A 72,089-nucleotide genomic window follows, 5' to 3' on the forward strand; every position below is an offset into this window, starting at 1 on the left:
TAAAAAACTTGCAAAAAAATACATAGTAGATATTTTTTTAAACAAGACAAATATAAAAAGTCTTTTGATAAATAGTATTCGCAAAAATATTTAAGTTTCATAAAACACAGAGTTATGAAATTCCCCCATTAGAATAATGATGTCCAGAAACATTTAATATTTTTGAATTTCATTTAGATTCAGTTTTTTGACAGGGAAATTAACAAAACGTAAGAGAGAGAAGATTCGAACAAATATTCTACAGAATGAATATTTGTTCGAATCTTCTCTCTTTAGTAAGTGAGAAGCATTTTTACTTCTTAGAAAATAATGAAACATTAAATTTCAAACATGGTCTCGAAGCATTTCGTCAATTCTTGCAGTGAATGTGGCATAAGATGATTGTATTTAAGTGTATGTATTCCGGGTTTATAATAATCTGCTTAAATATTTTGGTTAAATTTGACTAATTTGGCAATCACGTTTGAAATAAAATTTAAAATTGTATTCTTCTTTGGAAATTTTTTTTTTGTATTCTTCTTTTTTAAATATTTTTTTCTTGTTTCCTAGGTGATTGCTGTCGAATAGAATATTTTGTGTTGAAAACTTGAATACATTTTTGTTTTGGAATTTTTGTTTGATATTATCTTACGCAATGTTGCAACATTTAAATTAACTCTAATTTATTTTATTAATGAAATAATAAAGCGAGTAATGCTATATTATTATATTATGTACTTTAATAGGTACTTAAAAGCAAAAGCTTTTGCTTTCTTAATACAAGGCGCTCTGCAACTGATTATTCTAGAAAAGTGGATTTTTTTTATTAAAAATATGTAGGTACCTATGTACATGTAGATACATTTTACATATACAATGTAGTTTAGATTTTTTTTTTTTATTTTAAGATTTTTGTTCAATGTTTGAGTTTTTGTATTAATAATTAATACAAAAGGTTTAAAACTTGACAAAAATCATAAAACTTTAGAAAACATTTAACATTTTGTTATGTCAAAAACTAATAACCTTCCTTTGAATTTCATCCGCCTCGATGACGCTCCCCTATATTATTTATTTTTTAACTTTTTTACTTTATAACTTAAAATGATGCACTTTAAAACATGTTTTTATATTATCAATTTTAATTATAAAGTAAAAACTATACATAATAAATAATAAGCGATACAAGATAAGTTAAATGTTGCAACATTGCCTTAGAATATATCAAATAAAAATCCCAAAACAAAAATCTATTCAAATTTGCAAAAATAAAATATTTGATTCAAAAATACTCAAATCACAATCACCTAGGAAACAAGAAATAAACAAAGCGTTGTAAACAAAAAATATTTTTGTTTACATTTCTCCTTCCCTATTTCCAGGCTGTCGAAATTCAAACATATGATTTCAGTTTTTTCTTTTTATCCTATTAAATTGGTAAAAGTAGTTTTCTCCCTCTTACACACTATTTTATTCCTTCATTCTACCTTTCAAAGCTGGAATAAAGCTATCGCAGCGCACCCTAGTTAAAGGAAGCGGACCTAATAAATTCACGTTCATGATACTACTATAGTTTATATATACAAGGCTACAGCCCAAATTTTAAATTAAATTGGTAGATTTGACATTCGAAATGACATAATTTGCGAAATATATGTATCAATAACAATTTTAATAGCCTGAGGAGTAAAATAAAATAAAAAAAAAAACAAACAAACAAACAAAACAACATCATAGTACAGGTAAAATAGTACATTAAATCAAGAAATAAAAAAAAATTGTTACACTCATGAAACTTGGCAAAAAGTTTGCTTTTGGGATAAGAACCAAGTACAAAAAAAGTCTATAAAAAAAAGTTGGGTGGAAGGGTGTTTTTTCGCGGACAAGAGGGAGGGGGTGAAGGTCAAAAATATACTGAACAAAAATTTTGTCGAATATCATCATATGACACATCTGGCGAGGCGTGAATGATTTCAAATGGTAAGTCGAAGAAAAATTAGTCAGCAAGAAATTCAATTCCAAAGTTTTAATGCATTTCTGCGTTTCAATTTTCCCGAAGTGAAAATTGCATTGGACCGTTACGTTTTTGAAATACTTGAATATTAACTGGTAGAAAACGTTATTTTTCTGTACTTTTGAAGTGGAATTCTACCAACGTGTATTTTTTTAATTGTATAAAATATACAGGGTGTCCCACATGAAAACCTGAAAACTATAATGTTCTATGTTTCAAAAAAAAAGTTTCGAGAAAATCGACCACAAAGTTTGGAGTATCTGAATTTCACCCTTCATTTATGTATTTTAGCATGAAAATAGACAATTAACTACGGCATCTACGTCCATTTCCCCAGCCCGGACCCAACGGCGTATACAAGGGGGGGGTCACGGGGTCATGACCCCCCCCCAAGAACTCAGAACTTAAAAAAGAATTTGTTATGTGATACTGAAATCTCTTGAGTAAGATTATTTTCAAAATGTTGAAGTTTTAGAACATGAACGAAAATTAAAAGTAAAAAAAATTTTTGGTATTCAAACAAACTATTTTACCATATTTTGGGGATGTGGTCATATTTTAAGCGAACGCTATGCTGGATTAGGATTATTTTGATTCGTTCGATAATATTAGTTTAAAGTATTATATTAGTATTATATTCAAAGCTTTTTAAAAGAAATTGAATCTGGAAGGTACACAAAAATAATATCTTAAGGGCAAGACACTGCTTACCAGCAAATAAAAGAAGCAGCCATATCTTCTATTTTTATTTTATGAAGAAGTGAATAAAATATGTTTTTAATAAGGAAGCTTTCTGTGGCCTTGCTGTGTGGAGGTCAATTCTGTTGATAAAATTCGTCATCGGCAAAATGTTAAAGAAGGATATCATTTCTCAAATCTTTTTAGTTTTTTGCAATGTTCCAGTTTAATACATTCTTCTGATAAAATTTGGTGAATTTTGTTTGCTTACAGAATATAACAGTATTTTGTACATACTAAATTTGCTAGATCTGTTGCATTTTTTGAAACAACTATCGATTTGTTAAATATCAATGGCCAGCCAATTATAGAAGCAATTTAAGCAACCTTATCTAAGGCAATTTAAATATTATTATTAAATATCACTTAGGGCTAATTTTTTGAATAGTTAGATAAACCTAAGTTAGAGCTTATTCCTAGGAATAAAAGTTTTTTTTTATAGTGACATTTATTCTTTTGATAGTCTATCTGACGATTGAAAAAGCAGGGCTTAATCTAATAAATACAACTGAATGTTTTTTATATTGTAAACCGCTGATTAATACCTGAAAACGGACGAATTCCAAAATATCGCCAAAATTATTTTTTTTGTCTTTACTATTTTAATAGAGGTATTTTAAATTCCCATACAATTTTAAAACAAAATTTAAAAAAAATTATATTTTCAAATGCAATTTTTTTTACAAAACTTTGCGATTCGTTTGCCTGAGGTTAGGAAGACTTTTAATTCAAAAGTTAAAACTGTTATCTGGGCTAGCGGAAAACAATGAACAGTTGTTTTAAGGCAAATTATTCAATCGAAGTACTCGTACAGTACATTTTATTTTTAGGAGAGGATAGCCTCAATTGGTCAAAATTAAAGCCTAGTACGCTGCTGATAAGAAACGAAAAATCCCATACAAAAATGAAATAACGAAATGGTAAACCAAAAATTTCGTTCAACTTTTCGTTCTGTAGTACGCTGTTCGGCACAACGAAATTGAAAGTCTAAACTTTTTTTCGCACACAAACATTCATTGTGTGTGGAAAAATGACATTTTGAGTTTTTTTGTTTGTTTTTGTTGTTCATTTTGTCATTGCATGTCTTTCTGCGATGCGTGTTTGCTTTTTTTTCATTTATGTTTTCAATTTTTGAGTATTTTCGGTCCAGATTTCGCAAGCATTTCGTTGTCCTCGTGGAGACCGACGAAAAATTTCGTTTCACATCAGCAGCGTTCTAGGCTTTAAGGCTTAACGCTAAACTTAAACGAATCTCATAGGTACCGTTTTTGTTTGGTTATTTTTAGAACTACATTCGGAACTTTTCGATTCGAAAGCAAGACGCACAAATTTTAATGTTTAATAATTCAAAAAGCCCATTTTCAGGTATATGCCTGCTATCAAAACTTTTGAAAAAAAAAAAAAAAAAAAATTGGCATGACCCCCCCCAAGAAGCAAACCTGTATACGCCCCTGCCCGGACCTATCGCAAATTTAAAAAAAAAGTATGCCAAAGTTTTGCACAAGTTTTGTACAGTTTTGTGCAACCAAAGCCGAGTTTTGTACAAGCTTACAACGAAAGTTATAGCCAATTGAAAGTACCGGGCTGGGGAAACGTTTCCCCAGCCCGGACATTTCTCAAAATAAAAAAAAGTATGCACAAGTTTTGTACAAGTTTTGTACAGTTTTGTACAACCAAATTCGACTTTTGTACAAGCTTACAACGAAAGTTATAGCCAATTGAAAGTACCGGGCTGGGGAAACGTTTCCTCAGCCCGGACATTTTTTAAAATTTTATCAAAATTAAAAAAAAAAAAATTCTAAAATTATCTACGAGTTTTGTACAGTTTTGTACAGCAAAAATCGAGTTTTGTACAATCTTAGTTAAATAATTAGAGCTAATTTAAGTTTACACTGGGTACATACGTACCAAGCCAGCGTTATCCAAAACTTATAAAACTTAAATGCAAATTCCATCAAAGAGTTATGTACAGTATTGTACAGATAAAATGGTACATCTAATTTAATTGCTGATATTAATATTAATTAAATTGATTCGTTCTTAATTAATAACAAAAATCTACATTGTGTGTCCTTGAAACCTAATTAGAATATTACACACAGATTTCCCAAAAGTATACTACTAATTTTCACTCCTGAACTTATGAATAAACCTCCCAAAGGTATGCAACGCACTATTTCAAACCGGAAATATGTTACTTCCAAAGGTATGCAAGTTATTTAAAATTTTAAAGTTTTTTTTTTTGCATTTAATGCCCTATCATCAACTACCATTTTGCGTTTTTTTTTTCAAATAAATAACGTCATGGCCTTTTTTCACTACAGCCATTGTATATATAAACTATAGTACTATCATGAATTCAATCGACTGAAGCGCCGTCTGGTTAAAGAGAGCGGACCTATTCCTGGAATGATTTAGGCAAGAGTGGGGGACTAAGAATAATCATATAATGAAGAAGTCACCAAAATATTGGAATATTATTTAAATATTATTTAAATTTTCAATTTGGGGGGGAATGTCACTATTTTGCTTTGTAGATAGAGGGAAATAGAAAGATGCATAAGTAGAAATTGAAATTGTTTATTATAAACTGAAAAAAAAAAAACTTAAAACGTACAACCACGGTTGCCCATAAGTAAAAATTATTATTTTTAATATAAGTTCAAGTGACCTCAACTTATATTGAATTATATTGAATTATATTCAATCACTCCACTTAAAATAAAAATAATTTTAATAATTTTTTATTATTTATGTTATTTTTTTTCTTCGTTATTATTATTTTTATGTAGGTAGTTTAACACATTAGATTTCTAAGAACTTTTTTTGTTTTCAAATAAATTAAAAAACTTGCAAAAAAATACATAGTAGATATTTTTTTAAACAAGACAAATATAAAAAGTCTTTTGATAAATAGTATTCGCAAAAATATTTAAGTTTCATAAAACACAGAGTTATGAAATTCCCCCATTAGAATAATGATGTCCAGAAACATTTAATATTTTTGAATTTCATTTAGATTCAGTTTTTTGACAGGGAAATTAACAAAACGTAAGAGAGAGAAGATTCGAACAAATATTCTACAGAATGAATATTTGTTCGAATCTTCTCTCTTTAGTAAGTGAGAAGCATTTTTACTTCTTAGAAAATAATGAAACATTAAATTTCAAACATGGTCTCGAAGCATTTCGTCAATTCTTGCAGTGAATGTGGCATAAGATGATTGTATTTAAGTGTATGTATTCCGGGTTTATAATAATCTGCTTAAATATTTTGGTTAAATTTGACTAATTTGGCAATCACGTTTGAAATAAAATTTAAAATTGTATTCTTCTTTGGAAATTTTTTTTTTGTATTCTTCTTTTTTAAATATTTTTTTCTTGTTTCCTAGGTGATTGCTGTCGAATAGAATATTTTGTGTTGAAAACTTGAATACATTTTTGTTTTGGAATTTTTGTTTGATATTATCTTACGCAATGTTGCAACATTTAAATTAACTCTAATTTATTTTATTAATGAAATAATAAAGCGAGTAATGCTATATTATTATATTATGTACTTTAATAGGTACTTAAAAGCAAAAGCTTTTGCTTTCTTAATACAAGGCGCTCTGCAACTGATTATTCTAGAAAAGTGGATTTTTTTTATTAAAAATATGTAGGTACCTATGTACATGTAGATACATTTTACATATACAATGTAGTTTAGATTTTTTTTTTTTATTTTAAGATTTTTGTTCAATGTTTGAGTTTTTGTATTAATAATTAATACAAAAGGTTTAAAACTTGACAAAAATCATAAAACTTTAGAAAACATTTAACATTTTGTTATGTCAAAAACTAATAACCTTCCTTTGAATTTCATCCGCCTCGATGACGCTCCCCTATATTATTTATTTTTTAACTTTTTTACTTTATAACTTAAAATGATGCACTTTAAAACATGTTTTTATATTATCAATTTTAATTATAAAGTAAAAACTATACATAATAAATAATAAGCGATACAAGATAAGTTAAATGTTGCAACATTGCCTTAGAATATATCAAATAAAAATCCCAAAACAAAAATCTATTCAAATTTGCAAAAATAAAATATTTGATTCAAAAATACTCAAATCACAATCACCTAGGAAACAAGAAATAAACAAAGCGTTGTAAACAAAAAATATTTTTGTTTACATTTCTCCTTCCCTATTTCCAGGCTGTCGAAATTCAAACATATGATTTCGGTTTTTTCTTTTTATCCTATTAAATTGGTAAAAGTAGTTTTCTCCCTCTTACACACTATTTTATTCCTTCATTCTACCTTTCAAAGCTGGAATAAAGCTATCGCAGCGCACCCTAGTTAAAGGAAGCGGACCTAATAAATTCACGTTCATGACACTACTATAGTTTATATATACAAGGCTACAGCCCAAATTTTAAATTAAATTGGTAGATTTGACATTCGAAATGACATAATTTGCGAAATATATGTATCAATAACAATTTTAATAGCCTGAGGAGTAAAATAAAATAAAAAAAAAAAAAAACAAACAAACAAAACAACATCATAGTACAGGTAAAATAGTACATTAAATCAAGAAATAAAAAAAAATTGTTACACTCATGAAACTTGGCAAAAAGTTTGCTTTTGGGATAAGAACCAAGTACAAAAAAAGTCTATAAAAAAAAGTTGGGTGGAAGGGTGTTTTTTCGCGGACAAGAGGGAGGGGGTGAAGGTCAAAAATATACTGAAAAAAAATTTTGTCGAATATCATCATATGACACATCTGGCGAGGCGTGAATGATTTCAAATGGTAAGTCGAAGAAAAATTAGTCAGCAAGAAATTCAATTCCAAAGTTTTAATGCATTTCTGCGTTTCAATTTTTGCGAAGTGAAAATTGCATTGGACCGTTACGTTTTTGAAATACTTGAATATTAACTGGTAGAAAACGTTATTTTTCTGTACTTTTGAAGTGGAATTCTACCAACGTGTATTTTTTTAATTGTATAAAATATACAGGGTGTCCCACATGAAAACCTGAAAACTATAATGTTCTATGTTTCAAAAAAAAAGTTTCGAGAAAATCGACCACAAAGTTTGGAGTATCTGAATTTCACCCTTCATTTATGTATTTTAGCATGAAAATAGACAATTAACTACGGCATCTACGTCCATTTCCCCAGCCCGGACCCAACGGCGTATACAAGGGGGGGGTCACGGGGTCATGACCCCCCCCAAGAACTCAGAACTTAAAAAAGAATTTGTTATGTGATACTGAAATCTCTTGAGTAAGATTATTTTCAAAATGTTGAAGTTTTAGAACATGAACGAAAATTAAAAGTAAAAAAAATTTTTGGTATTCAAACAAACTATTTTACCATATTTTGGGGATGTGGTCATATTTTAAGCGAACGCTATGCTGGATTAGGATTATTTTGATTCGTTCGATAATATTAGTTTAAAGTATTATATTAGTATTATATTCAAAGCTTTTTAAAAGAAATTGAATCTGGAAGGTACACAAAAATAATATCTTAAGGGCAAGACACTGCTTACCAGCAAATAAAAGAAGCAGCCATATCTTCTATTTTTTTATATGAAGAAGTGAATAAAATATGTTTTTAATAAGGAAGCTTTCTGTGGCCTTGCTGTGTGGAGGTCAATTCTGTTGATAAAATTCGTCATCGGCAAAATGTTAAAGAAGGATATCATTTCTCAAATCTTTTTAGTTTTTTGCAATGTTCCAGTTTAATACATTCTTCTGATAAAATTTGGTGAATTTTGTTTGCTTACAGAATATAACAGTATTTTGTACATACTAAATTTGCTAGATCTGTTGCATTTTTTGAAACAACTATCGATTTGTTAAATATCAATGGCCAGCCAATTATAGAAGCAATTTAAGCAACCTTATCTAAGGCAATTTAAATATTATTATTAAATATCACTTAGGGCTAATTTTTTGAATAGTTAGATAAACCTAAGTTAGAGCTTATTCCTAGGAATAAAAGTTTTTTTTTATAGTGACATTTATTCTTTTGATAGTCTATCTGACGATTGAAAAAGCAGGGCTTAATCTAATAAATACAACTGAATGTTTTTTATATTGTAAACCGCTGATTAATACCTGTAAACGGACGAATTCCAAAATATCGCCAAAATTATTTTTTTTGTCTTTACTATTTTAATAGAGGTATTTTAAATTCCCATACAATTTTAAAACAAAATTTAAAAAAAATTATATTTTCAAATGCAATTTTTTTTACAAAACTTTGCGATTCGTTTGCCTGAGGTTAAAACTGTTATCTGGGCTAAACTTTTTTTCGCACACAAACAATTGCCGGGGACATTCATTGTGTGTGGAAAAATGACATTTTGAGTTTTTTTGTTTGTTTTTGTTGTTCATTTTGTCATTGCATGTCTTTCTGCGATGCGTGTTTGCTTTTTTTTCATTTATGTTTTCAATTTTTGAGTATTTTCGGTCCAGATTTCGCAAGCATTTCGTTGTCCTCGTGGAGACCGACGAAAAATTTCGTTTCACATCAGCAGCGTTCTAGGCTTTAAGGCTTAACGCTAAACTTAAACGAATCTCATAGGTACCGTTTTTGTTTGGTTATTTTTAGAACTACATTCGGAACTTTTCGATTCGAAAGCAAGACGCACAAATTTTAATGTTTAATAATTCAAAAAGCCCATTTTCAGGTATATGCCTGCTATCAAAACTTTTGAAAAAAAAAAAAAAAAAAATTGGCATGACCCCCCCCAAGAAGCAAACCTGTATACGCCCCTGCCCGGACCTATCGCAAATTTAAAAAAAAAGTATGCCAAAGTTTTGCACAAGTTTTGTACAGTTTTGTGCAACCAAAGCCGAGTTTTGTACAAGCTTACAACGAAAGTTATAGCCAATTGAAAGTACCGGGCTGGGGAAACGTTTCCCCAGCCCGGACATTTCTCAAAATAAAAAAAAGTATGCACAAGTTTTGTACAAGTTTTGTACAGTTTTGTACAACCAAATTCGACTTTTGTACAAGCTTACAACGAAAGTTATAGCCAATTGAAAGTACCGGGCTGGGGAAACGTTTCCTCAGCCCGGACATTTTTTAAAATTTTATCAAAATTTAAAAAAAAAAATTCTAAAATTATCTACGAGTTTTGTACAGTTTTGTACAGCAAAAATCGAGTTTTGTACAATCTTAGTTAAATAATTAGAGCTAATTTAAGTTTACACTGGGTACATACGTACCAAGCCAGCGTTATCCAAAACTTATAAAACTTAAATGCAAATTCCATCAAAGAGTTATGTACAGTATTGTACAGATAAAATGGTACATCTAATTTAATTGCTGATATTAATATTAATTAAATTGATTCGTTCTTAATTAATAACAAAAATCTACATTGTGTGTCCTTGAAACCTAATTAGAATATTACACACAGATTTCCCAAAAGTATACTACTAATTTTCACTCCTGAACTTATGAATAAACCTCCCTGTTTAGGTGAGATTCGCCCACGAAATATTAGATGGCGCTTAGTTCAACTTCCTTTTGAACAATTCAATACCCCATATAATATCCCAAATAATTTCCCATTTTACCCCCACAAACCTATTTCCTTTCTACTAAAATACAACTCGTTCACTTTTGTAAAACTCATCTCAGAGGTAAGACCTACTCAATAAAGAACCTTATTATTCAACCCAACACTTACTCATTTTATTCAATTGATTTTTTCTTCCTGAACCACCCCAACATTTGGTCCAAACGAACCGGATAATTTCTATCCTTGAAATTATATGAAATAATCAAGCTGAACTCGACTTAACTCAACCCATAAGACAACCCATCCCAAAAAGCTGAATAAAAATCTTTAAGATCTTAAAGATAAAGTTGGATTTCATCTCAACATTCCAAAATTCCCATCGTATCATTCATCACCAATTCTCTATCATTCAACAAATCATCTCAATTTCCCGCATGCACACATAAATCGTATTGGATGTTATATACGAAATCATCATACACAAATGACTCAACCCTAACCTACCACAAGAATTGCTAAAAAATTTCCCTCAGAAGCTTTCATCATCACATCACACAAAAAGAGAAAATTCATCATAAAAAACAACACATACATCATCTATATCAACGAGAACAAAATTCTCTCATCAATTTTGGCAAAAAATACTTCCCAACGGAGAAAAACTGTACCCAATTCGCCTTTTATCATCCACTGATCATCATATGCAAAACCACCGCTAATCCAGAGCAAAACTTCTTATCAGGTGCGTACAGTTTATGTAGATCAGTGCATTGCAAAATATATTTGGTAAAAATTCATTAGTTTGTCTTGTTTCTCGCGATCGGTAATACATTCCCTGCAAAGGTAGAAAAACGAAAAAAAAAAAAAAAAAAAAAACCGCGTGTAAAGTGTTTTTTCATTCTCATTGTTAGTATCATTTTCAATAATATTTCAGACAAAGTAGTCAGTAAAATAGTTAAATCTTGCTATAAAACCATTTCAAAAGAGAAGTTTAACATTTTCTGCCCCATACTTTACTGTGCGAAATCCTGTCGTCTTGAACCACACAACACGTGAATTTGTAGTTCTCTATCTCTTATAAGTTAATTAAAAAGCGTTATAATTTACAAAAAATAGAAAAATAATGATAAAAAAGTTGTAAAAATAGGTGAAAGCTACCAATAATCATACCCACGTGATTTCCCGCGCAAATTACCACCTAGATGGTATTTTACATATATAATAAAAGTGTTAAAAACTTCTATACAAAGTTTAAAGAATCATTAATTTAAACCTCTAGCAATTTGATAGAATTTCCATAGCTATAAATCCCGGATAAAATTAAAAAAAAAAAAAAAGTATAAATCATACCTGCCTACAATTCTACACACACATATACCTACATATTTTATGCGTAGAGTTTATAAAACCAAGATTTCAATTAACAGTGAGTATTCTTTGACATTATTATTTGATCTTTAAAAATACTTTGCATCCCCATTCAACGCTTCATAATAATCTAAATTTAGCGATCATTATTTCAATAGCATATCCACCATTCAATTTCCATAAGCATTTTGTATTTCAAACCCCATTTAAACTCATACATTTTACAATTCATCTTCCAATATGATTGCTCTCGATGATTTTATTTTGGCTTCAGATCAGTTGGTCGAATTTTGTTCCGATTTTAAAGGTAAAGCTTCTACTGATTTTACAGTCAGTTCCTTAGAAGCTTATAAATTTGAATTGAATAATCTTTGGAATGAAGTTAAGAAAAGTTATTCATTTTGCATTCGTTCTTCTGAGTGCACAGACGACGAAAATCAATTAAAATCAGTGAAAGCTAAATATAAACAAGCTTCGGATACATTCGTTAGTTGTTTAAGTGATATTATTGAGCTCACAAAGAAATTATTGACAATTTTTGAAAGTAAATTAAAAGATAATACATCCGATTCTCAAAGTGCAAGGCAATCTCAGGATTCAAGTAATAATTCAAGTAGTGAAGTGTCATGTATTAAAGTCCCTCCGTGTGACACCGAGATTTTTTATGGTACATACCAAACATGGCCCTCGTTCAGGGACATGTTTACTGCAGTGTACGCAAACCACCCTAAATTATGTGCTGTGCAAAAACTATATCATCTTCGATCTAAGACGCGAGGTGAAGCAAGCAACATCGTTTGCAAATTCCCACTCACCGCTGGAAGTTTTGATCTCGCTTGGGAAGCCCTTAAGGATCGTTTCGAAAACATGCGTATTCTAGTGAATACTCAACTTAAAACTTTATTTAACATGCCATACATTGCCCAAGAATCAAGTGTAGGAATTAAAAACATTCAAAGAGATATTAATGATTGTCTATCCGCTCTTAAAGTAAATAAAATAGATACATCCAATTGGGATTCTATTCTCGTTTATCTTTGCTCGAGTCGTTTACCTGACGTAACACTTTCGTTGTGGGAACAATCCATCGAAAACCCGCGGAAGATCCCTACATGGTCCGAGTTGGACACTTTTTTAACCAACCGTTTTCAAGTTTTAGAAACAGTTTCTGATATTCGCCTCAAACCCAAACCAAAAGCAACTTTTACTAAAACTCATTCACCTCAACCCTCTCACGAAAGAATTCAACAGTCGTATCATAGTAAACAAATCAATTACACATGTAAGCTTTGCGATCAAAATCATCCCCTACGGTTTTGTAATAAGTTTTTGCAAATGACAACAGATGATAGAATTAAAACCGTCAAATCCCATAATTATTGCTCGAATTGCCTTGCAACTTCTCATGTAGAAAAAGATTGTAAGAGTACCTACACATGCATACAATGTAAAGAACGTCACCACTCTCTACTTCACCCTTTATCTGTAAATCAATCCCACTTTACAAACTATAGTTCAGATCCCAATTCAGCTCATAGTTCCTCGTTTATACAGTCCACTCAACCACAAACTCAAGACTCATCATATTTACATTCATATTATAGCAGCAACCGAAACCGGGTTATATTAGCTACCGCTTTAGTTATTGTAGAACACCATGGTATATCATTTACTCTTCGTGCACTTCTTGACCCGTGGTCTGAAGTAACCTTTATTTCTGAGGAAGCACAAACTCGACTTAAGCTACCTGCCCAGTCTATCGAAGCTCATATTTCTGGAATAAATGCTGTTATTACTGCCAACGCACACAGGTAAATTTTCCCAAATTCATGGCCAAAACTACAAAAAAAAAATTTACGATTTGTTGTTTTTTTTTAATGCCAAGTTGTTTACAAATAACATAAGCTTAGAACCTGATTGATCATGCGATGCAAATTGTAACTGTTTAATCAGAAGATGCTTTCAAAGTAGAGCATTTTAATTAACGAGTGCAGTAGCAAGGTTGGTTTCTTATAAGAAGTAGTTTGCTTTATTTTGTATTTAATTTTTTTTGGCGATTTTTAAAATAATTAACATGGATTCTGTTGCTAGTGGTATGTTAAAAAAAAGATAATGACAAAGATAATGCAAAATTTTAAGTCTAAAGTAAATTTTAAAGCTTTTTAAGATAATGTGTTTGAGCAGTAAAAACAAACAAATTTTTTTTCTTTGATAATGAAAAAGTTAAGTTGATTTGCGTTTTTCTGTACTGAAAATAGTGTTGAAAAATAGTTAAATGTTTCCTTAATGGGAAACAATCCTAAAACATTGCGGTTTTTTGCGACTTTTTATAATATTGGCTTCAAAAGGTGTTGGGGACGGTGATTTTTTTTTTTTTTTTTTAATTAGATTTTTCTTTTTTGACACAGGATCGTAATTAACTTTCATTTTTCTTTCAAAAAATAAGCTTTCTGAATTTTTAAAAAGCTGTTCGTCACGTACCAAAGGTTGAAATATTGAAATTTCGGAGCAAATAGAGAAAAATTTAACGGATTTTGATTTTGCATATATAAACATAGAAGAAGATGGCTGAGTGCCTCCAGAAATAACAACACCTTCTTAAAACAAAATATAAATTGGTTGCAATATGAAATATCGTTTCCATGCTGAGCCCATGGCTTTGTTGGACGGCCTCAAATGGATTTTTCAGACCTAAGCGAACGGTCAAAGAGACGTAAAACAGAAGATTTACGTTCTAACTATAATGCCGAAGAATTAAGCTATGCTGCGCCATGCAACTGCGAAAAAAGGGAAACTTGTTCATCAAATGTAATGAAAAATATAATATTTTCAACTCCTTCACGTGCTGAAAAATATCAAAAGCTTTGAAAAAAATTGACCAGAAAATTATTCCATATACAGCAGAAGAAGCACTTTCAATAGTTGTTGAAGGAAAATTAACTTAGTTTCATATAATTTATTCATTCATTGGAAAGCTCGGCGAAGAAGCCCAAGAATCACGAAACAAAGATATAAAGCGTTTCGCGAAAGTTTCCCGAGAAAATTTTCGAGGCAACAAAATATGGAAGATGTGTTTTATAATCTCTTGGTCTCTTCTGACCCATTAATAAGTGGTTTGAGAAAACTAAATCCTAAAACAAAAAATGCGTTTCCCTCCCTATGGCGTAAAGTAAAAAAAAAAACGACTTTTTTCATTTTTTAAATTTACTTAAAAATGGTGAATTTTATGGAAATTATCTTATTTTGATATAATCATGCAATAATAAATTGAATAAACACAAAAAATAATTTTGGCCATGTTTTTGGGAAAATTTACCTGTGTGCAACGCTTCAAAACTTTGTTCTCTTATTCTTAGATCTAATCAAACCCCAGATTCAACCCTCAGTGTAAACGCCATTGTCTTAAAACGACTCACGGGAGATTTGCCATCTTGTTGTATAGAACAATTTGAGATTTCACAACCCATTGATTTTCCTTTAGCAGATCCTGATTTCAAATCAAGCTCAAAGGTTGATCTCGTACTTGGTGCCGATATATATCCTTCGATAATTCGAAATGGTTTAAAACATAACATCTTCGGATCCTTGGTAGCTCAAGATAACATCTTTGGATGGGTCTTATCAGGACCTCTCTCTCAACGACCCATGCAATGCTTTTCGACGTCCTTAGCATACTTCAGTGAAATTTCTCTTAATCAAGAGATTTCAAAATTTATAGAAATTGAAGACATTTTAGAGAATTTAATATCTTCTCCTGAAGATGAAATCTGTGAAAAGTTGTTTGCTGAAACGACAACTCGCAATGCTGATGGTCGCTACATTTGTAAGCTTCCTTTCAAAGATGAAGTTCCAGCTCTCGGGGTATCGAGAGAACAAACCTTGAAACAGTATCTTCGTACTGAAAATGCATTAGCTAAAAACCCAAGTTTCCACACTGAATATAACAATGTTCTCGAAGAATATTTAACCCTAAATCACATGAAAAAAGTTGCTCCGCTCGAAATTCAAAAGTCTACCGACATAAATTCTTATTATTTACCTCATCACGCTGTGATAAAACCCGAGAGTACTACTACCAAAACCCGAATAGTATTTAATGCATCCAGTCCAACTTCAAATGGTAAAAGTTTAAACGACATTCTTTATACTGGTCCTAGCTTACAGTCAGATCTCGTTTCATTAATTCTCAATTGGCGTTTCTATAGATACGTTTTTAATGCTGACATCACAAAAATGTACCGCCAGATTTTTGTTCATCCTGAACACACCCCATTCCAAAGAATTTTGTTTCGAAACTCAAGAAATGAACCCGTTAGCGATTTTGAACTACAAACCGTCACATTTGGTATCAATTGTGCACCGTACCTAGCAATCCGAACCCTAAAACAGCTAGCTGATGATATTCAAACTCAATTTCCATTAGCATCAAACATGATTCGAAATGAATTTTATGTAGACGATGCCCTCTCTGGTGCCCATGATATTGGAACAGCTAAACTTTGTCAACAAGAGTTAGTGGCAGCCTTAAACTCAGCTGGTTTCACCCTTAGAAAATGGACTTCTAATTGTTCCGAACTTTTAGATTCATTTCCCTCTGCAGATCTCTTAAGTCTAGAGTTTCTAAAACTAGAAGAAAAGTCCAGCGCAAAAATGTTAGGAATCCAGTGGAACGCTGCTAATGATGCATTTGAATTTTCCCTTATTTCGCACTTCGAAGAAATCGAATTTTCCCCAATCACTAAAAGAAAAGTTTTTTCGGCAATTGCAAAATTGTTTGACCCAGCCGGTTGGCTAGCCCCGACTATCATAACGGCGAAGATTTTAATGCAACGGATATGGCAAGATGGCACGTCTTGGGACTCACCCCTAGAGCCCCTAACGTGTCAAGCTTGGAAGAATTTCGTAGCAACCCTTCCCGAAATCCGAAATGTTCGAATTCCTAGATGGATTGAATATAATCCTTCAGTTTCAATTCAGCTACATGGATTTAGTGATTCTTCTGAGCGCGCATATTGCGCTGCATTATACATTCGAGTTAACCATAGAGATAACAAATTTACTTGTCACCTTCTTTGTGCTAAAACTAAGGTCGCCCCAGTTAAGCAGATATCACTCCCAAGATTGGAGCTTTGTGGATCCTTACTTCTCTCAAAACTCATTAAGAAAATTATCCCTCAACTCAATTACACTATTGAAAAAACGTTTTTATGGACCGACAGCTCTATTGTTCTGGCTTGGCTTAAGAAACCCCCACATATGTGGAAAACTTTTGTCGGAAACAGAGTTTCTCAAATAAATCAAAATGTTGGACTTATCGACTGGCAACATGTTCGGTCTGCAGATAACCCAGCAGATCTTGCAACCCCCGTTAGAACTCCTTGACAAGCAACTATGGTGGCGTGGACCTTACTGGTTATCGGGATCACAAAACTCATGGCCTAGTTCGATTCCCAATTCTCCAATGGAACAAGATCTTGAAGCGCGTCCTATTCAGACTTTTCTGACTATACTTTTTCCCGATATTCAATCTGTTCTAAGAAGATTTTCCTCATGGACAAGAATGTTACGCGTCATGTGTTATGTTTTTAGATTTACCCGAAATTCTAGACCCCGAAGACCGAAACCCTTTCAGGATATTAATTTTTCTCTTACCCAACAAGAACTCGCTTATACCAAAACCCTTTTAATTCGTTTAACACAAAACCTTTACTTCCCAAATGAATACTCAGCTTTATGTAGAAATCAACCCATTTCTAAGAAAAGTAGTCTTTTGACTTTAAACCCCTATTTAGACTCAGAAAAGATAATGCGAGTAGACGGAAGACTCGCTTCCTCTACACTCTCATACAGCGAAAAGTACCCCATTATATTACCCTATCACTCTACTTATACAAAACTATATGTGGAATTTGTTCATAAAGTCACTTTACACGGAGGAAACCAACTCGTTATTCGACTAATTCGATCCGAAATATGGATTCCAAAACTCAAAAACCTAATCAAATATTGCATAAGTAAGTGTACCATTTGCACAATTTATAAACAAAAAATTACCACTCAAATAATGGCTGCACTGCCTAGGGAAAGAACAGAACTTTCACTTCCCTTTGCTAATACTGGCATCGATTTTGCTGGCCCTTTCTCTATCAAAAGCTTTTCTGCACGTAACTGTCGCATCACAAAGGGTTACGTGTGTTTGTTTGTTTGTTTTGCTACTATATATCGAATAATCGATTCTTCTTCGACGTGAAGGACGTGTTTTAAGAGAGCTCTGGAATAATTTTAATTTTTGAACACTTTTTTTCGTAATTAATTGGCCATGAGTGCCAAAATTTGTAAAAATTGCACCAAAGGCATCAGAAATGATAAATTTGTTGTATGCAATGGAGTTTGTGGTTGTTATTTTGATTTTAAATGTGCAGATTTATCTGAGTACGACTTCGAACTTATAAGTAAAAAGAAAGGAATACTTTTTGTTTGTGAAGATTGTCAAAATTTTATAAATTTAATGTCGAAACAATTCTTTGAAATAAACAGTAAACTTAATGCGAACACAAAACTTATCGAAAAACAAGAAGAAAAAATAGAAAAAATATTGGATCATGTTGAAAATTTAAAAGAAATACAGTCTAAAAGTGAAAAAAATGCAACAGTTTTAACAAAGAAATCGAACACTGAAAATGTAAACAAAGAACCACCGGTATTAATCAAACCAAGAATAGAGCAAGAAAGTGAAAAAACGAAAGAAGTAGTGAAACAAACAATAGACCCATCTCTTCTCTCGATCAAAGTTAATAGTGTTTCAAATAGGCAAAACGGTGCAGTAGCAGTTAATTGTGCTGATGAAATATCGAGAAAAACTATTGAAAGAGAGGCGAACGAAAAGCTTAGTGACAACTATGTAATTACAGTGCCCAAAAAGAAGAGTCCAACTATTCTTGTAAACAATATTTCGGAAAAGTGGGATAGTATTAGTTTTGCTGAAGCAATAAAAAAACAAAATAATATTGAGTGTGACGTCAGATGTGTTAAATTCTACAGTGTGTCTCAAAAGGAAAGCAACATGTTTAGAGCAATAATTGAACTTGATGGGAAAGCATTTAGTAAAATCATGCAGATCGGCAAAGTTAATGCTGGATGGTATAGATATCCCGTTTATGAATTTGTTTTTGTAACACAATGCTATAATTGCTGGGGATTCAACCATATTGCTGGGAAGTGTACCAATAAATTAATTTGTGCTAAATGTGGTGATGACCATGACACTCGAGACTGTACAAACAATAACCGCAAATGTAATAATTGTGTCGATGCAAATAAAAAATTCGGGTTTTCATTAGATATTAATCATGATGCTAGAGATAAAAACTGTTCTGTTTTTAAAAATAAATATCAATTGGAAAAAAACAAAGTAGAGTTTTAGCAACCAGAGCATGTTCAAGCGTTGTACTTAAACATCCAAAGCATTTTGAGCAACTTTGCTGAACTTGAAACACTAGTACAAAATAACCGATTTGAATTTATAATATTATCTGAAACTCGCGTAACTGCTGAAATCGATGACAATGAATTATTTTTAAAGGAATTTAACATTCACAGATGTGACAGTGAGTCAAGACATATCGGTGGTGTAATAATTTTCGTGAATGAAAGGTGGCAAACTGAAACCTTACAAGTTTTATCAATAAACAAGGATATCTGGTGGCTTTCATTAAGAGTTTTTTGTGAAACGTATTCATTTATACTAGTGGCAGTATATAGGTCACCAAGTTGCTCAAAAAGTGTTTTTTGTGAAAAATTTATTGAATGGGCTGATGAACTTAATGAGCGCTCGGAGAAAATACTGATCGTTGGTGATTTTAATATCGATTGGTTCCAATGAAATGATGTTTACAAAAAAAATATTGATAGATATGTAAAAAAGAACGGTTTAAAACAACTTTTGAATACTCCCACTAGAATAACTCAATATTCAAAAACACTTATTGACCTTACTATTACGAATTTAAACCAAATTGCGGTTAAAACTGTCCCTGATCTCAAAATTACGGATCATGAATCTATTTTAATTGAAATTAATATAAAAATAAAAAAAGAAATTAAAAAGAAAAAGTTAAAGGTGCTGAAATACAATCGAGCAAATTTCGAAAATCGTTTAAATTCAAGTAACATATATAACGTTTGTTATCTAAATGAAACCAATGAAATGGGTTTGATATTTAAAAATATTATCGAACAAACGGCAAATACATTTACGAAAATTATAAACGTGCGTGAAGATGAATTTGAATGGTTTAATAACCAACTTCGAATCATAAAACATAACAAAATTTCAGCTTATAGTAGGGCCCGTTTTACAAATAATTCGAGAGATTGGTATAATTATAAAAATTTGAGAAATCAGTACAAGTATGAGATAAATAAAGCAAAAAGTAACTTTATCAAAAATAAAATAAACAGTTCATCTGATCAGAAATCAATGTGGAGAAATATAAAACAATTTGTTCTTAAAGAAAAACAATCGGTAATCGCTGAAATAATGTTTGAAGGTGTAAATTATAGTGACAATTTAATTATAGCCAACAGATTCAATAAGTATTTTGTTGAAAGTATAACGGAAATCAGTGACTCAATCCCTAATGCTCCATTCGTAAATTATATTACAAGAAACCCTATAGCTTTCAATTTTTCTAGTATACAATTGTCTGATTTAAAAAAAGTATTTGATAAAATTAAAAACAAAAGAGATCCTAATTACATCAATATTAAGATTTTTAAAGACATGATCGATTGTATTGGTCCCCCTTTGGTGAAAATAATAAACCAGTCTTTTAGTGATGGTGAATTTCCGAACTCTTGGAAAATGTCTCAAATAACCCCAATCCCAAAAGTGAAAAATTCAAAAAAGTGCGAAGACTTTAGACCAATTAATGCCCTCCCTCTCTATGAGAAGGTTCTTGAAAAAGTTGCGTATATTCAGCTGGAATCATTTTTCGAAAATAATAAGTTGATAATTGAAAACCAGTCCGGATTCAGAAAACAACATTCTTGTGAAAGTGCACTTAATATGGTAATCGCAAATTGGAAACAACAACTCGATACGAAAACGAATATAATATGTGTTTTTCTTGATTTAAAACGGGCATTTGAGACAGTTGACAGAGCAATCTTAATCGAAAAGTTGGAGCAGTATGGAGTTCGTGGAGAATCTTTAAACTGGATGAATTCGTATCTGTCAGATCGCAAGCAACGAACGAAAATAAATAACGTCCTATCAGAAGAAGTTTCAATTAATATTGGCGTTCCCCAAGGTTCTATTTTAGGAACATAGCAAGGTTTTAGCGAACGATTTCAGGCTCTTCATAGACTCATTTGCTCGAGATGTGTCTGGTATATATCAACCTCAAGGAGTTAATTGGAAATTTATACCTCCTGGTGCCCCACACATGGGCGGCTTGTGGGAAGCGGGTGTTAAAAGTTTTAAAGCCCACTTCCGCAAAGTTGCTGGTCAAAATAAATTCACTTTTGAAGAGTTTACTACTCTCCTGGCAAGAATCGAATCCTGTTTGAATTCTCGTCCCCTCATACCCTTAACTGATAACATCATAGATATACTACCCTTGACTCCTGGTCATTTCCTACGAGGAGCACCCCTTTTGGCTCCACCGGAACCGGATATGACATCCACTTCCTTGAGCCTAAGCAATAGATGGAAAAAAGTTAAAATTCTTCATCATAACTTCTGTTTGAGATGGAAAGAAGAGTATCTTAAAGAGCTCCAAAAAAGATATAAATGGAAATATTCAAAACGCGATATAGCCCTTAACGATCTCGTCGTCATCCGAGAAGAAAATGTTTCATGTAACGAATGGCTTTTAGGACGCATAGTAAAACTTTATACAGGTTCTGACGGAAGAGTTAGGGTAGCAGATGTTAAGACTCAAAAAGGTATATTGAAACGTCCTATCGTTAAGCTTTGTATCCTACTACGCAATGAAGAAGAAAACACACTTTGAATTATCTTTAATTTAATTTTTTTTATATCTATTATGTGTAAAAATGTATTTACCAATGCACTTATCTTCAGAAAATGTACGTATTTGAAATAACTTAGTTTGAAATTGAATTTATACACTTAACTTAATCATTTTATTCAAATAAAACCAAATTGTATTTCCCTTTCCCATACTAACATTTCCCACCAAGAGTGAGTAGAACCCCTCTTTTCAAAGGTTCTCCAACCCCTAATATGGTGTATTTAAAATATGTATTATCTCGCACATGTAGTTGTTTTGCAGCAATCCTGCAAGGCGGCCGGCAATGTTTAGGTGAGATTCGCCCACGAAATATTAGATGGCGCTTAGTTCAACTTCCTTTTGAACAATTCAATACCCCATATAATATCCCAAATAATTTCCCATTTTACCCCCACAAACCTATTTCCTTTCTACTAAAATACAACTCGTTCACTTTTGTAAAACTCATCTCAGAGGTAAGACCTACTCAATAAAGAACCTTATTATTCAACCCAACACTTACTCATTTTATTCAATTGATTTTTTCTTCCTGAACCACCCCAACACTCCCAAAGGTATGCAACGCACTATTTCAAACCGGAAATATGTTACTTCCAAAGGTATGCAAGTTATTTAAAATTTTAAAGTTTTTTTTTTTTGCATTTAATGCCCTATCATCAACTACCATTTTGCGTTTTTTTTTCAAATAAATAACGTCATGGCCTTTTTTCACTACAGCCCAAATTTTAAATTAAATTGGTAGATTTGACATTCGAAATGACATAATTTGCGAAATATATGTATCAATAACAATTTTAATAGCCTGAGGAGTAAAATAAAATTAAAAAAAAAAAAAAACAAACAAACAAAACAACATCATAGTACAGGTAAAATAGTACATTAAATCAAGAAATAAAAAAAAATTGTTACACTCATGAAACTTGGCAAAAAGTTTGCTTTTGGGATAAGAACCAAGTACAAAAAAAGTCTATAAAAAAAAGTTGGGTGGAAGGGTGTTTTTTCGCGGACAAGAGGGAGGGGGTGAAGGTCAAAAATATACTGAAAAAAATTTTTGTCGAATATCATCATATGACACATCTGGCGAGGCGTGAATGATTTCAAATGGTAAGTCGAACAAAAATTAGTCAGCAAGAAATTCAATTCCAAAGTTTTAATGCATTTCTGCGTTTCAATTTTCCCGAAGTGAAAATTGCATTGGACCGTTACGTTTTTGAAATACTTGAATATTAACTGGTAGAAAACGTTATTTTTCTGTACTTTTGAAGTGGAATTCTACCAACGTGTATTTTTTTAATTGTATAAAATATACAGGGTGTCCCACATGAAAACCTGAAAACTATAATGTTCTATGTTTCAAAAAAAAAGTTTCGAGAAAATCGACCACAAAGTTTGGAGTATCTGAATTTCACCCTTCATTTATGTATTTTAGCATGAAAATAGACAATTAACTACGGCATCTACGTCCATTTCCCCAGCCCGGACCTATCGCAAATTTAAAAAAAAAGTATGCCAGTTTTGTACAAGTTTTGTACAGTTTTGTGCAACCAAAGCCGAGTTTTGTACAAGCTTACAACGAAAGTTATAGCCAATTGAAAGTACCGGGCTGGGGAAACGTTTCCCCAGCCCGGACATTTCTCAAAATAAAAAAAAAGTATGCACAAGTTTTGTACAAGTTTTGTACAGTTTTGTACAACCAAATTCGAGTTTTGTACAAGCTTACAACGAAAGTTATAGCCAATTGAAAGTACCGGGCTGGGGAAACGTTTCCTCAGCCCGGACATTTTTTAAAATTTTATCAAAATTAAAAAAAAAAAATTCTAAAATTATCTACGAGTTTTGTACAGTTTTGTACAGCAAAAATCGAGTTTTGTACAATCTTAGTTAAATAATTAGAGCTAATTTAAGTTTACACTGGGTACATACGTACCAAGCCAGCGTTATCCAAAACTTATAAAACTTAAATGCAAATTCCATCAAAGAGTTATGTACAGTATTGTACAGATAAAATGGTACATCTAATTTAATTGCTGATATTAATATTAATTAAATTGATTCGTTCTTAATTAATAACAAAAATTTACATTGTGTGTCCTTGAAACCTAATTAGAATATTACACACAGATTTCCCAAAAGTATACTACTAATTTTCACTCCTGAACTTATGAATAAACCTCCCAAAGGTATGCAACGCACTATTTCAAACCGGAAATATGTTACTTCCAAAGGTATGCAAGTTATTTAAAATTTTAAAGTTTTTTTTTTTTGCATTTAATGCCCTATCATCAACTACCATTTTGCGTTTTTTTTTTTCAAATAAATAACGTCATGGCCTTTTTTCACTACAGCCCAAATTTTAAATTAAATTGGTAGATTTGACATTCGAAATGACATAATTTGCGAAATATATGTATCAATAACAATTTTAATAGCCTGAGGAGTAAAATAAAATTAAAAAAAAAAAAAACAAACAAACAAAACAACATCATAGTACAGGTAAAATAGTACATTAAATCAAGAAATAAAAAAAAATTGTTACACTCATGAAACTTGGCAAAAAGTTTGCTTTTGGGATAAGAACCAAGTACAAAAAAAAGTCTATAAAAAAAAGTTGGGTGGAAGGGTGTTTTTTCGCGGACAAGAGGGAGGGGGTGTCCCACAGTCACCGCCCCAAATGAAAACCATGGATTCCTGAGGTCATTTTAAGTCGAAAAACTTAAGAGGTAATTTTCTCGTTTTCGCCCCGTTTTCGAGTTACCACGGTTTTTATGATTTTTGTTCTTTTGTCCTTTAACTGGCCTTATCTTTGCCAAACTACGTTTTATTCGAAAGATTTTTTTACAACCAATCAAGAATTTACTACAGTTTTAGTTGATTGGTTGTAAAAAAATCTTTCGAATAAAACGTAGTTTGGCAAAGATAAGGCCAGTTAAAGGACAAAAGAACAAAAATCATAAAAACCGTGGTAACTCGAAAACGGGGCGAAAACGAGAAAATTACCTCTTAAGTTTTTCGACTTAAAATGACCTCAGGAATCCATGGTTTTCATTTGGGGCGGTGACTGTGGGACACCCTGTATATTTTATACAATTAAAAAAAATACACGTTGGTAGAATTCCACTTCAAAAGTACAGAAAAATAACGTTTTCTACCAGTTAATATTCAAGTATTTCAAAAACGTAACGGTCCAATGCAATTTTCACTTCGGGAAAATTGAAACGCAGAAATGCATTAAAACTTTGGAATTGAATTTCTTGCTGACTAATTTTTCTTCGACTTACCATTTGAATACATTCACGCCTCGCCAGATGTGTCATATGATGATATTCGACAAAATTTTTTTTCAGTATATTTTTGACCTTCACCCCCTCCCTCTTGTCCGCGAAAAAACACCCTTCCACCCAACTTTTTTTTATAGACTTTTTTTGTACTTGGTTCTTATCCCAAAAGCACACTTTTTGCCAAGTTTCATGAGTGTAACAATTTTTTTTTATTTCTTGATTTAATGTACTATTTTACCTGTACTATGATGTTGTTTTGTTTGTTTGTTTTTTTTTTTTTTAATTTTATTTTACTCCTCAGGCTATTAAAATTGTTATTGATACATATATTTCGCAAATTATGTCATTTCGAATGTCAAATCTACCAATTTAATTTAAAATTTGGGCTGTAGTGAAAAAAGGCCATGACGTTATTTATTTGAAAAAAAAAAAACGCAAAATGGTAGTTGATGATAGGGCATTAAATGCAAAATAAAAAAACTTTAAAATTTTAAATAACTTGCATACCTTTGGAAGTAACATATTTCCGGTTTGAAATTAGCTCGACCCTTGGGAGGTTTATTCATAAGTTCAGGAGTGAAAATTAGTAGTATACTTTTGGGAAATCTGTATGTAATATTCTAATTAGGTTTCAAGGACACACAATGTAGATTTTTGTTATTAATTAAGAACGAATCAATTTAAATAATATTAATATCAGCAATTAAATTAGATGTACCATTTTATCTGTACAATACTGTACATAACTCTTTGATGGAATTTGCATTTAAGTTTTATAAGTTTTGGATAACGCTGGCTTGGTACGTATGTACCCAGTGTAAACTTAAATTAGCTCTAATTATTTAACTAAGATTGTACAAAACTCGATTTTTGCTGTACAAAACTGTACAAAACTCGTAGATAATTTTAGAATTTTTTTTTTTTAATTTTGATAAAATTTTAAAAAATGTCCGGGCTGAGGAAACGTTTCCCCAGCCCGGTACTTTCAATTGGCTATAACTTTCGTTGTAAGCTTGTACAAAACTCGAATTTGGTTGTACAAAACTGTACAAAACTTGTACAAAACTTGTGCATACTTTTTTTTTATTTTGAGAAATGTCCGGGCTGGGGAAACGTTTCCCCAGCCCGGTACTTTCAATTGGCTATAACTTTCGTTGTAAGCTTGTACAAAACTCGGCTTTGGTTGCACAAAACTGTACAAAACTTGTGCAAAACTTTGGCATACTTTTTTTTTAAATTTGCGATAGGTCCGGGCTGGGGAAATGGACGTAGATGCCGTAGTTAATTGTCTATTTTCATGCTAAAATACATAAATGAAGGGTGAAATTCAGATACTCCAAACTTTGTGGTCGATTTTCTCGAAACTTGTTTTTGAAACATAGAACATTATAGTTTTCAGGTTTTCATGTGGGACACCCTGTATATTTTATACAATTAAAAAAATACACGTTGGTAGAATTCCACTTCAAAAGTACAGAAAAATAACGTTTTCTACCAGTTAATATTCAAGTATTTCAAAAACGTAACGGTTTAATGCAATTTTCACTTCGGGAAAATTGAAACGCAGAAATGCATTAAAACTTTGGAATTGAATTTCTTGCTGACTAATTTTTGTTCGACTTACCATTTGAAATCATTCACGCCTCGCCAGATGTGTCATATTATGATATTCGACAAAATTTTTTTTCAGTATATTTTTGACCTTCACCCCCTCCCTTCCACCCAACTTTTTTTTATAGACTTTTTTTGTACTTGGTTCTTATCCCAAAAGCACACTTTTTGCCAAGTTTCATGAGTGTAACAATTTTTTTTTATTTCTTGATTTAATGTACTATTTTACCTGTACTATGATGTTGTTTTGTTTGTTTGTTTTTTTTTTTTTTTAATTTTATTTTACTCCTCAGGCTATTAAAATTGTTATTGATACATATATTTCGCAAATTATGTCATTTCGAATGTCAAATCTACCAATTTAATTTAAAATTTGGGCTGTAGTGAAAAAAGGCCATGACGTTATTTATTTGAAAAAAAAAACGCAAAATGGTAGTTGATGATAGGGCATTAAATGCAAAAAAAAAACTTTAAAATTTTAAATAACTTGTATACCTTTGGAAGTATCATATTTCCGGTTTGAAATAGTGCGTTGCATACCTTTGGGAGGTTTATTCATAAGTTCAGGAGTGAAAATTAGTAGTATACTTTTGGGAAATCTGGGTGTAATATTCTAATTAGGTTTCAAGGACACACAATGTAGATTTTTGTTATTAATTAAGAACGAATCAATTTAATTAATATTAATATCAGCAGTTAAATTAGATATACCATTTTATCTGTACAATACTGTACATAACTCTTTGATGGAATTTGCATTTAAGTTTTATAAGTTTTGGATAACGCTGGCTTGGTACGTATGTACCCAGTGTAAACTTAAATTAGCTCTAATTATTTAACTAAAATTGTACAAAACTCGATTTTTGCTATACAAAACTGTACAAAACTCGTAGATAATTTTAGAATTTTTTTTTTTTTTAATTTTGATAAAATTTTAAAAAATGTCCGGGCTGAGGAAACGTTTCCCCAGCCCGGTACTTTCAATTGGCTATAACTTTCGTTGTAAGCTTGTACAAAACTCGAATTTGGTTGTACAAAACTGTACAAAACTTGTACAAAACTTGCGCATACTTTTTTTTTATTTTGAGAAATGTCCGGGCTGGGGAAACGTTTCCCCAGCCCGGTACTTTCAATTGGCTATAACTTTCGTTGTAAGCTTGTACAAAACTCGGCTTTGGTTGCACAAAACTGTACAAAACTTGTGCAAAACTTTGGCATACTTTTTTTTTAAATTTGCGATAGGTCCGGGCTGGGGAAATGGACGTAGATGCCGTAGTTAATTGTCTATTTTCATGCTAAAATACATAAATGAAGGGTGAAATTCAGATACTCCAAACTTTGTGGTCGATTTTCTCGAAACTTTTTTTTGAAACATAGAACATTATAGTTTTCAGGTTTTCATGTGGGACACCCTGTATATTTTATACAATTAAAAAAATACACGTTGGTAGAATTCCACTTCAAAAGTACAGAAAAATAACGTTTTCTACCAGTTAATATTCAAGTATTTCAAAAACGTAACGGTTTAATGCAATTTTCACTTCGGGAAAATTGAAACGCAGAAATGCATTAAAACTTTGGAATTGAATTTCTTGCTGACTAATTTTTGTTCGACTTACCATTTGAAATCATTCACGTCTCGCCAGATGTGTCATATGATGATATTCGACAAAATTTTTTTTCAGTATATTTTTGACCTTCACCCCCTCCCTCTTGTCCGCGAAAAACTATAACTACTATAACTATATACACTGTACAACGCACATAAATGTACGAAGTACAGACACTTAACAGCGCGGCAACTGAGGCCATTTAGCTGAGACAACACCAGACAATGACAAAGAGAAGGACAGATAGAAACAAAGAAAGAACATATAACATAGAACTACGTGGCACAGAGGAGGAGACATAGTTGAAAATTGTCTCATATTATCGCACAGGTGGCTTCAGTTAAGCTGGCGATTTAGAAAAAAACTTCTGAGCCGACCGTTGGACTCGAACCCACGATGTCTGGCTCTGAAGTCATCTACCTGTTCCTCTGTGCCATGGCCACCTGCAGGTCCGCGAAAAAACACCCTTCCACCCAACTTTTTTTTATAGACTTTTTTTGTACTTGGTTCTTATCCCAAAAGCAAACTTTTATCCAAGTTTCATGAGTGTAACAATTTTTTTTTATTTCTTGATTTAATGTACTATTTTACCTGTACTATGATGTTGTTTTGTTTGTTTGTTTTTTTTTTTTATTTTATTTTACTCCTCAGGCTATTAAAATTGTTATTGATACATATATTTCGCAAATTATGTCATTTCGAATGTCAAATCTACCAATTTAATTTAAAATTTGGGCTGTAGTGAAAAAAGGCCATGACGTTATTTATTTGAAAAAAAAAACGCAAAATGGTAGTTGATGATAGGGCATTAAATGCAAAATAAAAAAACTTTAAAATTTTAAATAACTTGCATACCTTTGGAAGTAACATATTTCCGGTTTGAAATTAGCTCTACCCTTGGGAGGTTTATTCATAAGTTCAGGAGTGAAAATTAGTAGTATACTTTTGGGAAATCTGTATGTAATATTCTAATTAGGTTTCAAGGACACATAATGTAGATTTTTGTTATTAATTAAGAACGAATCAATTTAATTAATATTAATATCAGCAATTAAATTAGATGTACCATTTTATCTGTACAATACATACCCTTGGGAGGTTTATTCATAAGTTCAGGAGTGAAAATTAGTAGTATACTTTTGGGAAATCTGTATGTAATATTCTAATTAGGTTTCAAGGACACATAATGTAGATTTTTGTTATTAATTAAGAACGAATCAATTTAATTAATATTAATATCAGCAATTAAATTAGATGTACCATTTTATCTGTACAATACTGTACATAATGTCGTTTTCTATTGACTTTTGAGATTTTTGTGTAAAATTCTCAGATTTTCCACTGCAAATAGAATATGAAATCTAGTTTTGTAATTGTGTGCGAAATCTGTGCGTATAAAAAAAATAAAACAACAACAAATGTTCAGACAAATGTCAAACAGAGGAGTGTGTGTGAAAGTGCGTGTGTTTGTATGCGTGAATCTTGATAAAAATCCAGAATCAGATTCTTGAATCTCAGATTCTTTTTTTTGTCATTTTTTTTGAATCTTAAGACGCAAATAGATCATGAAATCTGAGATTTGTACACTATTTCTCCTCTTCACCCCCCTTTCAGCTGTCAAATTCACAAATCTCATTGTGAGATTCGTCAATAGAAAACGACATAACTCTTTGATGGAATTTGCATTTAAGTTTTATAAGTTTTGGATAACGCTGGCTTGGTACGTATGTACCCAGTGTAAACTTAAATTAGCTCTAATTATTTAACTAATGTCGTTTTCTATTGACGAATCTCAGAATGAGATTTGTGAATTTGACAGCTGAAAGGGGGGGTGAAGAGGGGAAATAGTGGACAAATCTCAGATTTCATGATCTATTTGCGCCTTGAGATTAAAAAAAATGACAAAAAAATGAATCTGAGATTCAAGAATCTGATTCTGGATTTTTATCAAGATTCACGCATACAAACACACCCACTTTCACACACACTCCTCTGTTTGACATTTGTCTGAACATTTGTTGTTGTTTTATTTTTTTTATATGTACAGATTTCGCACACAATTACAAAACTAGATTTCATATTCTATTTGCAGTGGAAAATCTGAGAATTTTACACAAAAATCTCAAAAGTCAATAGAAAACGTCATAAGATTGTACAAAACTCGATTTTTGTTGTACAAAACTGTACAAAACTGTACAAAACTCGTAGATAATTTTAGAATTTTTTTTTTTTTAATTTTGATAAAATTTTAAAAAATGTCCGGGCTGAGGAAACGTTTCCCCAGCCCGGTACTTTCAATTGGCTATAACTTTCGTTGTAAGCTTGTACAAAACTCGAATTTGGTTGTACAAAACTGTACAAAACTTGTGTATACCTACTTTTTTTTATTTTTTTTTATTTTGAGAAATGTCCGGGCTGGGGAAACGTTTCCCCAGCCCGGTACTTTCAATTGGCTATAACTTTCGTTGTAAGCTTGTACAAAAATCGGCTTTGGTTGTACAAAACTGTACAAAACTTGTACAAAACTTTGGCATACTTTATTTTAAAATTTGCGATAGGTCCGGGCAGGGGAAATGGACGTACCGCATCTGGATAATCAATCGATTCAAATGCTAAAATTTCTTTTTTGATGTTGGAAATCTGTTTAATTAACGTTTTTCTGTTTTGACATAGAACATTTATTTGATAATCTTGCATTTTGAGTTGATTTGTTTGCTCTATATTCTACATACAACATTATAGCAATGAGTACGGTATATGAAAATAACCAACTTACAGTCAAGACAAACAAAATTTTTGGAGTAATTCTATTGCTTTTAAAGCTTTTTGTTGTATTTTTTTATTAAAAAACATAAATTTAGTGAATTGCATATGCCCAAACAAGTTCAAAGATTTCAAACTAGTATTTACCAAGAAATTAGCAAAAACAAATTAATTACACAGCAATTATTTAAATAAACATTCAAGCGAACCTTACCTACAAACTATTGTTTGTTTCAGAGTCCGGCAGCTAATTTTTAAATGCAAAATGTTCTATGTAACTTAAAAGTAGTCATTTTTGTATGGCGTTCAAATGAATCAAATTGTTCTATGTCAACTAAGAACTTTATAGTACCGACTGAGTATAAGCCATTATATCCGATAAATGAATATTTGTTTTGGCCATAAATATTGTATTAAGCCAAAAATTTGATATAAAAAAGTCATTTTTTAACATTTCTTCGACATAGAACATTATAGTTTTGAGGCAGCGAGTTGCAAACTTACTACCGAAAAACCCTTAAAAGTTATGGTAGAGGAACCAAATTTTGCATGAAGGTTTTCATATCCATTATTATTAGGAATCAAAAAAATGCAATGAAAAAAACATTCATATCTATGAAAAATTGGTATTTTTTGAAAAAAAAGGGGAAATTTTGGGATATGCACTATAAAACATCCTGGTACAATCTTGGAATGAGTGCTAATAGGCTATTTTTTTTGTTTCTATCTTTGTTTGGATATTCTATATCTTATGTCAAAAATCTAAAAAATCTCATGTTCGCAAGTCCTAATTTTCCTGGTTCGAAGATAAGGTGCAGATTTTAAACAATTGAAAAACAACACTTCAGATATTTGTGTCAGATCAACATGAATAAGGTGCATTACTTTTCAGGGATTGTCAGGTTGACTTATTGTGAGTTTTTTTTGGAATAAGTGTTAAAAAATACCCTTAAATCATGGCGCTTATGTTGGTATACATACCTATACAAATTTAAACTTTTCTTGCTAATTTTTTTAAGTCAGCAACTTAGTTTGACCTCCAAAATTATGACTTGCGGACATGAGATTTTTTAGATTTTTGACATAAGATATAGAATATCAAAAAAAAAGATAGAAACAAAAAAATTAGCCTATTAGTACTGATTCCAAGATTGTATTAGGATGTTTTTTAGTGCATATCCCAAAATTTCCCCTTTTTTCAAAAAAATACCAATTTTTCATAGATATGAATGTTTTTTTCATTGCATTTTTTTGATTCCTAATAATAATGGATATGAAAACCTTCATGCAAAATTTGGTTCCTCTACCATAACTTTTAAGGGTTTTTCGGTAGTATGTTTGCAACTGTTATAATAATATGGGTTGACAGATGAAAAACTGGTATAACTTTTTTTAGAGACGTCAGATTGTCTTGATTTTAGATTTTTTAGCATTAAAAAATACCTCGAAAACATGTATCATATCCATATGTGTATATAATACCATTGTCTATTATTGCTAATTTTGAAAATCTCCTTTCGCGCTTTGATCTTGAAAATCGCGACTTGCGGACATTAGATTTTTCTGGACTTTTGAGGTATGTTATAGAATGCCAAAACGAAGATATTGAGCAAAAAAAATTTCTATTAGCATTCATTCCGAGATTTACTCTTTTTTCACGTTATTTTACTGTATTAAAAAACATAAACCATATAGAATGATAAAAAATCATAGCATGGGCCGATGGATGTGCAATGATCAGAACAGCATGACTTCGCGCTAAAAATTAAGCTAAAAACCGGTATAAAATGCAGTTTAACGACGGAAAAACGGGTTGTCAGAAGTGGTAAACAATTTAGAAGAACAAAACTTCGCAAAAATAACCACTTTACAAACCAGGCCGATGTTTTGTTCTTCTCAATTGTTTACCCTTCTGACAAACCATTTTGCCGTCGCGACAAAATCTAGGACAAAAAGGAGACGTATTGCAGAGATCGTTGACAACGTAGATGAAGATATCGCTTGTGCTTTACAAAAATGCCAGTCCAAAGAAAATATTCAAATTAAACAACTTGACACGAATGATGCTTTGAAGCTTTTGGTTGAGGCAAAATTGTCAAAACATCAGTACCAAGTCATCAGGAACTTGGTAAACCAAAAAACTGAAGTCGATGTTTTTCCAAGCTACGTTAAAATTCTTAAAGCCGAACAAGATTGTTACCCAGAACTTCAAACAATTAAAATAACGGATTCATTGGCTGAAGTTTCACTTCAAGGGCTTCTCAATCATACAACTGAACACATCGTAGAATCCCAACGAGAAAATTTTGAAAATTTGGAGAATGATTTCGGTAATAAAAAAATTAAAAAATCAAAGTTTTGTGTTGTGTTGCAAAACTTGTTCTTTCATTTTTTAGCTGTGTTAATAGAAAAAGTGTTTCGTGATGTTTGTTGCAACCGATAACTTCAGTTGCCAATATAGAGTGTCGCTCGTCTGAATAAAACCACATGAGGTAGAAAAAATTTGTGTTCGTCTTTTTAAAAATATAATCTCATTGTGGCTAAATGAATTCTTGATTTAGGTCATCTTACTCTAATCGGCAAATGGGGCTTTGATAGAAGCAGTGGACAGTCTGAGTACAAGCAAAGAATATCCGGCGAATTCAGCTATTCGGACATGTTTATAACTTCATATGTTCCAATACAAATTTGTTCGCAAATGGGTTCTGAGTCTGAAAAGAAAATTGTATGGCAAAATCCTCGGCCAGGATCAACTCGATACTGTCGACCCATACGTTTTCAATTGAAAAAAGAAACGGCAGACTTGAGCCGAGCTGAGCAAATTATATACAAGGCCAATTAAATGAGCTGAATGAAACAATTATAAAGATATCGGTCCGTTTTATCAGAGTAAAGCATATACTCAACGGCGGATCCAGGGGGGGGGGGCACGGGGGCACGTGCCCCCCCCAGAACTGGTTCATACTTAAAGCAAATCAAATTATAAGAGTTGTTAAAATATATGAATAATAACAGAAAGAACTTAAGTGAAACTCTTGTCTATTTCTCTCTGAAAATGCGAATTTTATTGCATCCCTTTCCCATGAAAAAATCCACTTCACAAATAAATAAACGACTATTTGTTGGGCGAACACGAGTTTTTTTTTTTTTCGATTAAAAAAAGTGAATTTTCTAAGTGTTATTTTTTTTTTACTTCAAAGTGATTTTGGTAAAAAAATTTTATATGGACACCGACAGTCAAGGTATGAATGGCATTCTAAAAAAAATTTAATTATATGCAACTCTATTTTTTCATACGGAGGGGTTGAAGTACAAACTTAAAAAATTTGCACTTTTCTCGTTTTTTTTAACATTAGTGTTTTTGAAAAAGCGCAACACGCCACAACATTGCATAACCTATATATTATTGAACTGCTGGATATGTAGAACAAACTTGTATTTCAGAAGTTTGCCCAAGTTTACATCGAAAATAAAGACCCCTTGAAAAAAACTCCCCAAAAGCGACCCTTACTTATAGATTTTTATAAATGTTATGTTATTGAGAAAATTTCTCCACGGATAAAAATATGTAAAAAAAAAATACCTAGTTTTGCAAATTTCAAAAGAATCGGTGAAGTAGTTTTTAAGTTATGAGGGGCACCGGCTTTTAAAACATTAGTTGTGGGGAGAACGATTTAAAGTTTTGAACTCTGGACTAAAACGTTCGTAAGCGAAGTATTAAAATACTCATAACTTGGTCAATTTGTCTCCAATAGACCTACAACTTGTACTCAATATTCTTGAGATATAAAAAATTTTAATGCAAATAAAAAAAAAAAAACAAAACTTGATTCCACGGGAAAAAAGTAATTTTCAGTTATTTTTTTGTGATATTAGGAATTTTAATATTTATTAGAAAAAAGTCTTTAGTATTTGACTAAAAACTACTAGGCCATTAAATAATGGTATAAATATGTCCATAATATTGCAAAATTTTATACAAAACCAATTGCAAAACGTAAACATTTCTAAATTTCATCTTTAAAAACTATTAAAAAACTATTTAATGAAACAACTTAAGTCAAAAAAATAAAATAAAGAATAGATTACTTATTTTATTATAGCACAGGATTTTACGTGCATTTTATGATTTTTTATATTTTTTTTTCTCCCGGCTAATCGGGAGGTAAGTGGGTAAGCACTTAGGTGGATTTTACTGTAACAAGAAAATGAAAATTTGGTACCTATTTGATGTAGTAAAATATTTTTGGGTTGGTTTTAGACCAAAATACCGCACTGTGCGTCGTTAAAATTCGCTGTTTGTCAGTCAGTCGTATGATGCTTCACTTTATTTCTAACTGTTATTGCTGATTTTTTTGCCAATCCGTCCCTTGTGCCCTGCCCCCCCCCAGAAAAAAATCCTGGATCCGCCCCTGCATATACTAAAACTGACAATGGTTGGTAAGGTATACAACGCTTTGTCTCATACGGCTTCACAACAAGTTTGTTATATTTGTGGAGCAAAACCTACAAATATGAACGACATTGAAAGCTCGTTAGAAAGAACGATAAATGAAGATTTCTTAGATTTCGGGATATCTCCACTCCATGCATGGATAAGGTTTTTTGAGTTCTTCGTTCATTTAGCCTATAGGTTGGACTTTAAAAAATGGCGTACGGGAAGTGGTGAAAAACCTCTTAGAAAAAAACGTATCCAAGGAGAATTCAGGCAAATTGGGTTGATAGTCGACAAGCCGAAACAAGGTGGAGGCAATTCCAATGATGGAAATACTGCCCGCAGATTTTTCGAGAACCCATCTGTATCTTCCCAAATAACTGGAGTAAAACAGTCGATAATAAAAAGATATGCTGTAATTTTGAAAACTTTGGCAAGGTGTTTTGCAATAAATACTATAATTTTCCAGGAATACACTCATGAAACAGCCAGAGAAATTGTTACGGAGTATCCTTGCTACCCATTGCCAGCTTCAGTGCACAAGGTTTTAATACATGGCGGCCAAATAGTAAAACATTCAATATTGCCTATAGGGCAATTTACGGAGGAGGCACCTGAGGCTGTTACGGTTAAATTCACCGCAACAAAAACCATTCTTAATACCTTTATTCGGACTATGTTCTTTTGATCATAGTCAAACTCTCGATATCTGTTTTCCCCTCCATCCCAACCATTCCCATTTTTCGACCTCATTTGAGTCCGTCGTCCTCAGGGGTTTTTGAGAGTTACCCGGAGAGGATGACAAAGCAGGTACCCCCATTTGGATTTTGGATAGTGGTGCTGAGCCAGCGGACGGGCTGGAGACTCACACGAAATTATAACATTTATAAGCCGATGAAATAGAGCGAGACAGAGCTCTTAACCATGTAACGCAACAGTTGGAACAACCAGAGACATAAACAAACACTTTACTTTTAAAAGGATTTTTAATATATCACAACCCATTTTCATCATTTGTTAGTATGGCTTAGACCCCGCCCTAAATTAAATAATTTTTACATTAATAAACATTGGCCGTAGAAAAAGAATGGAGTGCTAAACGCTCTACCTTAATCCCCCAAATCTGCGCAAAGGTCCACCGAACGTAGTTTTCGCGTTCTTAGTTTTGTTTGAGTATTTTCCTTCCTTCTTCGTTTTTCGAAAATGGTTTTACTAGTGTTGGGTCATTTGGGATATGCTTCTTTATCGACGCACTTTCAAAAACATTAATACATAGTAGAGTTACTGGGAGAATGCCCAGCATAATTATTTTCAGCTTTTTATTCTTTTTGCTTTCATTTTCTTTTCTTAAAATTGTAGTTTTTGAAAAGTCTAAATCCGGCATTGGACGCCAAGTTTTGGGACAGTTCCAATAACTTGTGGAATCCATACAGTATGTGTGTGAGTGTGAGAGGTTCGTTGGAATTTGATCTCGGAGTGGGACCGTAGCTGAATTCCACGAAATTATGAGTGAGAGAGAGTGTATGTGTGACGTGTGAGTGGAAGTGGGCTCGAAGAAGACTAGAGGCTTATCATGACCAAACAGTTTTATCCGAAAGCCGATACAAGTTGTTAATTTTGAGAAGCGAAAAAGGAAGCAATAAGCTTAAAGAATTGAAAGTTAAAGTTTGGTTCATTTTTGATAATAGATAGTGCTTTTTGTTAGCAGTTTTGAAAGTGTGTGGAAAATTGAAAAGGAGTTTGGCCAGGACGGGGCGAAGAAAATATTTGGAAAAGTTGAAGAGAAGGGAAGAAGAAAGGAAAATCCGGAAGGGGATTTTGATAAAAGTAGAGTGATTTCGATTTATTCGTTTGATTAAAAGTTGTGGTTTATTTTAATTCGGTTGGCCTTTGTCTTCGTTTTGTTTGATCCCGATAATTTGCGGGACTCGCGACCCTCTATAAAGTAGTTTTCTTATTTTCCGTTTTCTTTCGGCACCGAGTTTTCACCAACATTTCTTATTTAACCCTTAACTATAGTGGTGGGTCCAGGGGACCCACATCAACTTTTAAAAAGTTAATAAAAACCGTTGAAAATGAATTTTCTCTTTTTTTTTTTTATTTTTTTATTTTTTTTTAAATTGTTATCTTTTGATGCTTAAAAACAAAATTTATAAAAAAATTCAATTTTGTATTTTATTTTATCATTTCAAAACACCACAAATTTTCACCACTATAGTTAAGGGTTAACATTGTAATTATATTTTATTTGAAAAAATTCATAGTTTTAGCCCAGGCACTGCCAAGGTTTCTCTGATTTTTAAAAATAAAATTCTTAAATTCCCCATTAGGGAAATAAATCATTTTGTTTTCATTCAAATTACTTTGGAGAACAAATTTCAGTTCCGGTTTTGGTAAACAACCCACAATTAAAGTTTCCTGGCGCCCACCCTCAGCGTAAGTACGCCCCTGTACTTACCTACATTCGATTTACCTTTTTTTATTGCATCCATTTAGCGTACATACCTTTTTTATTACATTCGAACTTGCATACATTGGTTTTTTATCAAGCACAAATTCGTATAACCCACGACCCAGCTAACTAGCCGGTGAGCTGAATCATTGTTGCAGTTGTTGTTGCGATATTTTCTTTTGCCTGTCTTATCTCACTTTCATCTTCGTTCGATTTTTGACATTTCGTCGCAATCGAAATTTTCCTTCGCGGTGCCGTTTGCACATTTTGTTTATTTAATTCGTTTGTTGATAAAAGTTATAAATTGGATTCGAATAATCCCAAGTCGCGGTTTTTAAGTAAAACTACTCGTCATCATAATCATCATAATCTTCCTAAAATTAATTCGCGAAATATCGTAACAAGGCCACAAACAAAGTCGTGAAGTTTTTCCGTTCGAAAAACACCCGAAAAACATCATGGACGTCAACAAACACGGATTTGTTAAATAGACTATAGCTACCTATTATTAACTTCGGACCCATTGCTTTCTAACGAAAAAAAAATCAAAAATCGACTTTGAGTAGTATAAATATCGGACTTGAGCAATAATTCAGTGCTCCTCAGTGTAAAACTGTGTGCTTCTAGCATCAAAAATGCTCCTCGATGAGAAGAGCCAGTGATCATGTGGGAGCCTAGGGTAAAATTGTGTGCTAGGAGCATTTCTGCTCGAGAAGACGAGCATGCATTGAGTGTATGGAAAAAGGTGGATGAAGTGTGTAGGATCTATTTTTAGAACTGAATGAAAATGTGTTAAGAAATTTGGAAATTTGTGAGGATTGAAAATGTGATAGGAAATTTCGAATTGATAATGAATGAAAATGTAAGGAAAAAAAAGTGTTGGTAGAAAACTATTGTTGGGACTGTAAGAATATACTTTTTGGGCATGGGAATAGGGATGGGAAAATTTCATGTATGTTAATTACAACAACTATACAGTAGTATAAATATCGGACTTGAGGAATAGAGCATTTGGGTAAAATGTATTTTGTTGTTGTAAATTGTGAATTTTGGTGTGAATTTAGTTTTCGTGACTGTGAATTGTGGTTAGTGATGTACCTACAAAATTTTTTTATGTTTTTAGCTTGAATATTGACGTGGAGGATGCGGTGTATGTACACTGTACAGTAGGATGCTAGAAAAAAGGGATTCTTGTATGGTTTGTAGGTAGATTTCAATAGAGTATGGGTATATGAGTTTTGTATGGTAATGAGATCGTATTACATCAGTGGGAGTTCATTGACTTTAAGATGCATTGGTTGTTTGAAGGTTGATAGTAATTTATGAAAAACAATTTAAGAAATAATAGAAAGGAAACAAATATTTTATGTCGTTTATAATAATTGTGATTTATTAATCCATGAATTGTTAGCCGATGGAAAGCCGAGCCATTTAACATATACATTGTCTCTATTACTTTTAAGTACTTTTTCCACGAGATAAATATGAGAGTATTTAGTCTTTTGTAATTCTTTTTCGTAAAAACATCCACTGATAGGTTGACCATTAAAATCTTCAAGGAGATATGTTGGCGGGTTGGTTAGGTTTACTTTTCTTATCATAAAAATTTCCGTTGTCCAATTTGGTGTGTAGCCTTTCTCAAAAACGTGTTTGAACTTGCTTATTCTATCATTTCATTTCAAGTTTGGCTTTTCTGATTTTTTATGATGAACAAGTTCGTTCATGCTTTATCTGAATACGAGTGCATGACTGCATGAGCTTGTCTCCACACACACACAGTGTAGTGCTTTTTTTCCCACTACATAAATTTTGATGTTTGTATCTCGTATAAAGACATGAATATTCTTTTCATAAATGCTATTTCAATTTTTGTATAAATAGCGCTTCCGATAAAGAAGTTCTGTTACAGTCAACGATGAATTTCAAAGAAGAACTTTTAGAAGTTGAAGCTGCGGTTAATTTCAAGCCTTGTAAGAAGGTTGTGGAACTTAAACGTAATGAAAAGTATTCCATCAAAAAACTGAAACGTTGTACAACTAAATATGGTGACAGAATTGTGGCTGATTTAGGTGAATTTCAGGTAATTAAAAATTCCTACGGTATTAAGAAATACAGATAAACAATTTTCTTCTTTCAGATTTTCTTACCAATGCGCTATAATAAATTGTCAGAAGCCGCTGTATCGGAAGTAAATCAGGGATATTTCACTCTTGAGTGCTTACATCCATTGGGGCAAACATTTAAATTAATTATAGAAGAAAATGTAAATCAAAATAAAATAAAATAAAATTTCATAGTATATCAGGAGATGATTTTTGTTTTTATTCAGGAAAAATAAATACGGTCAACGGTGGATTTAATAAGCATTGTATAGTTTTTAATAATTTAGTGTACTACAAGTCATAAAGTGTACATTATTGACAAGTCCATACATCAGCTCTTATAATAACAGACTCATCATTAAAAATATAAGATTTATAGACTAACGGAAAACTAAGAATTTGATTACTTAAAGATCCAGTTTTGAATACAATTTTCTTTGATAAGAAGTGGTTTTGAGTTTTTTTCAATTGAAATTTAGACAACCGAAAGTCATAAAGTGTACATTTTATGAGTTGACATGTACAGATAGATCAGTAAATATTGGCGCTCGGATTCATCATTTAAAATATAAGATTTATAGACTAAGGGAAAAACTAAGAATTTGATTTGATAAGAACGGGGTTTTGAGTTTTTTCATTTAAAATTTAGACAAGAGAAAGTTATAAAATGTACATTTTTATGATTTGACACGTACAATGTATGTACATATCAGTAATTTTGACTATTTTGATTATTGTATGGGGTTTATGGACAGAGGGAGATTCAAGTTGTTGTCCTGCTAAAAATGTTCTTATTCTTAAAGAACTCCTCGCCCAGTACGTTCGAGTGCTCAGTTTTTCTTACTTTTTTAAACTTCAATAAAAAAAAAAAAATATATAATAATAATAACAATGAAGTCGTTTTCGTGCGAAATTTGTGGAAAAATCTTCTCGAAAAATTTTAATTTAAAAAGGCATTTGACGAATGTTCATGCTATTCCGTTAAAAAAACCAGCGGTACATAAAGAATTTTGTAATTTGTGCGAAAAAAGTGTTGTTATGGGGCAGTGGTGTGAACATTATAATACCAATTATCATTCTATGTTGGTTCGCGAACTTTCAAAAACCATGGATTATGAAGAACCTGCTGCCCCAGCCAAAAAATATTGTGAAATTTGTGAAAAAAATGTGATCCTATGTCAATGGAACGAGCATGTGAAAGAAAGCGGACATTTGAAACTCATCGAGGGAATTTTTTCGGGGATGGAAGTTGAAGGTGCAAACGATAAGGTGAATAAGAAAAAGTGCGAAATTTGTGAGGTTGAAGTGGAAGGAGACTGGAGTAAGCACGTTCGTCGAAATAGACATAAAAGACTGGTTGCTGAATTACTTTCCGACAACTTTCGTGTTGTCAAGAGCTGTTTCAAGGGAAGAATTGAAACTCTTATTTATGAAAATAAGGAAGAGGATAATTTAAGCCCCTCTAAGTTTTTGAGTGAGGCAAAAGAGGCCATTACGGAGAAGCTGGAAGAACATTTGCAGAAGTTAACATGCATCAAGTTCAACCTAGAACTTTTCGGTGAGTTCATAAAGCTCAATTCAGAAGATGAAATGCAGCTGAGCATTAAGTCGTTTAACACTAAAATGAAAATAGCGCTATCAGATTCAGAACTCTCCCCCGCATTTTCTGATATGGTGGATGAAATAGAAACTAAAACTCAGGAGTTCCAGGAAAAAGATAGCGGTTGGGCATTGCTCAGAATATTGCATGTGGAAATCAATATAAATCAATATACACCTATAAAAGGTTCAAGATACTTGCAACTACCAGAATTCGTTTTGAGAAAAAGAGCTTGCATAAATGTACGAAACGAGGATGCATATTGCTTTAAATGGGCAATAATCTCTGCTCTTTTCAGCAAAGGAAAGCACAACCTCGAAAAAACAGAAACATATAGAATAAATGACATCACCGCAAGAGTTCTATATAAAAATGGCCAAAGGCTAGATTTTGGAAGCCTACAGTTCCCCCTTAAACTAGGAGAAATCTCAGAATTCGAAAGGTTAAATCCAACAATCAGTATTAATGTTTTCGGGCTCGATGAAGAAAAAAAGAGTATTGTAGGACCATACTACATTACAAACGAGGAGAAGCAAAACCATATAAATTTGCTACTTCTAAAAAAAGAAGAGTTATCCCACTACGTTTGGATTAAAAATGTATCAAGGTAAACTATCCCTATAAATTTAAGCCTTATCTCTAAATAAAACTAATTTTTTTTTTCTGTTTCATTTCCAGACTTATATCAAATCAAGTGAAAAATTATAGAGAAAAAACTTGGTTTTGCAACATGTGTTTGCTAGGATTTCGATCAGAGGCTAAATTAACTTCACATAAAAGTGAATGCTGTAGGATGGTTACAAAGATGCCCAAAGAAGATAAAGCCTCCTTAAGTTTTGATCATCCTGAAAGGCAAATGAATGTCCCATTCGTCATCTATGCCGATTTCGAATGCATACTGGAGGATGTTGCGATAGATTCAGGTACAAATAATTTAATCCAAAAACATATTCCGTGTGCTGGCGGTTATTTTATTAAATCAAATAATAGTAATTTAAGTAAATTTAGATCATTTAGAGGTAGTAATTGTATTAAAGATTTTTTAGATTCTCTAGTAAGGGACTGTTTAGAATTATTTACGATAAAACCCAAACCTATGAATCAACTCTCTGAAATAGATTTAAGCTATCAGAAGAGCTGTCGGGTTTGTCATATTTGCAATAAAAGCTTAGGGTTAGATCGAGTTGCTGATCATTGTCATTACACTGGTAAATATAATGGTCCGGCACATAACTCTTGCAACTTAGCCTATAAAAAACCAAAATTCTTCCCGATTTTCTTGCACAATTTCTCGGGCTATGATTGTCATTTGTTAATTAAGGAACTTGCTTTACTTAAGGGTAATATTTCAATAATTCCCCTTAATAAAGAAAAATATATTTCCGTTTCAAAGACGATCTATTTACCTGATAAAAAGTCGTTTGAATTGAGGTTTTTAGATTCATTTCGATTCATGCCTTCTAGCCTAGATGCATTGGCAAAGAATCTAACAACAAACGACTTCAAATTAATTCGTTCCAACTTTCCAATTGAAGAAGAATTTAAGCTTCTCACTAGGAAAGGAGTATTTCCATATGACTATATAAAGTCATGGGCAAGTTTAGAAGAAAAAAATCTTCCTCCACAAAATAATTTTGATAATAAGTTAACTGGAGAACCTTGCTCATTAGATGAGTATAGTCATGCGAAAGAAGTGTGGAATACTTTTAAATGTCAACGCCTTTTAGACTATATGGAGTTATATTTAAAAACCGATATTCTGCTATTAGCAGATATTTTTGAAAATTTCAGGGGTATTTGTAAAAATATTTACAAACTTGATCCCTGTCATTACTATACAGCCCCGGGATTATCTTGGGACGCGATGTTAAGAACAACAAAAATCAATCTTGAGCTAATTCGAGATATTGACATATATAACTTCATAAAAAAGGGGATAAGAGGAGGCATATCTCAATGTTCCCATCGACATACTGTTGCTAACAACAAATATATGATCAACTATGACAAGGAAAAAGAATCGCAATATTTGATGTATGTTGATGCAAACAATTTGTATGGTTGGGCTATGTCATCTCCTCTTCCATATTCTACGATTAAATGGGTAAGTGATTTTGAAAATATTGATCTAATGAATATTTCAGATGACTCTGAAATAGGATATATTTTCGAAGTTGACTTGGAATATCCTAATTCTTTGCATGATTTGCATAATGATTTACCATTTTGCGTGCAAAACAAAAAGGTTAATAATTCCAAGTTTACTAAACTTATTGCAGATTTAACTCCGAAATTCAATTATGTCATTCATTATAAAACCCTTCAGCAATGCATTGCTAATGGGTTGAAAATTGTTCGTGTGCATAGGATTTTAGAATTCAAACAGTCTCGTTGGCTTCAAAAGTACATAGACTTGAATAATCAGCATAGAACTCTTGCCACCAGTGATTTCGAGAAAAATTTTTTCAAATTAATGAATAATAGTGTTTTCGGAAAAACAATGGAAAATGTAGACAAACGAAAAGATGTTAAAATTGTGACTTCTTGGGAAAACCGTAAAAAGCGTCTTGGAGCTAGAGCTCTGATAGCAAGGCCGAATTTCCATAGTTTGACCAAATTTACAGAAAACATGGTAGCCATTCAAATGAAGAGAGTAAGTACCTTTTATAACAAGCCTCTGTACTTGGGATTTTGTGTTTTAGAGTTTTCAAAGTGGAAAATGTATGACTTCCACTACAGCTATATGAAACCTAAATATGAACACAATCTAAAACTCAATTATATGGACACAGACTCTTTTATTTACACAATAAAAACTGACGATTTTTATAACGATATAAAGAATGATATAGAATTGTATTTTGATACTTCCGCATACTCTCCAAATAATCCATATGGTATCCCCTTGAAGAATAAAAAGGTGTTAGGCATGATGAAAGATGAAAATTCGGGAAGAATTATGAAAGAATTTATAGGTTTAAGGTCAAAAATGTACTCCTTTTCTGTTGAAGGAACCGAAGTGAAAAAAGCAAAGGGTGTCAAAAAAATTGCACTCAAAGACATAAGCTTGATTAACTATAAAGATTGTTTATATAGCAGACGAGTATATCATGGAGAAATGTTTGTTTTTCGATCTCTCGCTCATCAAATTTACACCCAACAGCTAAATAAGATAGTTTTAAGTCATATCGATGACAAAAGATTCATAAGGGAAGATGGCATAAGTACATATGTTTGGGGTCATTTCAAAATAACATAATAAAACAGTCCCTCTAGTTTTAAGTAAATTATGTTTATTTATTAAATAACAATATTTGTTAAGAAAATTGCAAAAATTGTACATGAAATAACTTTATCTGTAAAAAGAAAATAAACTAAAAAAAAAATAAAATTAAAAAAAAAAAAAAATTAACAATGTTTTTTTATTTAAAAATTCAGGAAAACTGTTGTGAAAGCTCACTGTTTAAAAAATTACTTAATAAAAACACGTTTTGCAGGGCACAGCATTTGCTATGTGATAAGCATCTTGTCTCACTTGGAAAAAGTCTTTTCAGTTCTTTGAAGTTGGGGCAGTTTATATTTTCAACATTTATTACTTCAACGTTTTCATTTAGTAGTCGCTTTATCCATTGTAATTTTTCATCGCCTTTTACATAAACAATGTGATTTATAATATTATCTCGAAGAAATTCTTCCACTTTATTATATTTGGTGAATCCGCCATTCCAGTGCAAACCATGATGGTTTTGATATAGCCATTTTGCTTGTCTTTTTAATGTTGTTGGTAAATGCTTAAAGTCAAACGGAGGTGTTATAATGAAGTGGTGATGGCTACAGCCACGCAGAATAGCTATTTCCTTAACTATCAACTTGTCATTGGGACCTCTAAAACCTTGAATGTCAATGATGAATGCCATTGCTAGGGTTCGTGTGTTCTTGATTATAAGCTATATTGAACTAAATCTTTAAATATTTCGAGATACTAATTGACTCAGAGGATTGTAATTTATTATTCGATCATGCAGCATAAGGCAATACGCTGATGTATTTGGAGGTAGTTCTTTAGCTGTTTTAATTTCCAAACGAATATCAACTGGTCCAGTTTTCACTATTTCATTCTGATGTCTACAATCAATCACAAAAATCGGTGCTTGTGATTTAAAGAGACTTCTTGTTAGCAATGGCTCTGCAACTGAACAATTATAATAATTTTTTCTAAACTCACAGTACATCTGATAAATAATACTAAAGTTGTTGTTTTTAAATGATATATTTTGGTCTTCGTATGGATAAACGTCAGAATTTAAATATGCCTTTACGTTGGTAACGTTACAATGATCAAAATAGGTAGGATTCTCTTTCAGTTGATTTCTCTTGTTAGTTTGTAACGCAACAATAATGTATCTAGGCTTTTCAACTTGTGAAGTGGTCTTAACATTCCAAATATGATGGTCACTTGTAGGTAGGACAGGATATTCATATAAATCCCAATTACGAAATGCAATTTTCATAGTGTCATTATCATTTATAGACTTGAATAGGTTCAATTTCAAAGAATCAGTAAGGTGAACATGCGGAACTTTCCATTGAACTTTGAGTAATGTTATCCTCGCTTGTTCATCTGCATCAGCTATTAGTGAATTTTCATCAGTACGAGAACGGGTTAGAATTAAGTCATGTCGAGCATTAGGAATTATTTTTTTGAAATCCTCTGCAAAACCCAAAAGTTTGTTTAGCGGCAAACAAAAATTAAAATATGATCCATCTAAGTTTAATGAAGAATTTGGACACCAACCTCCATTATACAACATAACACTTTCATTTTGATTCAAAGAAATATAATTTTTTATAGAAGTTGTGATTCCAACATTACGATTACTATCTATTTCAATACCATTCAGTTCATATCGGATCTCATCAAAGAGAAATGCTATACAATTGTTTACAAGTTGTGTCTTTTTGACTTCCGATCCATCATTTTTCGATACAGTCCCCTCAACATAAATGTAACTTTCCGAAGGTAATATATTGAGATTTTGATGTTGCACGCAGATGTGGATGATGTCATTTTTACCGAAGTTGTTTAAATACGGGGAATAGGAATGATATTCGTATTTTGAAATACTATCATCAAATGTTGGTTCTTGAAAAATATTCAGCATATCTTACTTTGTTAAATTGAATTTATTATTTTCTTTTCTTCAATGTGAATCCTAATGATAATAAAAACAATTGGTTTGCTTCTGTTAGCGTTTGTACTGTTGCTTTAGGAGTTGATGAAGCATTGATTATAGAGCCCGGTGAACCCTGTCTTTTATAGGAATTATTAGCATCAGATATAGTATTATAAATTATCATTTTTGGTGATTGAGGTGTAATCGTATCGTTATTAATTCACCTCGAAAGTTAATAAGGTTTCCGTCTTGATCTAACAAATTTATTGTTATTGAACTTATCTTCTTCACGTTCACTGGTAAATAAATAACATTTTTAGGAACCTCAATTATTTTATACCCTGGACTGACTTTGATTGAAAATTGATGAAGTATATGCGCAGATTGGTTATTTATAAATGTTCCGTCAATTAAGTTACACTCAACTCTCACCGTATTTACACGATTGATATCAACGTAAAGATCTGACTCATGCATTTGTTTTGCAACCAGTTTTCTGTTACTGAACCCCAGTAGTGAACCAATGGAATTAAGATGTGAAAAATCTATGTCTTCACTGCAGTATATTTCACATTTTAAAGTGTTGTTATTTGCTCTGATCTTTACGCTTGCCGTATTATTTTTTTCTAAAAGCCCTTCTTGAATAAAATTATTTATATCTTCAATTTCGTAAGAGCCAATAGGAAGTTTAATTACATCATTACCTAAATGAAATAAATTATTCATTACATCAACGTTAGGTATGGAGTTGTATGTTTGGAAATCCACTAATCCACAAACATAATTCGAGTCTAATACTATTGGTGGAAAGTACTCTGTTGTGAGAGTAGACTTGTTCCCGCTCAGTGTAAGTGTTATCGACATTATCAGTGGAAAAGAAATGAAACGAATTTTATAATGTATAGCTTATTTATTCTGATCAACAAGAAACTTCAAACATAAATGTCCACAATTAAATGTATTAAAACGCTGTAAACATTTATGATTGTAATAAATATTATTTCCATGCAAGTATCTTACTATTTCCTGGGGAGGTCTTAAATTACCAAAGCTATCAAAATATTGTACATTATTTTTATTTTTGTTATATGCTACCCAATGGGTACCGATCCCACTATTATCATCTAAATTTACGACTCCACTCTCTCTTTTAAATGGTTTGTTTGGCAATTCATCCCTCATAAAAACGCCTCGGAAATTTGGGATATAGTTTTTGCCAAAGTGCGATATATCTATGTTAGTGAGAGGGCGGTTGGGTAGCATTTTTAATAGTTTTTTGATTCTTGCGGACTTAAAAATAACCCCAAACCAGTTTTATATGGCTTCAGATAAAGGCCCTTTCCTTGTTTAAGTTTTATTGTTTCCATAGCTTTATTGTGACGTCTATTTTCTTCCAATTGTTGTCTTCCGATCTTTGAATCGTTTATAGCTTTCGCCATTCCTGCAACACCACCGGTAAGAGAACCTACAGCTGATAACCCTGCTAAGATAGGTAGCAATGGTAAAAGTCCTCCAACTTTGGGAATTGGTATTACTCTAGGAAGTGTTATACTCCTACGTTTTTTCTTTATTATTTGTCTGGCTGCATGTAAAGCCGTTGTTGCTAATTTATTTGAGTCTTCAGTGTTCAGATTTTTTATTGCCGCTCTGGCTTCTTTTACCGCATTTTTGAATAGATTTGTTTTCTTAATCCTAGGGCACTGACGGACTTTCTTTGTTTTTGTTTTTGATGATATACCCATTCCAAGAGTAGATTTAGCCTTCATCATGCTCGTAACTAAAAGACTATTTATTTTTTCTGGTAGTGTTGAATCCTTAGCTCTAAACCTCTGCCAGGATTTCTCACCCAAAATTTTATCGGCTGTATGTCTATAATTCAAATTATTGCTTTTACTGTATGCAATATCGTGTTCTCGACAAGCTTCATCCAATTGGTTGATTCCACGGTCTCCTCTAGCAAGACGCTCTTTAAGTTTAGTTCCAGGTCCACAAAAATTATAAGATGGTAGATGTAACTCAAAAGGAAGTTTGTTTATTATTGAATTAACCAATCCGTTTCCCTGAACTGAATTATTCAAACTAACAGAGTGGGTCTTAAAATCAATCATTTTATAACTGTTTTCTTAGACGCATGGAGCGATTATGAAATAATGTTTATAAAACACGGGGATTTATGTGTAAAAGCCTCATTCTACAAAATGAAGTTTGTAAGACAGCAAGAAGCTATTTCTGTACAAAACTTTGATGGAAATGTAAAACAAAAAAAGAAGCATGGAACATTATTTCCAAATAGTATTCGAGGAATAATTGTAGGCCCATCTAATTGTGGAAAAACAAACGTTATGTTAAGCATTCTTTCAGATGTCAATGGTTTAAAGTTTGAAAATATATACCTTTATTCAAAATCATTGCATCAACCAAAATATGCATATCTAAAAAAGGTTATAAAATCAATAAAAGAAATGCATTATTATGAATTTTCAAATAATTGTGAAGTTATGCTGCCTTCTAAGGCTAAACCCAATTCAGTTTTCATATTTGACGATGTATTGCGAAAAACAAAATACCATAAGAGACTACTTTTGTATGGGTCGACATAGCGGTGTAGATAGCTCCTACTTATGCCAATCATATACACACATTCCAAAACATTTGATTCGAGATAACGCTAACTATATAATTCTTTTCAAGCAAGATGATCTTAATTTGAAACATATTTTTAATGATCATATTAATTCAGATATGACGTTCAAACAGTTTAAAGAGTTGTGTTCAGAATGCTGGAAAGAATTGTATGGGTTTTTAGTTATTGATAAAGATAGTTGCGTTAAAAATGGACGGTATAAAAAATCTTTTAAAGAAACAGTTATTTTATAAATTGATACAGTCGTGAAACTGCTTTTCATATTAATACACCTATCTTAATATTACCTGTATTATACTGCCTTGTATTGAACAGCCCCTGTATTGAACAGCCCTGTATTGAACAGCCCTGTATTGAACAGCCCTGTATTGAATAGCCCTGTATTGAACCGACCTGTATTGAACCGTCCTGTATTGAACCGTCCTGTATTGGACTACCCATTCTTCAGATCCTATTAGAAGTAATCTAACACTCTAAATAGCTATGGAATATGAATACGCTTAAAAATCTTATAAATACACAGAAAGCTTTAAAGAAAAAGTATATGCTCCTCAAGACTGGAAAATTGATTAAAGATACTGAAATTGAAAACACGTTCAAAACAATTGTTGAACCCTTACAGAAAATCGCGAAAAATGTGAAAAATAATGAAAACATAAATGATGAATTTAAAGAAATAAAACCACCTACTGTAAAACGTCGTCTTCAATTTAAAAGTCCTATAGAAGAAGAAGATGAAAAAATTTCTCTAGAGAGAGATCTAAATTTATCATTAACGAATTCAATGTTAGCCGATGACGACTCTTCATTTAAAACACCTTCAAATAGCTTCAATGAAAGTACTCCGATTAATGAAGCCTTACTTTCAAATTCAGATCATGATAAAATCTATGGTCCATACTTTGACGTTGAATCAAATTCAAACAAGTTAGGGAGATCAAATTTTCGAATTAATGCTGAAAACAATATTGTAATTGATAAAGAAATTTTCCGTGGAACTGATGGTCTTCTCGAACTTGTTCTACATAAAAATCCACGAAAGAGTATTTATACTAGTGAAGATTTAAAGCAGTATCAGACAATACTACAAAAAACATGTGCACACATGAAAAATCATGATATGAATTCACAGGTTAAAGGTAATAGAGGACAAAAGTATAAGAAAATCATTAAACCTTTGGTCCAGGGTATGACACAAAATACACAAAAGAAAATTGGAAAAGCATACACAATTAATGCACCTGCAATGATCTACTCAACCAACCCTATTGATTTTGTGTATTGGGATGATCCAAATGAGCTTGTGGATAGGTTGAGACTTTTAATTGCTTCTGAAAAATCAGGGCATAACAACCATAAAAATGAAATAAATTCAATTGTGGAAGAGTTGCGTGAGCAAAATTTAATTTATTAGCAAAATGAGTGTTGACAAGTTCGGAAGAAGCACTAATAAATTTCAAAGAGTAATTGTTGGTCCTGCAGGACCTCCTGGTAATGGTTTTAAGCGAACTGAGAATGGTGACTTTGATATTGAAGGAAAACGTCTTCGCAACATAAAAAGTCCTACAACGCCCGATGAAGCAGTAAACAAAGCATACATAGATGATAAATTAGAAAATAAAGAAAAAATCTTAAGAGATTACATTGACATACAAAATTTGAATACAATTCGCTTGTTGGATGATCTTCGAAAGTATTTTCTTCTTCATATAGGAAAACTGAAAGAGAATCAAGAAGGTGAACCAAATATTTTCATATAAGAAATCATAGCTAACCGATCTTGGATTCAGTTTATTTGTAAATCAAAACGATAGCACATCATGTCGAATATAAACATATCTTTAATTTTAAATGAAATTATGAGTTTTTTAAGGGCTTATAAATATGATTTACTTCAAGAACATCATGATGAGATTATAAGTAATATTTCATATTTTAGTAACTATAAAAACGTTAGTAAAGTTAATTCTAAACATGGATGTCATTTTACAAACTGTTCGTGGTCTTCAAATACATGTAAAGAGGGACCAGATACGTGTGGATGTTTTATGATTGAGCATCGTTTGATAAGATTAAAAAAACTAATGTTACTATATAAAAGATTAAAATAAATGTTATCATAAAACCATACATAAATGTTTTTTTCTTGCATTCTTTAAAAAAATGAGTAAACGACAAGTTGTTGAAGAGCTTCACAGGTCAGCAAGAAAGAATTTCAATCGACGTAGGGTTGTTATCAAAGGATTTGATGACCTGTGGCAAGCTGATTTGGTTGAAATGATACCTTACCACAAGGAAAATAATGGCTATAAATACCTAATGACGGTCATTGACACATTCTCGAAATATGCATGGGCAGTTGCTTTAAAAAATAAGACCGCTTTATCTGTTGCAGAAGCGATGAAATCAATTTTCATCAGATCATCACGACAGCCTAAAAACCTTCAAACTGATGATGGAAAAGAATTTTTTAATAAGATGTTTCACGATTTAATGAAATTATACAACATAAATCATTACTCTACATACAGCTCCCTTAAGGCATCAATTGTTGAACGTTTTAATCGCACACTTAAGGAGAAAATGTGGAAGGAATTCAGTCTTAATGGTAATTACAAATGGACGTGCATTATTAATGATTTGTTGAAAGAATACAATCACTCTATGCATAGAACTATAAAAATGCGCCCAATCGATGTGAATCAGGAAAACTCTAAAAAACTCTTATCTACGGCTTATAATAGAATTAAAATCGCTCCACAGGGTAAATATAGAGTTGGCGACAATGTTAGAATAAGCAAGTTCAAACACGTTTTTGAGAAAGGCTACACACCAAATTGGACAACGGAAATTTTTATGATAAGAAAAGTAAACCTAACCAACCCGCCAACATATCTCCTTGAAGATTTTAATGGTCAACCTATCAGTGGATGTTTTTACGAAAAAGAATTACAAAAGACTAAATACTCTCATATTTATCTCGTGGAAAAAGTACTTAAAAGTAATAGAGACAATGTATATGTTAAATGGCTCGGCTTTCCATCGGCTAACAATTCATGGATTAATAAATCACAATTATTATAAACGACATAAAATATTTGTTTCCTTTCTATTATTTCTTAAATTGTTTTTCATAAATTACTATCAACCTTCAAACAACCAATGCATCTTAAAGTCAATGAACTCCCACTGATGTAATACGATCTCATTACCATACAAAACTCATATACCCATACTCTATTGAAATCTACCTACAAACCATACAAGAATCCCTTTTTTCTAGCATCCTACTGTACAGTGTACATACACCGCATCCTCCACGTCAATATTCAAGCTAAAAACATAAAAAAATTTTGTAGGTACATCACTAACCACAATTCACAGTCACGAAAACTAAATTCACACCAAAATTCACAATTTACAACAACAAAATACATTTTACCCAAATGCTCTATTCCTCAAGTCCGATATTTATACTACTGTATAGTTGTTGTAATTAACATGCATGAAATTTTCCCATCCCTATTCCCATGCCCAAAAAGTATATTCTTACAGTCCCAACAATAGTTTTCTACCAACACTTTTTTTTTTTTCCTTACATTTTCCTTACATTTTCATTCATTATCAATTCGAAATTTCCTATCACATTTTCAATCCCCACAAATTTCATCCACCTTTTTTTTCCACACACAAGCACACACATGACACTCAATGCATACTGCCCATGATACTACACCAACGAGCCAGTGTCATAGCTGTCCTCCTTTAGGAGCAATTTTGATGCTCGGAGCACATTTTTTACACTAGGGAGGAGCATTTTATTCCTCAAGTCCGATATTTATACTACTACTTTGTCCAAGGAGATTTTAAATTTATTGTTTAATTCCTTTAAAAATAAAATATTTTATGTAAAAAATTACTTTTTTAATAATTTAATTTAGTTTTCATCAGTTAAAGTTAAATTTAGAGTTTTGACCGCACTTACCATACAAATGGAACCACTGTGCGTCGTTAAACTGCATTTTATACCGGTTTTTAGGTTAATTTTTAGCGCGAAGTCATGCTGTTCTGATCATTGCACATCCATCGGCCCATGTTGTGACTGAGTTACATCGACTTTTAATTTTGTTTCTATACTCTTGGATATTGCGCAAATAACTGCTTACTAAATTTTAACTTGTGTTTGTTTTTGTCCCAATGCATCGTTAGTTTCGGCTTAATTCAAAGACTTCTTTTATTTTCCCTATTTTTTTTTTCGCGCCTAAGGATTTTTCACGACCAGTTTTCAACCTTACACGTTATACACAATCAGATTTATTGACAGACACAATTTTGAGTCCAACTGACCCATGCAACTCATAATTAATTAACATTTTTGCTTTTGAACCTTTTCAGATGAGCCAAAAAATATGCTTGATTTTATGACTAGATTTGGTCTAGCTACTGTGTGAGAAGAACGGTAGGCTCTAGAACATTTTTATTTCTCCTAAACTAAGCGCATAAAGATGTTCTCTCCTTACATATTAAAAAAAGATGTGCCATTGCATTAAATACCAAGACAGGCTAAAAGTAAGATGAACTAAAATGTGAACCTATTCAGATGAGCGGCAGAGTATAGTAGGGTCATTTCCCCTATAATCGAACACCTAGTAGCTTACAAAAAAGTAATCCTCAACTGTGAGGAAATCGTTCAACTTAAATTCGTTATATTAAGTTAATTAAGTTAATTTCTGGAACTCAAATTGTTTTTATTAAATTTAAGTTTCTTTTATTTACTGTTATTGTTTTTTTATAAAAAATGAAAAAAAGCCAAATTTCCCAGTAGTCGAACACTTGTTTCCTGAAGTCGAACATAGAGTTTCCTAATTTCGAACGTAAGATTTCGGGCACAGGTTAAACATAAAAAATGTGAAAACTAATTTTTGGAATTTTTATTTCAGTTTTAACGAACAAATTCATAGTATTATGTAGTTTTTATTCAATTTAATTGAAATAGGTACGAAAGTAATAAATAAACCTTACAAACATAAAACAAAAAAAAAAACATAAATAGCAATATTCTTCAGCAAAATAATTTTTGGAATTTTTTTTTAAATGCAATGTAATGTATAGTGGTACATACTAGGTAATAAAAGTAAATTAAATATAATAAAATAAATACAAAAAGTTATAAAAAACATAATTCAGTTTTTTTCACGGTAAGTTTATGAGCCAATCTGCGACCTTGCGTTCCTCATCTTCTGTAAGGACTGTAGAAGGACCCATGCGCTTAAGCCCATCTGCAAATTTCCCATTAATCCTATCATGGAGGGTAGTTATGGGAACAACGAACTCCCTACTTGCTCCTCGAATGCTCATATGGTTGTCACGAATACTATTCAATGCATTTTTTAGTGAAGCCCCCTTCACTATATGTTTGATATTTTCAATTCATTTTGTCTGAAAGATTTTTTAGTTTTCAAATTCAAGGCAAGAAACGACTAAATTTAGCAACTATTCGAACAAAGGAAACCAAAACTAGTAAGTTTCCTTGATCCGAACACCCGATAAAAATGGGTTCGAATACTGGCCCACCCGATAAAAATGTGTTCGAATACTGGCCCTTAAGATTTTGCTATCTTTATCTTATCGAGAATGATTTATTTTCCTATAATATTTCAAGCTTGAGCGAACGAAAACTATTTTGACTCGTTCAAATTAAGCTTCCTATGTTCGAACAGTTAAAATATTAAATAATTATTAACTTTTTGGATACAAATTGTATGTTTTTGAATAATAATAGATTTAAAATAAAGAAAAAACTTTTAAGAATGTGTATTGACCTCAATTTTCACACAATACAAACAGTTTACCACAACACTCGCAACACTTTTTTTTTCTACAAAACCCTTAAACGATGGCACTCTCTGAAGGCTTAACACAAACTACCATTCTTATAAACGTTGACATGAATTGTACTAGTTGAAAATTTCTCAAGGTTTAGGGTAGTAACACATTTAGACTATTGCATTTACATAAGTTGAAAATCTAGAAAATTACACAGTTTAAACGGTTTTTTTTCAAAAAGTGTTCGACTACTGGGAGTGTTCGGATTTAGGCGACTCTACCCTATACATGTACCTATGTATGCTTTTTATTGTCAAAGCTTTAACTTAATGTTTTATTGTTACCTTTGATGACATTCTTATTGTAATGTTTTGTTTTAATTACCTATGTTTTCTTTTGTTAAATTTAAAGTGTATTGAATTGATGATGATGAGTTGAAGCAGACTCGAAATGCATCTAAATAATATTGAAAAAGTTTAAACATTGTTTTGTTTTTTAAATTGTTTTAAAATTGTTGTTTCGGTTTTATCTATTTGTATTTAGCACGGTAACGATACAGTTTAAACGCAACAACAAACTTAGTTTGCTTTGGGTGGTAAGAATTTGATGAAATACATCTATCAGCATTTGACAGTTTTTGATAAATATCAAACTCAATATTTAGTCTATTTAATACACCGGAGCTCCAGAGCAAAAAAAGAACAAATTCGTTCAAGTGTTTTTATTGCTGATTCACCGGCACACAAAAAAAAAAAATTGTCATGAACCAGAAACCAGACCTATCTTTCTATATGCTTTTGAGCACACTGAATCCGAATTTGAAGTCCGTTTGGGCCCATCACCCTCCAGTTTTGAGCTGTGAGTGCATTTTGTTTGAATTTTTATGACTTTTTTGGAGTTTTTTGCATTTTTCTCAAAACTGAAGGGTGACCGGGCAAAACGGACTTGAAAATCGGATTCAGCGGTCCCAAAAACATATAGAAAGATAGGTCTGCTTCCTGGTACATGAAACTTTTTTTTTTGTGTGCCGGGTATGACAGCGACATGTCGCGACAGTGCTAGCACACAAAAAAAAAAGTTGTATGAACCAGAAACCAGACCTATCTTTCTATATGTTTTTGGGACCGCTGAATCCGAATTTCAAGTCCGTTTTGCCCGGTCACCCTCCAGTTTTGAGAAAAGTGTAAAAAAGACCCCAAAAACTACCTTTTTTTGAGTTTTTTGCATATTACTCAAAACTGGAGGGTGACAAGGCCAAACGGACTTGAAATTCGGATTCAGCGGTCCCAAAAACATATAGAAAGATAGGTCTGGTTTCTGGTTCATGACACTTTTTTTTTTTGTGTGCCGGTGTTATGATTCCTTGGCATAAAAGAATACTCCAGCCAAAAGTGCTACTAAATCCATTGATGCATTTCTGAGTAAACGGCAACACTGGTCGGTTTTCAGTTTTTTTGATTTAACTCGAAAACCAAGCCTAACTTTGAAATGGTTCAAAGACACTTTTCATAGCAAATTACATTTTTTGTCAAGCTAAGATGGTTAAAAATTTTTAAAAATTACTTTTGACTAAAATTCTAACCTAAAATAAAAAAAAAAAAAGTTAAAAAATTGTCAATTTTATTTTTTTTTTTTACTAAATTAAGGGGCATTTTGTATATGTAGCCGGTACGTCCAAACTCTTTATAAATGAAATAAAGTAGAGGTAAAATCCTTTGATAATATGCAATTTATTTTGTCAAGACCTATTCAAAAATTTGCACTTTTCCTAAATTTTTGACTTTTTTAGTTAAAACCAAGTTTTTAAAACTCGATAAAATCGTATTAATTGGTAACTTTTAGACTTTTAAAGTAAACAGACTTCAAGGGATTGATTTAATATAAACAAACATCCTTATGGCCTTGTGTGCAATTTTTTGTATGTGCATTTTTATAAATACGGATCGAATGGATGGACGGAGAGCCATTAGCTTTGGTCTATTGCATAGAAGAACATTTAATACCGACTCTTTTACTGTTTTCAATGGCCTGAAAACAATTCTTGTAAAATCAGCGACCAACGAAAAATTTCTCTTGAAAAACGAAAAAAATACTCAAATGAGTTTTAAACAAAATAGCCCAGGCAAATTAGTACATCAAATTGCATTTTTCGCGGGACAAATTTTTTTCATGGAACGTGTTTGGGTGTATGTCCTAATCGTAAAAGTGAATTTTTTGGGATGATAGAACATCGGAAACAGCCGCCATCTTGGAAAAGATGTCGGTCGTTTTTTTTCATAGCTCCATTTTTACTCATTTAAACCAAAAATGTCCAAGGACAGACTTATTTACAATGAGATTATCTAAAAAATGATATACAAATGAATTCCGTGAGTTAGTTAAATTCAATTTTATAGTCGGTCAAAGTCCGGGTTCTTCTCGCAAGGTTAGGACAATATTACATTTCTTCAAATATCTGAAGAACTTTTAGTCCGGTCAAATTAGACTAAAATAAGGGGGTGAAGTTACATTAATTCCCAGCAAGCTGAAAATTGGAAGGATTGTTGGAAACACCATCATAAATTAAATCTAAAAAGTCCTCATCGATCCGAGGCCTGGAAAAAAATTTACGGGGGGTCCAAGGTCACAAAAACTGGTTTTTCACGATTTTCAGCAAAACGGTAAGTCTTATCAAAAAATTTTCAATGCAAGAATTGTAGACCAGGTTATTATATATAAAAAGTGTCATGACACTTTTTTTCCTTAGACCCACCGTTTCTTAGGTATAACGATTCAAAAAGTTGAAGTTGAGTTGTAATTGTCATAATCAGGCCTATTCTGAAAAAAAAACTCCTAGCTGAAAAGTTCCTGAAATGTCATTATTTTTTTAGCTTTAATTTCGTTCTTCAATGGTTAAGAATATGGGAAAGCAAAAAAAAATGGAAATTCTCGTCTAAGGGGAATATTTTTAAGAAAGTTGGCCGCTTAGGTTTCTATAGATTTATTTTTTACCACAGGTGTTTAAAATTTTTCCAAAAATACTTTTTTTACATTTTGCATCAAAAAACAGATTTCAAAATTTTTTTTACGAAAATGTGCAATAGCTATGCAGTTTTTAAAGCGTTAATGTACTCATGCAATTATTGTAGAAAATTATATAAAAAAAAAAGAAATAAATAAAATTCATTCTTCGTGGTTGTAGTGAACGAAAACATAAGTTGATAAAATTTAAAATACACTGAACAAAAAAAAGGCAATATTTTATGAACTGTTTGCGATAGAACTTTTTTCTATCTGTTTTTAGAACAGTCATAAATGTAGCTATAAGCCGTTTTAGGGTTGTCCATTTTCTATTGCACACCCTGTATATATTCAGACATATGTATTCTAAACAAAAATTCCCAGGGAAATGGTTTCGGGAGAAAAAATTTCCATTTTTTTTTTGCTTTCCCATATTCTTAACCATTGAAGAACGAAATTCAAGCTAAAAAAATAATGACATTTCAGGAACTTTTCAGTTAGGAGTTTTTTTCAGAATAGGTCTGATTATAACAATTACAACTCAACTTCAACTTTTTGAATCGTTGTACCTAAGAAACGGTGGGTCTAAGGAAAAAAAGTGTCATGACACTTTTTATATATAATAACCTGGTCTACAATTCTTGCATTGAAAATTTTTTGATAAGACTTACCGTTTTGCTGAAAATCGTGAAAAAAAACAGTTTTTGTGACCTTTGACCCCCCGTACATTTTTTTCCAGGCCTCGGATCGATGAGGACTTTTTAGATTTAATTTATAATGATGATTCCAACAATCCTACCAATTTTCAGCTTGCTGGGAATTAATGTAACCTCGGATGTCTAAATTGACCGGACTATTTTGATTTGTTTGGGATTTTCTTCAAGGATGAACTATAGCACTTTTAATTATCTATAAAATGAGCCTTCTATCGTAACTGTAACCATCATAATGTATAAGCAATCTAACGTCGAAGTTCACATTGTACTAGTCAAAAGTGAGAACCGCCCGCCACCGCAGCGCCGCGGTAATTATCACCTAAATCTATGAATTAAACATGAAAAATAAATAAATGGAAACGGTTTAGCAAGGAAATTCATTTTTATTTAATTAAAAGAATTGAGCAGCGAACTTTTTTTTAGGATGTTCTTTTTATTATCATTTTTTGCTCTTCTTTTAGTTAATGTAAATTTATGTAAAATATGAGTAACAATATCTCAGATATATGAAAACATTATAATTTGAATATTCAAACAAAAAAGAATTTGTTATATGGGAACTTTTTGACCGTTAATTTGACAACTGCAATGTATTTTTGCATTTTTATAGATTTAATCCCATCATTTTTGATTAAATCGGTAAAACGCTATAAATAATATTGGTTTAATGAGCATTTTTTGTTTTAAACTGATGTTATCACTTACGCAATCAACAAGTATAGCTTTAGACATTAGTCGTTAGCCGATGGAACCGATGGAGTCTTTTAGAAGACTGCTCTCACTTCTACTTTACCTTGAGACAATACAATTTAGTAATTTCCTTTATTTGAGCTTCCACCTCTTCTGTTGACTCTTCTAAACCAAGAAGTTGAAGAATTTCAAACACATGTTATCAAATTTGCTTGTTCTCGCACTATCCAGCATTGTTTCTAAAATTTGGCCATTTTATATACAAGGGGTTGAACCTAAAAAACGTAAGTAGATACTTGGCCCAAAATTGCCGCAAGATTGTTTTCTTGATTTATTAAGGGGACACTTTACTGAGTATACAACCAAAAAAAAACCCCAGAGAGCCTTTTAGGTGTAAAAAAGAAAATCTTACTTAAAATTTAAATAAAATACCTTGATGAGTGTTAGTATCCATTACATACAAATTACAACCTGATTTTTCAACACAAAAAAAGTCAAACTTGACAATGTTTGGCGCTCTTTTTGCACTGGTCAATGCAAATAATTTTGATGCAGTTAGAACCTAAATATATTTGGGATGACATACCAATCAATCAAAAGTACCGCAATAATATTCGAATTTTTTATTTATCGCTAAAATGTGTCTTTGATCGGATCATGTATGGACAGGACATTTTCCATAGTGCGCCGCCGCACAGTGGTGCCATTCTTCGTTTTTGGCGACAAAATTCATTTGCACGGCCATTTCTGTACGAAAAGTCATGAAATTTGGTACACTGAATGATTATAGTATGGAGAATACGAAAAGGCTGCCAACTTTTTTTTATTCAAAATGGCGGCTCCAAAATGGCGGAAAGAATGAGCGTTGAAATAGAATTTTCATTTTCAAAACAGTATATAAGCAAGAAATTGGGCTCGAATCATGTCAAAAAGAAGTTAGATTTAAGATTTAGGACTCATAGATTAATATTCATTACAAAAAAATCAAAAAATTTGAGAACAAAGTCCAAAAAATGCCAATTTAGTAAAACACACTTTAAGACCTTTTATTACGCTATTTCATGCATTTTTTTAAAAATTTATCACAATTTTGAGATCTCTTCTATTTATTTTTCATAAGAAAATTGAAAATATTGGGGTTATATGGTTGCCAACTATGTTTTTAAGTAAATATAAGAAAACATGATATAATGAAAAGTTTCAATGTTCAATAAAACTGAGAATTTATTTTTTCCGTAAACCAAAATATGCTTTTCTAATAGATTTTAGCGTTTTAAATTCAAATCCGGAGTCAAAAAAAATCTATGACGTCACGTTTTTGAGATATAAGCAGATCAAAATTAATTTATATCTTCGAAACGTGACATCATAGATTTTTTTTGACTCCGGATTTGAATTTAAATCGCTAAAATCTATTAGAAAAGCATATTTTGGTTTACGGAAAAAATGAATTCTCAGTTTTATTGAACATTGAAACTTTTCATTATATCATGTTTTCTTATATTTACTTAAAAACATAGTTGGCAACCATATAACCCCAATATTTTCAATTTTCTTATGAAACATAAATAGAAGAGATCTCAAAATTGTAATAAATTTAAAAAAAAATGCATGAAATAGCGTAATAAGAGGTCTTAAAGTGTGTTTTACTAAAATGGCATTTTTTGGACTTTGTTTTCAAATTTTTTGATTTTTTTGTAATGAATATTAATCTATGAGTCCTAAATCTTAAATCTAACTTCTTTTTGACATGATTTGAGCCCAATTTCTTGCTTATATACTGTTTTGAAAATGAAAATTCTATTTCAACGCTCATTCTTTCCGCCATTTTGGAGCCGCCATTTTGAATAAAAAAAAGTTGGCAGCCTTTTCGTATTCTCTATACTATAATCATTCAGTGTACCAAATTTCATGACTTTTCGTCCAGAAATTGCCGTGCAAATGAATTTTGTCGCCAAAAACGAAGAATGGCACCACTGTGCGCCGATTCCAAAAACTTATTGAATCAGAGGATCCTATGGTCGTAATTAGGTAAATGCTTATTTTATACTTACTTTTATATCAGAATTGGTATTTCTTTTTATTCTGGTGCTGCTCATCTTTTTTAAAGGAATAAGTTCTGATCGAAAACCGTTAGATATATCTCTTCTGCCATTGATAACATTGGTTAAATATTTTATGTAAAGAATAGCAAGTTTAAGCGTTTTTATCTGCAATAAATGGAAACAAATAAATTATTAATTTAAAACAGCAAATACAAAAGTACTTATTAAATGTCTATCATTTATCATCATTAAAAAATGTAATTTCTTTTAATCTTATAGGTAGGTACTCTGTTCTGTAACTTTATCACTTGCGATAAACGCTTTTTGAGTTCTTATAAAATCTATTTAATTCCATAATTTTCAATAAATTTAGAACCAAGAAATTATGATTTTGAACTAAATTCTTTCTATTCAATTGGAAGAAAAGTGATAGTGCAAAACTGCCAAGCTTTGACCTTTAAGCTAGTCGCGCACATTCAACTTTATCAAAACCAAATAGTTTAATCACCAGTTGAACCTTGAACGAACAGCACTCAGCACATGAAAAACTTCACAAGCAATCAACAAAATAAACCAACACATAGAGGCATATCGTCACCCTAGTATTGAAGTGCCGTATACGCCATTTTTACATTTTTGGGAAATCGCATTTAAATGTTCGGAAGATAATTGCGAAAGAACTAAAGGACTTTGCACATGAGAACGACCAACGAATGAACGAATGGACGAACAAACGAGATTTAACACATTTCTACGACTCAATTTCAAACAAAAAATGATTCAAATTATAAGAAACCAATTGATACTAATGTTAGAATACTAAAATTTGCATTTTGTTTGCTAAAATAAGGACAATTTGTAAAAACAATTTGGTAGTTACGAATTGCAGTTTGGTTGCTACGAATTGTCAAACTCTATTCGCGTTCCACATACCATCCACACTACAACGAATAAATTGTTCGCGCGCGACTTAACCTCAAAATTACTCTTGTACCAACTTGTACCAACTTGTACCGACTTAACCTCAAAATTACTCTTGAACCCAATTGACAATTCGTCGCTGTCTGCGAATTGAAATATTAACTCATGTGAAAGATATGTCAAAATATGCGACCATCCACAGTTCGCAGTTCGTAGTTCGTAGCTCATGTGCAAAGTCCTTAACCGCTGGTATTTTTTGATATTTTAGTATGATATATAGTTAAAATGTGTCCTTTATATACATATTATTGGATATCTGCAATTCGTTTAGTTTTCAAAATATTTAAATTTTTGTCCAAAATGGGTTTGCCGTATACGCCATGAAAATCAGAAGTTTCTTTTATTCATATACACGTAAGTCAAAAAAAAAAAAATAACGTACGTCAAAATAATTCTCAAAATTTTCTTGCATTGCATGAAAAATTTGACGTAAATGCGAAAATTTCTTGTTTTTGTCAAAACAATAGTGAATATCTCGGCAACGAAAAAAGATAGAAAAAAACGGATAGCAGATTTGAAAAGAGCAAATTCGAAAACATACTGCATACCTAGTTCAAAAAATGCAATTTGGCGGCACTCCAATACTAGGGCGACGATATGCGTAAAACGAAAGTAATTACTAGTAGTAAAATGTTATAGTAAATACTAGTACTACTAGCAGAAGCTGAAACTAATAGTATTTACTACATTCGGTATGCATAAACCAAAGTTTCTACTAGCGAGTATAAACTAGTAGTATATAGTGGATTTATCCCAGTAAAAATACTACAAGTTCATCTAAAATTAATAGTATTTACTAGATACCTACATAAATGCGTAAAATATATGCTGTTGCTTCTCTTTGTTCTGTAAATTACCGGTCTATAATTTTCTTCTTTTTAAGAGTTTAAGCCTAGTACGCAGATCGGGAAAAAATTTAACTTTATTCTTCTCATACAAATTCTTGTCTCGGGACCGTTACGTGTTGTCTTGATATTTGTCGCAGCGCGTGTACGCCGCTTACGCGACGCGCGAAAATCGTGTAAATATGGGCGCTGTGGCCCGCGTGTACCCAAATGCATCGGCTGTAAAGAAAAAGTCTCCTTAATTTTGTCTGTACAAATAATGTTCAAAGCATTATTCATGCCGGCAAAATTGTTAGAAGAAAAAACAAAATAAAAAAAAAAGTAAACTAAGACTAAGATGATTATTAATAGAATATTAGAAGCTGAAGATGGAACTAAATCAAAATCAATCAAATGCAAAGGTAAGAAGAAACGAAATTCCAGAATGAAGAAGAAAAATAATTGTGTAAAATGGTGGAAGACCGCCCAGCCATATGGAATCTCGGTGACAAATCTCATAGCAACACGGAGGCGGTTTATTCGGCGACAAAATTCATTTGCACGGCCATTTATGGACGAAAAGTCATGAAATTTGGTACACGGAATGATTATAGTATGCAGAATACGAAAAGGCTGTTTTTAAGTTTTTAAGTTTCAATGTTCAATAAAACTGAGAATTTATTTTTTCCGTAAACCAAAATATACTTTTCTAATAGATTTTAGCGTTTTAAATTCAAATCCGGAGTCAAAAAAAATCTATGACGTCACGTTTCGAAGATAAAAATTAATTTTGATCTGCTTATATCTCAAAAACGTGACGTCATAGATTTTTTTTGACTCCGGATTTGAATTTAAAACGCTAAAATCTATTAGAAAAGTATATTTTGTTTTACGGAAAAAATAAATTCTCAGTTTTATTGAACATTGAAACTTTTCATTATATCATGTTTTCTTATATTTACTTAAAAACATAGTTGGCAACCATATAACCCCGATATTTTCAATTTTCTTATGAAACATAAATAGAAGAGGTCTTAAAGTGTGTTTTACTAAATTGGCATTTTTTGGACTTTGTTCTCAATTTTTTTTGATTTTTTTGTAAAGAATATGAATCTATGAGTTCTAAATCTTAAATCTAACATCTTTTTGACATGAATTAAGCCCAATTTCTAGCTTATATACTGTTTTTAAAATGAAAATTCTATTTTAACGCTCATTCTTTCCGCCATTTTGGAGCCGCCTTTTCGTATTCTCCATACTATAATCATTCCGTGTACCAAATTTCATGACTTTTCGTCCATAAATGGCCGTGCAAATGAATTTTGTCGCCAAAAACGTCAAATGGCACCACTGTGTGGTGGCATATAGCCAGAGAAATGAATAAAACAGGTCTGTTAACTTATATTTACCTATTTAAATAAAAAAAATAATATTCTGGTTTTTAATAGTGGAAGAGTGCAAGACGACTTGGAAGTCACTTCGCGGAAGCCTTCGCTACCACACTTCGGCAAAAAAAAAAAATTGAAATCTGGAAGTGGTGCAACTTCGGTCGGTGCCGATGAAGAACATCTGTCCGATGAACAAGGCGTGGACTCGGAATTTTCCGAAAACCTGTCCTTCCTTGGTTCAATTTCCGAGAAGCGCTTGTAAGTACTAACATTTATCAATTACAAATTGTCAATAAATACAAAAAGACACATTTCATTATATTCAACACAACATTTTCAAGCATCGAGTCCGAAAACTCTTTTTCGACATCCACCCAAAAAGAGGGTGAAGTGTTATCTTCGAGCTACAGCTTTTTAAGTTATACATATATTGTAATTTTGGTGTTGGACAAATTTGTAAACAATTGTTTTAACTTCAGAGCCCTAAACCGCAGAAGAAGGAACCAATAGTAGAAAATATGACGATGCTTACCGACACTGTATCTGAGCTTATTGGTATGAGAAGATCGGAAGCGCCATCACAGCAGCCCCTGGAAAACTACACCCTTCTAGCAAATCTAGATAGTGTTTTTAAGCAACTGCAACTGAAGACTTGGGACTCAGCTTCCAGAAACAGGCAGTTGCAGAGCTTCGTAAGCTTAGAAACCATGGTTTCAACTAAACAAACTAGAATATGATATGTTGGGAATGCTTTTTACACTAGCCCAAAAAATTAAGGGAACAAAAAAAATCGTTATTTTTTTAGTGATTTTTGATAGGCTGTATCTCAGTTAAAAATAATCGCATCCTGACAAAATAAAAATCATGTGAAAGCTCTATTCTTCTTGTTTTAGGATTAAATGTTAAAATATTTTCTTTCTAACGGTAAAATAGCTAAATCGTTGAAACTGTTCAAAAACTAAAATTTTTCAATTTTTTTTTGTTTTTACTTTTCTCCTAAGAATGTAGGAAAATTTTTTCTGATCAAATGATTATTATTTTTAGAAAAGTTATTTATTTGGCTTTAAGATTCATTTTGTTTCAAACTTCCACGATTTTTTTAGACTGCAAAATCGGCCATCAAACCAAAAACCATACTTTTGACTTTTACTATCAATATCTCAACAACGGATAACTGTACAGAATATTCAAAGGCACATTTAAAAACTTCATTCAATTCTCTACAAAGAAATTAAGTTTTCTTTGTCAAACAAAATGTTTCCTTATTTTTGAGATTAATTTAGAAAAGCCATTAAAATATGCATTTTTACGGTTTTTTAGAAAATGTAACGCTATTTAATTTCTATGGGTAATAAGATTAAACTGAGGCTTAATTATTGAAGCTTAATATAATTCAATTAAAAAGTTAATAACTTTTTATTATTAAAAAGTTAAAGTGACCTCAACTCCATATGCGTTTCGCCCAGGTATGACAGTGGGCTCATCAGTTAGATGATGTCATACCCTTACTAAGACGCAAAAGCTTAATATATCTGAAATTAATATGCCAAGTTTCAGACTTATTCATCAAGCAGTTTTTCTGTTGTGAGGGTTTGAACTTTTGAGATGAAATAAAACACCATATTTCTGCATGTCTAAATGACTTACTTCTTGTAACTTTTTTATAAGCAAAATCAAATTCTTTTGAGTTTATTTGAACATTTTATTGATAAATATCGTTTAAATTATAGATAAACCAAAGAAAAACAAAAAATTTCAAAATTAGGAAAAATATTCAAAAATGGTATAAAAAGCTTTTTTTTCAAAATTTAAGTTTTTTTGAAAACTTTTAATTTTTTTGGTTGATCTTAAATTTAAACGATATTTATCAATAAAATGTTCAAATAAACTCAAAAAAAAAATTGATTTTGCTCATAAAAAAGTAACAAGAAGTAAGTCATTTAGAACTTTGTTTGAAAAAAAAAATTTCTTTGTAGAGAATTGAATGAAGTTTTTAAATGTGCCTTTGAATATTCTGTACAGTTATCCGTTGTTGAGATATTGATAGTCAAAGTCAAAAGTATGGTTTTTGGTTTGATGGCCGATTTTGCAGTCTAAAAAAATCGTAGAAGTTTGAAACAAAATGAATCTTAAAGCCAAATAAATAACTTTTCTAAAAATAATAATCATTTGATCAGAAAAAATTTTCCTACATTCTTAGGAGAAAAGTAAAAACAAAAAAAAATTGAAAAATTTTAGTTTTTGAACAGTTTCAACGATTTAGCTATTTTACCGTTAGAAAGAAAATATTTTAACATTTAATCCTAAAACAAGAAGAATAGAGTTTTCACATGATTTTTATTTTGTCATGATGCGATCATTTTTAACTGAGATACAGCCTATCAAAAATCACTAAAAAATCACGATTTTTTTTTGTTCCCTTAATTTTTTGGGCTAGTGTATTTTTGTTATCCTTGCAAATATTATATTTTTTTAGCATGTACAATTTTTAATTTAAGAACTTAACAAAAATTAATATAATTGAGAGTACAAATGGAAAAATTGAAAAAAAAAAAACATCATTAAATACAGATATTATAGTTGAATTTGTATGGTTAAATTGAAAGAAGTAAAAGGGACATAAAAGTAAAATCAAGTAAGTACTTATGGATGTGAATTGTTAAGAAATAAACACCACACAAGTTCATAAGGAGATTTTCACCTGCTTTCCACCCTCCAAATGTTTCACCCTACGAAGGTCGGCCTTATTTGTCTCAGTTCTAATTCCAACCCTCTGACAAAAAGAAACCAATATGCCTTTAATACAAATGAGTGTGAAAACACTCATAATTCATTAGACAAACATTTAACGATTTCCGACCCCCTTTCAACATATTCGTTAGTGCAAAAGGAAGATGCTTCAAAGCTTTCTCAGGTTTCCTCTAAGCCCTCCAATACAAAAATGTAAACACACAGTAAACCATATTCATCTCGGTTCCATACGACCGCAACACTTATTGTTTTCATTAAAAACCATCATCAGTTTCATTGAAAACAAAAGCCCGGCATCCCTTTCCTGGCTAAACTGCTTGTGGTAGAGGGATGTTTCAAACGTCCCTAAGTTCTAATTTCATACTTCTAAACAATAGTATAAGCCATTTTAAGTTCAAAATTTCGAAAATAATTATTATTCAGGAAAAAATTTATTATTATTATCATTATTATTATTATTATTATTATTATTATTATTATTATTATTATTATTATTATTATTATTATTATTATTATTATTATTATTATTATTATTATTATTATTATTATTATTATTATTATTATTATTATTATTATTATTATTATTATTATTATTATTATTATTATTATTATTATTATTATTATTATATTATTATTATTATTATTATTATTATTATTATTATTATTATTATTATTATTATTATTATTATTATTATTATTATTATTATTATTATTATTATTATTATTATTATTATTATTATTATTATTATTATTATTATTATTATTATTATTATTATTATTATTATTATTATTATTATTATTATTATTATTATTATTATTATTATTATTATTATTATTATTATTATTATTATTATTATTATTATTATTATTATTATTATTATTATTATTATTATTATTATTATTATTATTATTATTATTATTATTATTATTATTATTATTATTATTATTATTATTATTATTATTATTATTATTATTATTATTATTATTATTATTATTATTATTATTATTATTATTATTATTATTATTATTATTATTATTATTATTATTATTATTATTATTATTATTATTATTATTATTATTATTATTATTATTATTATTATTATTATTATTATTATTATTATTATTATTATTATTATTATTATTATTATTATTATTATTATTATTATTATTATTATTATTATTATTATTATTATTATTATTATTATTATTATTATTATTATTATTATTATTATTATTATTATTATTATTATTATTATTATTATTATTATTATTATTATTATTATTATTATTATTATTATTATTATTATTATTATTATTATTATTATTATTATTATTATTATTATTATTATTATTATTATTATTATTATTATTATTATTATTATTATTATTATTATTATTATTATTATTATTATTATTATTATTATTATTATTATTATTATTATTATTATTATTATTATTATTATTATTATTATTATTATTATTATTATTATTATTATTATTATTATTATTATTATTATTATTATTATTATTATTATTATTATTATTATTATTATTATTATTATTATTATTATTATTATTATTATTATTATTATTATTATTATTATTATTATTATTATTATTATTATTATTATTATTATTATTATTATTATTATTATTATTATTATTATTATTATTGTTATTATTATTATTATTATTATTATTATTATTATTATTATTATTATTATTATTATTATTATTATTATTATTATTATTATTATTATTATTATTATTATTATTATTATTATTATTATTATTATTATTATTATTATTATTATTATTATTATTATTATTATTATTATTATTATTATTATTATTATTATTATTATTATTATTATTATTATTATTATTATTATTATTATTATTATTATTATTATTATTATTATTATTATTATTATTATTATTATTATTATTATTATTATTATTATTATTATTATTATTATTATTATTATTATTATTATTATTATTATTATTATTATTATTATTATTATTATTATTATTATTATTATTATTATTATTATTATTATTATTATTATTATTATTATTATTATTATTATTATTATTATTATTGACTTTTGTAAGAATTCTCAGCTGCTATGGAGCTGGAAAAGTACCTATCCCGGGCTATGCCAAGGGATTAGGCTCTGTTGGAGCATAGACCATGTTCTAGCCCTTTTGTTGTGGTTGGCTGCATCATGGTTGTTCCAAATAAAACAAAAATATGTATTTCGAATTGTTTTTGTTGTTGTTTGTTGTTAAATTACGGTTGCTGTAGGAATTTTCGCATTATTCTGCAAGTACTTAGTATGACTGATTTCGAGATTTCGTGAATTAAGTGTTGGCATTTTATATTCTCAAGCTCAGCTCTCACAGTTTTTGCAATTATTCCCGTACTAGTTTTGATTATAGGCACAACTCGGATTTCCGTGAGTCTTTCTCGCTGTTTTATTTCATGTGCGAGTTCAACGTATTTCCCTATTTTCTCGGCAAAAGTACGATTGGCGTTAGATGACAGTGGGACGGCTATGTCTATGAGGAATCCCTTTTTATTAACTTTATCTATCCATACTATATCCGGTCTGTTTGCCAAAATTGTGTGGTCAGTTGTCAGTTCCCGGTCCCAGTAAAGCTTAAAACTTGGACTAAGCAAAACTCCATGAGGCTGGTATTTATAGTATGGCATTTTAATGTCTATAAGATTACACCGCAATGCCAACTCTTGGTGATTTTAGCTATTCTTCTTGTTTTAGGATTAAATGTTAAAATATTTTCTTTCTAACGGTAAAATAGCTAAATCGTTGAAACTGTTCAAAAACTAAAATTTTTCAATTTTTTTTTGTTTTTACTTTTCTCCTAAGAATGTAGGAAAATTTTTTCTGATCAAATGATTATTATTTTTAGAAAAGTTATTTATTTGGCTTTAAGATTCATTTTGTTTCAAACTTCCACGATTTTTTTAGACTGCAAAATCGGCCATCAAACCAAAAACCATACTTTTGACTTTTACTATCAATATCTCAACAACGGATAACTGTACAGAATATTCAAAGGCACATTTAAAAACTTCATTCAATTCTCTACAAAGAAATTAAGTTTTCTTTGTCAAACAAAATGTTTCCTTATTTTTGAGATTAATTTAGAAAAGCCATTAAAATATGCATTTTTACGGTTTTTTAGAAATGTAACGCTATTTAATTTCTATGGGTAATAAGATTAAACTGAGGCTTAATTATTGAAGCTTAATATAATTCAATTAAAAAGTTAATAACTTTTTATTATTAAAAAGTTAAAGTGACCTCAACTCCATATGCGTTTCGCCCAGGTATGACAGTGGGCTCATCAGTTAGATGCTGTCATACCCTTACTAAGACGCAAAAGCTTAATATATCTGAAATTAATATGCCAAGTTTCAGACTTATTCATCAAGCAGTTTTTCTGTTGTGAGGGTTTGAACTTTTGAGATGAAATAAAACACCATATTTCTGCAGGTCTAAATGACTTACTTCTTGTAACTTTTTTATAAGCAAAATCAAATTCTTTTGAGTTTATTTGAACATTTTATTGATAAATATCGTTTAAATTATAGATAAACCAAAGAAAAACAAAAAATTTCAAAATTAGGAAAAATATTCAAAAATGGTATAAAAAGCTTTTTTTTCAAAATTTAAGTTTTTTTGAAAACTTTTAATTTTTTTTGGTTGATCTTAAATTTAAACGATATTTATCAATAAAATGTTCAAATAAACTCAAAAAGAATTTGATTTTGCTCATAAAAAAGTAACAAGAAGTAAGTCATTTAGAACTTTGTTTGAAAAAAAAAATTTCTTTGTAGAGAATTGAATGAAGTTTTTAAATGTGCCTTTGAATATTCTGTACAGTTATCCGTTGTTGAGATATTGATAGTCAAAGTCAAAAGTATGGTTTTTGGTTTGATGGCCGATTTTGCAGTCTAAAAAAAATCGTAGAAGTTTGAAACAAAATGAATCTTAAAGCCAAATAAATAACTTTTCTAAAAATAATAATCATTTGATCAGAAAAAATTTTCCTACATTCTTAGGAGAAAAGTAAAAACAAAAAAAATTGAAAAATTTTAGTTTTTGAACAGTTTCAACGATTTAGCTATTTTACCGTTAGAAAGAAAATATTTTAACATTTAATCCTAAAACAAGAAGAATAGAGTTTTCACATGATTTTTATTTTGTCATGATGCGATCATTTTTAACTGAGATACAGCCTATCAAAAATCACTAAAAAATCACGATTTTTTTTTGTTCCCTTAATTTTTTGGGCTAGTGTATTTTTGTTATCCTTGCAAATATTATATTTTTTTAGCATGTACAATTTTTAATTTAAGAACTTAACAAAAATTAATATAATTGAGAGTACAAATGGAAAAATTGAAAAAAAAAAACATCATTAAATACAGATATTATAGTTGAATTTGTATGGTTAAATTGAAAGAAGTAAAAGGGACATAAAAGTAAAATCAAGTAAGT

At 30.9% G+C, this 72,089-nt stretch overlaps 3 protein-coding genes across 3 annotated transcripts; 2 read left to right on the top strand and 1 right to left on the bottom strand.

Moving 5' to 3' along the window:
* The first annotated feature begins 39,242 nt into the window (after positions 1 to 39,242).
* Positions 39,243 to 40,534, top strand: LOC129907708 (uncharacterized). The gene is made up of 2 exons (XM_055984036.1): positions 39,243 to 39,896; positions 39,954 to 40,534. The coding sequence occupies exons 1-2, from the start codon at positions 39,732 to 39,734 to the stop codon at positions 40,101 to 40,103; spliced, it is 315 nt and encodes a 104-aa protein (XP_055840011.1). The 5' UTR covers positions 39,243 to 39,731; the 3' UTR covers positions 40,104 to 40,534.
* Positions 40,535 to 41,025: 491 nt separating this feature from the next.
* On the top strand, positions 41,026 to 44,265 carry LOC129905673 (uncharacterized). Its single transcript, XM_055981215.1, has 4 exons — positions 41,026 to 42,125; positions 42,197 to 43,311; positions 43,360 to 44,171; positions 44,221 to 44,265. The coding sequence occupies exons 1-4, from the start codon at positions 41,026 to 41,028 to the stop codon at positions 44,263 to 44,265; spliced, it is 3,072 nt and encodes a 1,023-aa protein (XP_055837190.1).
* A 24,660-nt stretch (positions 44,266 to 68,925) lies between these two features.
* LOC129907709 (uncharacterized protein DDB_G0287625-like) lies at positions 68,926 to 69,510 on the bottom strand (the record flags this gene model as incomplete). The annotated part of the gene is made up of 1 exon (XM_055984037.1): positions 68,926 to 69,510. A coding segment is annotated over one exon (585 nt), but the record flags the coding sequence as incomplete, so codon positions are not given.
* Between the last annotated feature and the right edge of the window lie 2,579 nt (positions 69,511 to 72,089).

Source organism: Episyrphus balteatus, chromosome 1 (assembly GCF_945859705.1).
Source record: "Episyrphus balteatus chromosome 1, idEpiBalt1.1, whole genome shotgun sequence".
In the NCBI taxonomy this organism is placed as follows: domain Eukaryota; kingdom Metazoa; phylum Arthropoda; class Insecta; order Diptera; family Syrphidae; genus Episyrphus; species Episyrphus balteatus.

Bases quoted from the DNA above. Each gene is read 5' to 3' on its own strand.
- LOC129907708 (XM_055984036.1), top strand. From the start codon at position 39,732: ATGAATTTCAAAGAAGAACTTTTAGAAGTTGAAGCTGCGGTTAATTTC. The intron at 39,897-39,953 runs GTAATTAAAAAT...TTCTTCTTTCAG, and splicing joins CTGATTTAGGTGAATTTCAG to ATTTTCTTACCAATGCGCTA.
- LOC129905673 (XM_055981215.1), top strand. From the start codon at position 41,026: ATGGATTATGAAGAACCTGCTGCCCCAGCCAAAAAATATTGTGAAATT. The intron at 42,126-42,196 runs GTAAACTATCCC...TTTCATTTCCAG, and splicing joins TGGATTAAAAATGTATCAAG to ACTTATATCAAATCAAGTGA. The intron at 44,172-44,220 runs GTAAGTACCTTT...TTTGTGTTTTAG, and splicing joins TAGCCATTCAAATGAAGAGA to AGTTTTCAAAGTGGAAAATG.